Below are 72,089 nucleotides of genomic sequence, written 5' to 3'. Positions count from 1 at the left end.
TGGGAAAAAGCTTACTAAAGGAAAAAGAGTACTCAAGACCTTGATTACATTCTATTTTCTGGCGAAATATTTGCGGAGATTTTGGAGATTCCATATACGCGGCAGCGTATTTCCCTCCATGTCTTGAATTTTAAATGTGGCGAATCCAATCTTGTTGACTATTTTGTACGGACCTGTCCAGGTGAGTCCCAGCTTTCCTTTCCCTTCCTTAGATTGGATTTTGTCTGCTTTGCGGAGCACGAGGTCTCCCACATTCAAGTTTACAAGCTTGGCATTTTTATCATGATAAGCTGCGATCCGCTGCTTGTAAGCTGCCATGCGTACATATGCCTTTTCTCGCTTTTCCTCCACTTGATCAAGACTTTCTTTCAATCTTTGGCTGTTTTCATCCTCGCAATAGAATGCAACTCTGTCACTTGGGACCTGTATTTCAACTGGGATTACAGCTTCCACCCCGTGAGAAAGGGCGAATGGCGTCTCGCCTGTGGCTGTTCTGGGAGTAGTGCGATACGCCCATAGGACACTTATTAACTGATTTGCCCACTTCTTGTCATGCTCCCCCAATATTTTATTTATTCCTTTGACGATCGTCCGATTTGTAACTTCGGTCATACCGTTAGATTGAGGATAATAAACTGAGGTGAATCTGTTCTGAATGCCCAATTTTTCATAGAAAGTTTTGAACTCTTCACAGTTGAATTGCATTCCATTGTCAGTGATAATCGTGTGGGGAACTCCATACCTTCCTACGATGTTATCCTTGACGAACTCCACCACTCGTTCAACATTGATAGAGGAGACAGCCTCAGCCTCTACCCATTTGGTGAAATGATCCACAGCCACTACCACATACTTCCTCTGTCTTCGAGTAGGAGGAAATGGTCCAACGATGTCAATTCCCCAGACTGCAAAGGGTCGACCTTCAATGATGGGCCTTTGAAGGTGTTTAGCTGTGTGTGATTCATTTGCATGAATCTGACAATTATGGCAAGACTCTACTAAATTTTGAGCATCAAGTTCCGCTGTTGGCCAATAAAATCCTGCTAACCTAGATTTCTTCAAAATGGAGGCTGATGCCTCATGGGCTCCATATGTGCCTTCGTGCAACTCTTTGAGGATCTGTCGTCCCTCTTCCGGCACGATGCATTTCAGCTAGGGGTGGCTAAAAGATTTTCTGTATAGGCAATCATTTATCACGGAGAAATAAGCCGCCTTTCTTACGATCCGTCGAGCTTCTTCCTTGTCCAAAGGCAATGTTCCATCTATTAGATACTGGCGGATTGGTGATCTGCAATCACTCTCCACAGACATGAGTAAGGATACCATCTCCGAGGCGAATGCCGGCGCTGTCTTGACCTCAAACGGGCATTGCAGATCCGCCCAATGCTCCTTGCTTGAAGCCATTTTGGTTAGGTGATCGGCCTCTGTGTTGGATCCTCGAGGCACATGGATCAATTCCCACTTGGTGTCTTTGGCTTCGAGGTGATTTAGCAGTTTCTTAACCTCGTCAACATATTTGGCAAGAATGTCATCTTTTACCTCGAAATTTTTGATCACCTGGTTGACCATTAATTTGGAATCGCTGTAGATTACGATCCGCTCGGGAGTGATTTCCTTTAGCAGGCGTAGTCCCAATATTAAGGCCTCATACTCTGTTGCATTGTTGGTTGCGAGGAAATCCAATTTTGCTGCGTAGTGTAGCTTTATATACTGGGGACCTTTGATCACGATGCCAATACCTGCACCTTCTGCCGAAGAAGCCCCATCTGTGTACATCGTCCATTCCTCAACTTTAGATTTGGGGAGATTCATTCCCTCTTCAGTGAATTCATTCACAAAGTCTGCCAAGACTTGACTTTTCAGGGCTGATCGACTTTCATAACGATCATCGAACTCTCCTAGGCGGATTGCCCATTCCATCAATCTTCCCGAAGTTTCTGGCTTTTGCAACACTTTCCTCATTGGTATGCTTGTACGAACTATGACAGTATGAGCTTGAAAGTAAGGCCTGAGGCGTATGGAGGTGGTGACGACGGCCAGTGCCATTTTATCCAGCTTGGAATATCGGGTTTCAGCATCCTTTAATACTTTGCTCACGTAATAGATAGGATATTGCTGGCCATCTTCTTCCCTTATCATGACCGTGCAAACGGCTTTATTTATAACTGAGACATACATGTAGAGATTCTCACCTTTCAAGGGTCGACTCATTAGGGGTGGTTCCGTGAGAAACTGTTTGATCCCCTGGAAGGCTTTCTCACAATCCTCATTCCATTCGAATGCCTTTTGTTTCTTGATCACTTCATAAAAGGGTTGGCATCGTCGAGCTGAATATGAGATAAACCTGCCCAAGGCTATGATACGCCCGTTAAGGCGTTGCACTTCCCTAATATTTTGTGGCGCTTTCATTTCCAAGACTGCTTTGATCTTGTCGGGGTTTGGGCTCACGCCCTTCTGGCTGATCATGAATCCTAAGAATTTTCCATATGTCGCTCCAAAGGTACATTTCTTCGGATTCAATTTAATGTTGTGATGTCAGAGTACGCCCAGTACCTCTTTTATATCATCCGCATGCTTCTCTACAGTGGTACTTTTGATGATCATATCGTCCACATAGACAGAAAAGTTATCACCTTTGCTTCCTTCGAATATTTTGTTCATCATCCGTTGATAGGTTGCACCCACGTTCTTAAGCCCAAAGGGCATGACCTTGAAGCAATAGGTGGCTTGGTGTGTCACGAACGAAGTTTTGATTCTATCCGAAGGCTCCATCGGGATCTGGTGATAACTCGACTTCACGTCGGTGAAGGAGTACATGGTGTGTCCTGCGGTTCCATCTACTAGGATATCAATACACGGTAGGGGGTAGTTGTCTTTTGGACAAGCTTTGTTGAGATCTGTGAAGTTAATACACATGCGGTATGATCCGCCTGCCTTTTTGATGAGGACTACATTCGCCAGCCACTGTGTATAAAGCACCTCCTCGATGGCGTCCGCCCGTTTGAGCTTGGTAATCTCCTCTTCTATCACCTTCTGCCTCTCAGGGCCATGGTTTCTCCATTTTTGTGCCACCGGTACCGTGTCCTTGTCGATGTTGAGTTTGTGAGTGATCACATCTGGACTAATCCCTGGAAGAATCTCATCTTTCCACGCAAAAACATCTTCTGATTCATGGAGAACCTTTGTAATAGCTTCCTTTATCTCTCCTTTTAACCCTTTAGCCATCCGCACTTGTTTTTCATCCGCCATAAGGTACATCTCTGTTTCACCCAAAGCCGTTGTGACAAGTTCTTCCTCGTCTTCGTCTTTAGACTGCAGGCGAATCATCAAAGATGTCGAATACGTCTCCTGAGCCACTTTTTGGTTTCCTCGGATCATTACACCTCCCTTGGCCGTGGGGATGTAAATAGTTAAGTGGCGTATGGAGATGAGAGATGCGGCTTCGGAGATAAAGGGTCGCCCAAGGATGATATTGTAAGCTAACTGGCCATCCAGGATGGAGAATTTCAGATCTCCTTTCCAGATTTGATCTTCATCTGCTAACTCACAATCTAATGTTACCTGGCCCTTTGTTTGGATGGTGTGCCCTGTTACTCCCAGGATGTCCACTATGGTGGTTTCCACTTGGATTGGGTCGACCATAAGCTTGGCAAATGCTCCTCTTGTGATGACATTGCATGAACTTCCGGTGTCAATCATCACTCTTTTCATCTCCCAGCCTTCCACCATCATAGTAATGACCAGGACGTCCGCATGAGGAGAGATATCTGAGCCGGCGTCCGCAAAAGGGCGATTAAGTGATGCCCTATCTAGAGCAGTGGTTTTTGCCTTTTTCAACACAGGTTGGTATCCAGGTCCGCCTGCTATGACATTGATGGTCCCTTTTGCTTTCTTTTTCTGATCATCTCTGGATCTGTCACCATCTCCCTTCTTGCTATCATTTTGGATGAACCTGTCCAACTTTCCCCTTTCGATAAGCCTTTCTATCTTTCTGGCTAACTCCCAGCATGCGTCCGTGTCATGGCCATTCTTCCTATGGTATTTGCAATAATTTTTGGGATTTTTCCCAATGTTGGTGTACTCCCCCCCTTTTGGTTCGGGGTATGAAATGCTCCGCTTGTGCTGGCTGTTCTCAATCCACATTAGCACTTCGCTTTTAGAGTCATTGAGCGGCATAAATGACGACACGAATGCCGATTTGTTCTTAGAGCCCCTTCGCCGACCTCTAGAGGACGAATTCAGGTGCTTGTCTTTCTCCTTATCCCGATGGCGAGATTCGCCTTTGTCCTTTTTGGGCGGAGACAATGACTCTCTGCGGATATCATCCACCTCCATGAAGTCCTTGCATCTTTCAATTAATTCTGCCATATCTCTGGGCTTCTTCCGAATTAAATCTTCCTACAAGCTTTTACACGTGGTGTTTTTCACTAGAGCTTCCACTGCCATGGATACATCCACATCGACAATTCGTATACACAATTTGTTGAAATTGTCTACATATTCTCGAAGGGGTTCATTCGTCTTCTGCTTCAATTCAAAAAGCTTCTGTGACTTGACCACTGGAGGGATACATCCGGCGAATTTAGCACAAAACTCCCTACTCAACTGATCCCAGTTGTCAATCGATCCGGGAGGTAAAGATTGGAACCAATCATAAGCGGGGCCTCCTAATGTGGTGATAAACATCCGGCATAATACCGCCTCACTTGCACGGTTAAGGCTGAGCAACATTCGGTACTTTCTGGCATGGGCCTCGGGGTTGTCTGCACCCATGTAAACCGGGAGGCGAAGGTGACTTTGACCGCCTGCTTTTCCCATTTCTCCGCTTTTTGTGTCTTCGACCTTCTGATCCGCCTTTTGGGAGATTTGACCGCGGGCGACTTGGGACACCTGATCCGCCCAGATTCACCCCATGGTTTACTGGTCTCCCCGGGAGAGTTTGGTCATTCCTTCGACTCCCTTCCGCTCCATCAGAAAATAGTTACCGATTGAGTGGTGGTTTACCAGCTGCGACGGTAGTAACTACCATGGAATCCGTAGGTTGAATTTAGAAGAATGAAGAATCATGGGCGTTTGATCCTATAGCTGCCTGTGGCCATTGAGATGCTGTAGGAGTTGGTGCCGTGCGCCGAAGCTCTGGAATTATCATGAACGAACTTAGGCGGTTCTCCATCTCAATTCCAAACTCTCTTCTTATGGATCCTGCACATGTTTCGATGAATGAATCCGGTGACATACTCCTTTCGCTATGCGTCATAGGAGCATTTGTATCAATGCGACCAGCGTTAGTTACAAGTTGGCTTGATGGTGTTACCAACGGTGTTTCAATCCCCAAAGAGGGATTCTGCTCTCCATTCGTCATGTCTTATTGTGAACGAAAAACCCTTTGATTTGGCTAAGGGTCCACCTTCACCGCACCAATTGATGACTTGTGGAGAATTTCCGATTAGCTTTCATCCCTGTGGGGGCGTCGTTGGGTTCGACGGGGGGAAGCTCCGATGCCAAAGTTAGTATAAAGTATGAAAGAGCAAACTGAATTGACAAAGTAGGGTTTCTAGGATTGTGTGAATGTGTACCTTGATAGCTTAAGATGCAAGCTATATATAGTCATGAAGTTGTAACCTTTAGTAACTAGAAAGTCTCCATTAATGCTTCATTAATGGCGGTTACTGGTTTCCTTTAAGTATGCCCGTTAGCTTATTAATAGCTCATTAATGGCCTTTATTGCAGGATCAACTCAGCTGTTCCGCTGGCGGATTGAGAAGTTATAGCGGTTCGCCACATAGGTTTGACTACGGATCTCTTGTGGCGAAGTCTTGGTGATCCGCCTGTCGGATCTCCTTTGCTTGATACGCCATAACATTCCAGTATCAGGTGATCAATACGTGGCCGTTCTAGGCGAATATCTCCTTTGATCCTTTGGATAATATCCCAATGTTATCAATGCGTTACAGGTTGATTCTGATTGATTCTGGATAACAAACAGTTGCTGTTTTGATTCAGTTTTGTTCATTCGAGTTACATGTTGTGTCTGTATTATGTCTGTAATGATTCTATATTGATCTGTATTGATCTGGATAGCTTTATATGCATTACAGGTTGATTCTGATTGATTCTGGATAACAAACAATTGCTGTTTTGATTCAGTTTTGTTCATTCAAGTTACATGTTGTGTCTGTAATGATTCTATATTGATCTGTATTGATCTGGATAGCTTTATATGCATTACAAGTTGATTCTGATTGATTCTGGATAACAAACAGTTGCTGTATTGATTCAGTTTTGTTCATTCGAGTTACATGTTGTGTCTGTATTATGTCTGTAATGATTCTATATTGATCTGTATTGATCTGGATAGCTTTATATGCGTTACAGGTTGATTCTGATTGATTCTAGATAACAAACAGTTGCTGTATTGATTCAGTTTTGTCCATTCGAGTTATATGTTGTGTCTGTATTGTGTCTGTAATGATTTTATATTGATATGTATTGATCTGGATAGCTTTATATGCGTTACAGGTTGATTCTGATTGATTCTGGATAACAAACAGTTGCTGTTTTGATTCAGTTTTGTTCATTCGAGTTACATGTTGTGTCTGTATTGTGTCTGTAATGATTCTATATTGATCTGGATAGCTTTATATGTGTTACAGGTTGATTCTGATTGATTTTGGATAACAAACAGTTGCTGTATTGATTCAGTTTTGTTCATTCGAGTTACATGTTGTGTCTGTATTATGTCTGTAATGATTCTATATTGATCTGTATTGATCTGGTTAGCTTTATATGCGTTACAGGTTGATTCTGATTGATTCTGGATAACAAACAGTTGCTGTTTTGATTCTGTTTTTGTTCATTCGAGTTACATGTTGTGTCTGTATTGTGTCTGTAATGATTCTATATTGATCTGTATTGATCTGGATAACTTTATATGCGTTACAGGTTGATTCGAGTTACATGTTGTTGATTGATTCTGTTTAACAAATAGTAATTAACAACGTACTTATAAAATTAAAGTACTAAAATATCAAGTACATAATAAAAGATATTATCTGAATGCCAAAAAGTACTAAAATGCCAACATCCATATACTTATAATAAAAAGTACTAAAAACACAACCACAAATCACTTGGCCGAATTCCAAGCATCCAAAATCTGGTCGTACGACTGTCTCCACTCAGCCTCAATATCCTCATCAAGAAGGTTCATCGCGTCCAATGCACCTTCTCCCCAGTTAACCCAACGGCTAACCCACTAGCAAAAGAAATAACCCAAAATTAATAAATATCACTTCATTTAATTTCATTCTAATAATTGTAAATAAATTGATTAACAATTAAATTACGTACCACTTCGCTGTTCGAGCGAGTATGAATAACCGGTCCGGGTGCAGGCATATCCGGTAGTAGCTGAGGGTGTGAATGCAGGCAGTACCACGGCATGTACTGCTCCTCACAGTCCGAAGGAGTCCGTGCAAGAGTGAACCGAGACAATATAAGCATGCAAGCCTCGAGAAATGAGGTCCAAAGATCCTCTGCCATATCGGCGGGCACTTCTACCCGATACTTCAAGCTGGACCAAGGACGTACGGACTTCAACGGCCTCAAGATCGGTCGGGGTATGGTCTGCATGTAACCTAGTTGGCGAAGGCATCTCCCCGGCATGTACGGCTCAATCACATCCCTGTAACGTATCCATCCGACGTATATCGTCCTAGGGGTATGCGTAATGACATCAGGACCATACGGCATCCACATCACCTACAGACGTATACAACAACATTAACATGCAAACAATACAAGTAAATGAATTTGGATTTTCTAATTAAATTGAAATTGCACCTCATTATCAGTCAATCTATCAAGCCGGACACGATATGATTTTAGTCGATCCCCACTCTTCTCCAACGGTATAGATGGCCACATGCAAGCCCTCGGCATCGCTGATCCAATGTGACTCCCTCCCGTTGAGGCCTGTAGCACGGGAAGTACTCATAAATCCATGCCTGAAGCAGTGTCAGATAACCCGTGATCTGCTCGCAGTCTCCTCTGCTAGCAATACCTAGATGACGGTATAGATATGCTAGTGCAGCTGAGCCCCATGAGAGTCCAATGGCTCCAGATACAGAGTCTTATACCTCCAACAGACAAGAAGGTCGAATGCGGTCTCCACTCTTGTCCACGAACAATGTGCAACCGAGCATCAGAAACGTCCAAGCAGTAGCCTGTGCATCAGCAATCCGATCTCCTTGACAATATTCCAGGACGGAAGCCGCTCGTATACCGCCATTAAAGTAGTGACCCTGCTACAACTCCTCCCGAGTCATACCAAACAACTCCATCACACAAGACTGAAGCTCCTCAACACTCGCATCAGCAGTCACCATAGCCCCATCGATAGGGATGCGCAAAATCTGCCACACATCATGCAACATAATGCTCATCTCACCAAACGGCATGTGAAATGATGACATGTCTGGCTGCCACCGCTCCACAAAAGCCGCAATCAGGGGCGCATCGATGTGGCCATACATGATATTGGGTAAATGGGACAATCCAGTTGACTCTATATGGTTCTAGAGCTACTCAGAAGCACCACCATACCATACACACAGCTTCCCACAGTATAATGATCGTGTCTGACACCTGAGGAGGCCCCTATCCTGCCCACTCCAGATAGCAGTGGCAATATGTCCCAGGAAGCTCGGGATCATAAGACCATCAGATGGACCCCTAGGAACCGGGGTCTTCACGATCCAGTCATCCTCTACATCACTCTTCGAGCGCTTGCTGCTACCTGAAATTATAGTAAACTCATTTATTATATTCGTATATTTTATAATAGCCACGAATAAATAACATAATAATAAGTAAATTTAAATTTCTCATCCGAAGACGACCCTGCTGTAGAAGCAAAACGTCCGCCCTCGGTATGGTCTTAGTAGGTACTCGCACAGAGGATGAACTCTGAGGAGGCATAGAGTCATCTCCGTCCATCTCTACAACATCCGCCATCTCCTCAGGCTGTGCCCTCTGGGCATCCCCCATCAATATCTGGTCCCCCTGTTCCCTCCGGGCAGAGGCAGTCACAATACGTGACCTTGTATGTCTCTTTCCAGAACGGTTCTCAGCAATATCAGCCTGTAAAAACCAAAAACATTTTACATTTATAAGCAAATAACACATTTTTATTTAAATATACTCAATTTCTCGTTTTTCGGTTTTTTTAATACTTGGGCATTGCCATAGGCCGGGTCGAACCAAGTTATTTAAAAAAAACAAAATTTCGGGCCGAATTTGGCCTAAACAGAGCGCCGCAACCGTCCGGCCGCTGGGCCGAACGGTTGCGGCGCTCGTGTCGGCCTTACGGCGGAACGGGCAGCGCGTACCGTTCCACCATACGGTGGAACGAATGCGCCGCTCATTCCGCCGTAAGGCGGAACGAGCATGGCTCTCGTTCCACAGTACGGTGGAACGATTGCGCCTTTCGTTCCACCGTACAGTGGAACGAGGGCGCCGTTCGTTCCACCTTACGGCGGAACGAACGGCCGTGCCGTTTCCACCGCGGGTGGAAGGGACAGTTCGTCCATTCCACCCGTGGCGGAAATGGCACGGCGACTCTGTTTACCGTAAATTCATAAGGGGTTTCGCCTCCGATTCGGAGGCGGGACCCGTGATTTCTGAGTAATTTTTTTAAAAAAAAACTTACCGGAGATTTCATGAAGCCTTTACCCGCTCCTGGCTTTGACGGCATGTTGTTTTAGATCGGGTTTTTTGAAAAACCAAAAAGCTAGAGAGGATTTGAGAGGATTTGAGATTTTTGATTTTTTGAGTTTAAATTATGAGGAGGGCAAAATTGTCAAAGTGCGGTAGGTGGAAAAAATATTGCGGTATATAGCAGCCCACTAAAAGAATGAGCCAGAAACACTTAAATAGCAATTTAAGGACAGAATCTAGTATTTGGGTCCAAGTGAATCAAACCCGTAAAGAATTAAAGTAAAAAGACTTAGCAGTGAAGTAAGTTTTTTTGGGTGCTGCCTAAGTGGGCATGTAGACCAATAGTTATCCCGGATCCTAAAGGCACGCTCTCAGCTCCCCTATAATGCGGAACAAGAAGAAATGTAGGATCTGAACTCAATGAAAAGCTGCCACGTCTAAAGATACACAAACTATGTATAAGTAGCTAAATTGCCTATAAATAGTTTGGGCATCATAGCATCAGGTACATAATTCCTAATACTCTCTATCCTATTCGACTGCTTTCAAGTTTATTTTGTACTTCCTCAAGTACCATTCTAACTTAGATATCGGAGAGAGTTTGTCGGAACTCCAGCCCATTTTTTTTTACTGTTTTCTGTCAACTCGGGCCATCAAAGGCTGTTAAGGAGCTGATTTCAATAAGAAAGACATCATTGGAGATTGAAGAAAATATGACAGTAGATAGAAAGGAATGGAGAGAGAGAATTTATATCGGTGGCATGACTTAATTTTACGGTTTCGTATGTCGATTCATGTTAGCCGATTTTGAATCATTTCGAGACTAAGGCCTTGTTTGATAATCAATTTAATTACTTAAATTGAAATATTAAGTACTTATTTAATTTAAATACGTTTGACAAAGGTTGTTTCCCACCACTTAAATTAAAAATCATTTATTTTGATTTTTAAGTTAAATACTATCAACTAATCTTTATATAGTTTCAAAAAAAAAAACTAATCTTTATATAATATAAAACAGTAACGATGGAACTGATGTGTCACTTCCTTATTTTTAACTGATAAAAAATATAATATAATATATAATATATTAATTTTAATTATATTATTATATTTATCTATAAAAAAATATTATTTAAAATAAATATGAAAATAAAATAATAATATTTAATTTATATAGTATCTTTATATCATTAATTGTAATTATTAGATTATATTTTTATTAATATTTATATATTAAGATGAATCCGTACATCATACGGGTTAAAAATAAATATTTTTATTAAAATTACATCATTTAATACTTTCAACACTTATAATATTCAAACATTCAAAATTGACAGTACTTGGTTTTTAATTTTATTAAACTAACACCTAAAACTAACACTTTGTTGGTGTTATGAGCTCATAGTAGAAATTTCCACTAAGTGTCAATTATTAATCGTGGAATCTGATGAGAAAAATTCCAAATAAATTAAAATATTCCTTCGTTGGACGCTTCCAAATTAGGAACATTTGGCATATTCATGGCCTTTGTAATCCAACTTTGTTTTTGACTATTTTATTTGCTTAAAGAATAAAGGACAAACTTTAATGTAAAAATATCTTGGCCTAATACATTACTAGATTTTTAAAATGGTCTATAAAAATAGATTGACTCTTTAAATTTTGTAAGTGCCTCATTAGCTCCCTAAATTTATTTACTTCATATCACCAGTTCTGTAAATTTGTCCATAAAAACAGATTAGTAAACTTTACAAATGTCCCACCAACTCTCTAAACTTATTTATTACGTAATAACTAAGTGATTCTAATCCGTCCCCAAGTTTGTTACGTTCCATGATTTTTGGGGTCTCCTGTCATATTGGTGAGTCAAATTTTTGAAACAACAAGTCAATATAGACATCACATGCTTTGTCTGAGACTTAAAACAGTGTTTTTAAAGCAGAAAAAAATAGACTCCTTATCGTAAGAACACTATAGATTTCGATTTTCAATCTATTTGCATGTAAAAACTGTATACAAAACACGTTCTAATCATATAAAAATTAACCCTAACGTAGTAATTAATTTTTATATGAATATATTTATCGTATTGACTGTTAATCCTGAATTAATTAACTAGAACACAAGTTCTTGGGCTCTGATTTTACTATCTAAATAATCAAATGGACTCAAATACGAGTTTAATGCTTATCTTTTGGGGTTTTGATTAATCTTTAGTAGGCAGTGGAAGTACTTTTTAGAACCACGAACTTGTATCGCTAGTCAAGCTTTTTCCATGCCAAAGTTTGAAAAGGAAGAACGGCTAATCCACAATCTTAGAATGAAATCTCACTGATTGAGGAGAGAGAGAGGGTGGCGCTGAAAACAGTAAGGGAGAGGGAGATTGTTTTTCTTTTTAGTCGATTGTCTTATTATGTCTGATCTAACCCTCTATTTATAAGTTATGCTTCCTTGTCCTTCAAAGATTATACAATAATTAATTCTTGTTTAGATATTGATTCTAATTTTCTGATTAGATTAGTATTCCTAACTAGAATTAATTTACCTAAGATTCCTAATTATCTAATTTATTAATTAGACAAATATCCGAATCTAATTAGGATTCCATCTGAACCCGACTTTAGTACGGACGAAATTTCTACATATATGATGTACATGAATGAATAAAAAAACTCAATAGTAATGGTTGTTAGATATGATTAAACCAAAAAATAAAGCAAATATAGAAAAATATATGAGCACTATAACTCAAAATTAAAGAATAAAGTTAGACAAATCTGAGGTCTGTAATTAACAGTTTCCTTAAAACAGTTTTCGTTGCTATTGACGATCGTCTCCCGGGATACAACAAATTAAGCAAGTAAATTCTTGTCGTGAGTAGATTCATTATCACCGGAGTATGAAAACAATAACACTAAGAACAAACAAAGAGTAGAAAATTTCAGAGATTTTTTTTTCGAACTGTTTCTAAATTTGACAATTCATTTTATATAATCGGAAGGATACGACTATTCATGGATACATACGACTGTTCACAGACGAACACAACTATTTATTCGACTGTTCACGATGCATACGACTATTCATGAATGAAGAGAGTTGATTGTTGGTACAGTAAAACCTCTATATAGGAACATACTTGGGACCGTACTATTTGTATAATAGGAGGTTATTACTAAATAGAGTTTGGTATAATAAAATTTCTCAACACATGTAATTTTAAATTTTAAATAATATCAATGGTTAAGATTATCATAGGCATGCATGGTTTATATATAATGTATAATAATAGACATTAATAGAATAAATTAAATATTTAGAATTTCAATTTAGAGTTTAGGTTTTCAATACATAGATAATTGAAAGAGTTTTATGGGAAAAATGTAAACATCAGAACACTAAATATTTATAATTTCAAGTTGTAGTTTGAGTTTCCAACTCATAGATAATTTCAATAGTTTTTTTTTAAATATTTTATGATTTAGTTTGAATTCTTAATATATACATATAAATATATAATTATTACTATATGGAGGTATAATTTCTAAAGGTGTGACTTCAAAAGTGTATAACAAATAACGTTTGAGAGGTTATTCCTATTTATAACTGGCCCAAATTGGGACCGAGTTTTTTTATAACAAAATAGAGGTTATTCCTATATAGAGTATTCCTATATAGAGGTTTTACTGTATCTAAATTAATTATTTAATTTTTTTCATTTTTTTTTTCTAACAATGGTACCATGGTAATATAAACATGAATATAATAATAACTTGAATATGTAGAATGGAGAAATAATAAATAAATTATGGCACTAACAAACAAAATGATTATGAATTTGATACCATGGAGTGGTGTTGGTATGATTCTGCCTAGATAATGACAAATAGACTCCTTCATTAATAAATACACCCATTCACTACCAATTAGAGTGGTGTTGGAATGGTATATTTGCTCATCAAGTACAATGATTATAAGTTAGGATATATATTGCTCGACAAATATATAATTTTAAAATTTATAAGTGTTTATTTTAACTTTTCAAAACAGCGTTTAATATTTTACTTCAAATTTAAAAATACAGTGTTTAACTAAGTTTTAAAAACAATAGCTTTTAACGAAACATTTACATTTTGAAGTTTTTTATGGAAAAACTTCTTCACAAACTAATCCGGGATTAGCCTAGGAAAGCTAACCCCCACCAGATCATTCGAAAGCAACGAAAAAATGAAGTCCGGAGGAGAAGAGAAAGTTGAGACTCCCAACATCCTCACATGGCCCTCAGCAGCAAGGCGGTCTGCCACCCTGTTCTGCTCCCTGAAGACATATTTCTTCTTTAACGTTATTTCTATTTTCATGTTATCATTATCGAAAGAATAAAGTTTTACCGTACTATAATTTAGAATTTATATTTTAAAATTTGAGCCTCTACTTATTAATTATTTAGGCCTAATACACAAATAACCCCCCGAACTTGTCCAAATATTGTAATTGCCCCCTCTAAGTTTCAATTATAACAACTTACCCCTTAAACTTGTCCAATTGTAAAACAAAACCCCAAATTGCTGATATGGACTGCAATTGAAGAAACACGTGAAATAAAAAAGCTGCAACGCTCGTGGAATGTGATGATTAGATCTTTGGACCCATAAAAATCAGTATTTAAGTAACCAAATCCTCAATTCTTCAACTTCTTCTTCTTCTTTTTGTTATTCTTATTCGTTTTTTTAGTGATTTCTTGATTCAAAGTTTTGGGATATTATGAGAGTGAAAATGTGTTTATGTGGAGAAATAGCTTAATTGAAGATTTTATGGCGTGATACGAATCCGGGGAAACATTTTTACGGTTGCTTCAAGTACGGGGTAAAAAAATCCCAATTTGGGGTTATGTTTTATAATTGGACAAGTTTGAGGGGTTATGTTTTATAATTAGACAAGTTTGAGGGGTAAGTTGTTACAATTGAAAGTTTGGAAAGGGAGCAGTCGTAACATTTGGACAAGTTCAGGAGATTATTTGTGTATTAGGCCAATTACTTATGTAAAACTTTCTTTAAATAATTAGTGAAAAATATCTAATTAGTCAATTATCTATATTAATATTTTTTGGTCGATCATATAGTAAAATTTGTTTTTAGTACAATCTATTAATGGTGGAATATGATGATCAGAATTCCAACTCAAATGTCCCTTCGTTGGACACTTCCAAATCAGGAACATTTCGCATATTGCATGGATCACTGGTTTTGACCATTATTTATTTCAACTTTAATTTTTTTGAATTTTATAAATTAATATCATAATTATTACGGTAAATAATTTACTAATATTTACAATCTTTATCAAACATACGAATTTAGTCATTCTATTTTTGAAAAGTAACATTATAAAGTTTCCATCTTTTATGATGGTTAACCTTTTGGTCATTCTATCTATTCAAAAAAAAATTAATCGTTATCACTACTAGAAAACTGTCAAACTGTGACGGTATGTTGTGACGGAATTATTTCCGTCTCAAATTTCTCACGGAATTCCGTCACTAAAAATTCCATCAAAGCTCGAGACGAAAATTTGTGACGAAATAAAATTTTCCGTCAAAATTAACTAGCGGGAGAATTCCCACTGTAATGCTTAACGGAATTAGAGACGGAAATTATTCCGTCGTAATATATTGACGTTTTTTGTGACGCTTTTATTCATTCCGTCACAACGGAAAATAATTTTATAATTTTACTTTATTTAAAATATTAAATAAAACCAAATATATATGTTTAGGGTTTTATAAAATAAAGGGATAAGGTGCAAACATACCCCTAATGTCTAAAATGATGCAATTTTACCCGTAACTTTAATAAGTTGGGTCAATTTTAGACATTATTATAAAACACAGATATTTTGTGTTCATTATTCTATACCAATTGCACGTAAATTGATTCTCAAAAAAATATTACATATTTTTTGTTATTGAATAATAGAATTTAAGATTAATATTTTAAATTCGGTGAAATATTTGCATGTTTTTTGTTACACTCGTACAAAATACAGTATATATTTATAATTTTTTTCCTAAAAAAGTTCTCGTTTAGTCATATGTTTGTGATCTGTTACTAATAAGTAATAAAATGACGCATGTGAAGTGTAGATGAAAAAATTGATGACCGAGAAGACAATTTGATGAATAATTTCTCCAATTGACCTAAAACTTGTCAATGTTAGGGGCAAAATTACTCTTGGGTGCCAACTTTAAGGGTACAATTGCACCATTTTAGACGTTAGAAGTAAAATTGCTCCTAGATGATAATGTTAGGGGTATTTTTTGCACATTATCCCTAAAATAACTATATAAATATAATAATTCTAATATGTTAACATCTATACTATAAATCTTTTAAAAAAATTATGTACCTGTGGACCAATTTGAATTGAGTTTCAATCCAGTTATTTACATATTTAACCTCCATTTTTTTGTGTTTTTCCAAACACAATCACCGAAACAACGTCGTTTAGAAGAAAGACGGGATATAAACGATATACATAACACCTCCGCGCCTCTCTCATCTGTGTTGCTCTCTTTCTTTCTCGTTTTCTCTATTTTCCTCTCAAACCAACCCTAGCTTCCACGCCGCCTCTGTGTGTTCTCACGCCTCCGACTCCACACTCTTCCTCTCCGGTGAGTTTCTTACTCTCTCTTTCCTTTACTTTCTCCATTTTTTCCGGTTCCATTATCTCCATTTTCGTTGGGGGTTTGAGACTGACGATTCCATTTTTTGCGTGTCCGATTCTATTTGCTCCATTTTCCAATTCTTTATTTATTTTACTTCTTTCGTTCTTGCTAATTTACTGATTCATGTGGTCAATAATTTCAGAGTATTTTTTCCTGTTTGTTTTTCTTAGTGAGTTTCGTTCTCTTCCATGTTCACGTTTGTTCAGTTACTTTTGGGAAGTATCACTTGTGGTGATTATACATTGAATCCATGTCTTCTTATGCTGTTGATGAACTCCTTTCAAATTTTCAACCTATAATTTAGCTACTTAGTCGTGTCTCTGTGCTTAATAAATTTAGTTGGGGATAATCTTTCATCATATAGTAGCAAAACATTAGCTTTTACTCATGTAGGTTTTCTTGAGCAATACTTGTTGGCTGAAATTGTGATGTTGGATATCTTACTATTCATTTTGCTGTCCTCTATGCATACGAATTGAATTGATTTGTTCTTTAAGTCTTGACTCTTCAGTTCTACAAGGTATCCTTAGCCCCTGAGTTTTTTCAGTTGTAAATTATTACCCAAAATACTGATTACAAAAAGTTTTGTACTAATCCTTCTACTAAATGAATTAAGCATTTGATTCAAATTTTGGGTTCAATTGAAAGCTACACATTTATATTAAGAACTCACTTTCAAGAAAACAATAATTATCTTTGTATCATTCACTCCTTTTAGGTACAATTGTTACATTTCAATAAAATTTTCTCCCCGATCCCCATTCTATACTCGAGGATTTAAAACGTAATGTTAATGTCAAAGACGTTCTTGCCTCTGCAGCTGAGGTGAATGGTAGAAGAGAGCATGCTATCGAACTTGTTGACATACTCCATGAGTGGGGACGTGGCTCTCATTTGAAATTTGATCCCTTTTAATCCAATTGAGGGCTCTGATTATCGCAGGTCATCAAAGAAGGCGGTACGACTATGTTTTCTTTTAATTGCTTGCATAAAAAATGACGAGGCTATCAAATTCATGCCTTTACTTTGACTAATCACTCTGCCTTTTGTTAGGTACAAGCATTTACAGATGCCCTGGAATCTCGTATAACAACTATGGGCATATGTCAAACACGAGTCATGGATGTGGTCAGCTTAGAAATGAATTCCAGAAAATCCCTTTACTTACCGACTCTGATAGCTTACATTCAGAACCAGAACTAGAACCAAAAATTGCAGTCGCACCTTGAATATGCTTGATGACAAGGGTAATCGATTCAACAAGTAAGATTTCATTGCTCAAAGCACACCATTTTTTGCTCTTGGAAAAGTAAGTCTGAAACTAGTTTCTGAAATCCACAGGTATAGTCTAGAGCAACAAATCTTAAGTTGGTAGCTGCTCAGGAGATCAGTCTCCTTGAGGGCCATGATGTTTATATACCTTCCCTTGTTGGGGTTATACCCAAGGATGGACCTTCTCCTGACCTGGCACTTGTAACAACTCTTGTTTCATTGTTCAATCAAAGAAGAGTAAGAGCAGATATATCAATGATTAGAGAGATGACTTTGAGGGGCCTTGTACTCCATGTTGGTGATATTAAGGATAAGGTAATGTTCCCTTGCCTGAATAGCTATGTTTGTCATTTAGTATACCAAGTTTTGTTGGTTTCGTTTGATATCATAGTATTCTGTGGAGCTGAAAAAATGAAAATTGCATTGGATTGAATTGAAATTTTCATTGAACATGCCTAATTAGACTGGGTTTTTTCGAATGAAGTATGACTAGATTGTTTCCATAATTCTAAGGTGTTGTTTTATTTTCTACCACTTTAGATTATTGTCATGTTGTTTCCATAATTCTCTTCCATGTTCAGATTTGTTCAGTTACCTCTAGGATAACTTTTAGGAAATATGGAAAAGGGAATTTCAATTTTATTTCACTTGGCCCAAGATAGTTTTCCTTTGAAGATAATTTGAGTCCATGATGCCACATGCAATTGGCCATAGGTTTGCATCTCTCGATATGTGTTGCACCTTTTATGCTTAATCTACTTGCTGTGCGTATTCTCTTGTTGAGCGTAATAGTTAGTTATTTATAACTTTCTTGAATGTTATATTCAGCCTTAAGAGGGTCATGTGCACAACAACAACAACAACAACAAAGCCTTAGTCCCGAACTGATTCGGGGTCGGCTAACATGAACCATCATATAAAACCGTGAAAGTCAAGTCGTGTCAGCGACACAGATTCGCTCCCTCCAATCCGTCCTATCCACTACCATATTTTCCTCAATTCCCAGTAAACTCATATCACTCTCGATCACCCTCCTCCAAGTTTGCTTAGGTCTTCCCCTACCCCTCACCACTACATCCCTTTGCCACTCTTCGGTTCTCCTAACCGGCGCATCAAGCGCTCTACGTCTCACATGGCCAAACCACCTTAGTCGGTTTTCTCTCATTTTATTCTCAATAGATGTGACCCCTACTTTTGTCCTAATTATTTCATTACGCACCCGGTCCTTTCTCGTATGACCACACATCCATCTCAACATACGCATCTCCGCCACCGACATCTTATGGATGTGGCAGTGTTTCACTGCCCAACACTCCGTACCATATAACAATGCTGGTCTAATTGCCGTCCGGTAGAATTTTCCCTTCAATCTATTAGGCATGCCGGGATCACAAAGGAAACCCGTAGCACTCTTCCACTTCGACCAACCAGCTTTAATCCTATGAGCAACATCTCCATCTACTTCTCCATCCGTTTGGATAATAGATCCTAAATACCGGAAGCAATCCGAGGCCTGAACAACTCTCCCATCTAGGGTGATTGTCCCTGCCTCCCTACTCCTACGGCCGCTAAACTTACACTCCAAATATTCTGTCTTACTTCGACTCAACTTAAAGCCTCTAGATTCTAGAGTTTGTCTCCATAGTTCCAACTTCCTCTCCACTCCTTCTTTCGTCTCATCAACCAACACGATATCATCTGCAAACAGCATGCACCATGGTATACCATCTTGAAGTGAACTTGTTAGTTCATCCATAACGATGGCAAAAAGAAATGGGCTTAGTGCGGAACCTTGATGCACTCCAATCGTAATAGGAAACTCTTCAGTCTTCCCAACACTAGTACGTACACTCGTGCATACTCCCTCATACATGTCCTTTATGATGTCAATATATTTCCGCGAAATGCCTTTCCTTATCAAGGCCCACCAAAGTACTTCCCTTGGTACCTTATCATATGCTTTCTCCAAGTCAATGAAAACCATATGCAAGTCTTTCTTCTTATTTCGATAGTGCTCCATTAATTGTCTCATTAGATGGATGGCTTCCATAGTTGATCTTCCCGGCATAAAGCCAAACTGGTTTTCCGAGATCTTCACCATCCTCCTTAACCTTTGTTTGAAGATATTTTAATATTATATATATGGTGGATTAGTATAAGAATTTAAGAAAGAGAGAAGGGATAAAAAGGTCCCTCAGGGAATCAGGGGGTGAATGTGGCTAGTGAAATTGTAAAATGTAGAATCGGTGGATAACTCTATTTTTTACATTCAAAATCAAATGGGAATTGATACTATATCATGATCATGCTCATGCATTATTGAGGTTATCGTGTATATATCTTTGTTTCATTGCCTAGGTGTCCCTGAGGCTGTTGTATTCATGTGAAAGTCGAACCAAACTTACTGCAAGAATCCTTTAGGGCTTATTACCTCATTGAAGTTTCATGACTTCCATCAAATCTTAATGAATTAGTTATAATGGATGTAGGTTCTTGGCACATGCATGTCTGCTAAGATGTGGGAAGTTACTGTCGAGCATAGCCCATACATGTGTACTTGATAAGATAATATTATGTTTATCTATATTATATTATCTCACCATTAGGTGATGTTTATCTATATTGTATTATCTCACCATCACAATCATATTATGTTTTGTAAAGAAGTATGATTGAAGCTTCTTTTTGCTTTGTTTTGATTGCATGTTTTCTTTGCGTGTTCTACTTTTTTCCTTCATCATCTCATCTTCTTTCTTGTTCATTTATGGGACAGACAAACAACGGTGACAGGCTTGACACTACAGCTTGCTCATACCGGGGCTCCTATTTCTCCACTCCTCTCTTCGAGGTAATATTAATTTTGAATTGAAAAAATAATTACACTTTTTCAACAAAACAATTGATAAGGGGACTTCATCTGTAGTCCCAACTGCTGTCCCACTTCCTTCAAAACTTCTTACCTTTTCTTGTGCTCTCTGTAATTGGTCTTGAAAGTTATAGCCATTTTAATTCTGTCAATGTTTTTTTTCTTCCAATCCTTCTCATATAACATAGTTTGGTATCTGCATATTCGTACCATTCTCATTGGTATATGTCTTCTTTTATTGAAAGCGTAGGCAATTAGCAATCTTTAAGTTCCTGAACTGGATTCTAATGTTTATTATTTTCTCCCTTTGTGTATTTTCCTGTGTTTATCCTTAGTTTGGGCAATAATTCGACTTTATAACATATATTTTCATAGCTTCTAACTTATTTATTCCTTTTCTTTTTAGGTCTTCGATCTGATTTCAAGGGACGCTATGCGTGTTGTTGAATATATCAGCTAGTATGGAACATATGCATCTGTGTCGAAGCGTTTTGAGGGGGTGCCATGAAATGTTTTTTTTTTTTTTGGTATGCATAGTGCACTTTTTGGAGAATTATTGTGTATATGATCTAAAAACCTTTTAGATTACTAGAATAGTATGAAACTAATTAATTAGCCTAATTTTGTAATTATGATCTTATATATATTGATTTAAATATATTCTTATTTAGTATATGTTTATATAAATTATAAATGAATATTTATTTAAATGCATTATTTCATATTAAAAAAACAAAATTATTATACCGACGGAAATCCGTCACTAATTTCATTTGACGGAATTTTTTTATCTAATTTCATTTTGTATTTCAATCGAATATTCCGTTTGGAATATTTATTTGTGACGGAATAAAGATTCTGACGTTTATTTCCGTCTTTGTGCTCCGTCCTAATGTTGCGACGGAAATACGTCAATACATTACGTGACGATGTCCTAACGTTTAGTTCTGTCTCAAATTCCGTCTCACCTAGTGACGGAATTCCGTCATCTATCCGTCATGAAGTTCCGTCACGAAAAACGTAAGAGCAATCTGCGACGATCAATATAACCACGATTTATTTCCGTCGCAAATTCCGTCTGTAAGACGATTTAGTGACGGAATGACTGTCCTGAAATAAGACTATTTTATATCGCACTATGACTGTCCTGAAAGTTAAAATATATATTTAGCATAACAGAAAATAATAGAGTAATAAGACTATTTGATATCGCACTATGACTGTCCTGAAAGTTAAAATATGTCTAGTTAAAAATCTAAAATAAATAAATAGAATGACCAAATGGTTAACCGTCACAAAAGATAGAAACTTTATAATATATTTTCCAAAATAGAAGGACTAAAGATCAAATGGTTAATGGTGACAAAAGATAGAGATCTTATAACGGGATGTTTGGTAAAGAGTTTTTTAGGGTAAAATTAGAGGTTTGAAAACCTCTAAGGCTCTGTTCTTTTTGACTTAATTTCAGCATAAGTAAGTTCAGTTCAGCAGCATTCAGTTCAGTTAAGTTCAATTAATTTAATTTCAATAATAATAATTATTATTTATTATAATTATAATTATTTATATATAATTTATAATTTAATATATAATTTATAATTTAATATTATTTATATATAATTCGTCATTATTTATTATAATTATAACTATTTATATAAAATTTATTATTATTTATTATAATTTATAATTTGATATTATTTATATTCTTCATTATTTATTATAATTATAATTATTTATATATAATTTATAATTTAGTGTATCATTATTTATTATAATTATTTATATATAATGTATTATTCTTTATTATTCTTTATATATAATTTATAATTTAGTATTATTTATATATAATTAATCATTATTTATTATATTGTAATTATTTATATATAATGTATTATTATTTATTATCATTTATATATAATTCATAATTATTTATTATAATTATAATTACTTATATATAATTTATAATTTATTATATATAATTTATCATTTTTTATTATAATTATAATTATTTATATATAAAATATATCATTATATATATAATTTACTATAATTATAATTATTTGGTGTAGTTGAGTTAAGTTAAGTTCAGTTCAGTTCAGTAGTATTCAGTTCAGTTCAGTTAAGTTAAGTTAATTTAATTTAATTTCAGTTAAAAAGAACAGGGCCTAATAGTGGTGTTTGGTGAAGAGATGTTTGAAAGAGTTTATTGGATCCAAAATATTACTGATAAATGATTCAATAGCAATGCAAAGGGAACGGTTAATTTATGTGAAAATTAAAAATCATAAAAAATATTAAATAAATAAAAGATAAATTATTAAAAATAAATAAAGAATTTGTTAGATATTGTTATATATGTTAATATTTATAGCCCATATGGGCTTGTTGAGGACGCGGGCCCAGCAGCCCGGCTTGAGGAGATGCGGCCATGGGAGAGGGCGGGGCTGGAGAATGCACTTGGGGACGGGCCTGCTGCCAAACGGGGTAGGGGCACGGAGGAGTGGCCCATGTAGGTGAAGAGGCCCACGGAGGATAAGCCCAAGAGGAGGGCGCCGGCTGCCAAGAGGACGGATGCTGCTGCCATGGTCGAGAGGTGTGTCTGCCCCCACCACCGCGCTGGAATCTGCCGCGGGTGTGCCGGCCGCCGTGACATCCGCCGCGGTAACCGCCGGAGTGCCGCTGAGATGCTGGATGGTAAGAATTCGGCGGGGAGGAGTTTCCCGAAGCCTAGCAGGCGCCTTACAGTACTTGACTCTTACTCGTCCCGATATATCCTATGCGGTTCAGCAAGTGTGTTTATTCATGCATGATCCAAAAACACAGCATATGGCAGCCATAAAGCGCATTCTTCGGTATATCAAAGGTACATTGGATCTCGATCTTACTCTCACTCCATCATCTCTTGGTTCATTGGTCTCTTACACTGACGCCGATTGGGGAGGTTGTCCGGATACCCGACGTTCCACCTCTGGTTATTGTGTTTTTCTTGGGGACAATCTCATCTCCTGGTCTGCCAAGAGGCAACCAACCCTCTCTCGCTCGAGTGCCGAAGCCGAGTATAGGGGCGTCGCAAATGTTGTCTCCGAAACTTGTTGGATTCGAAATCTCCTACTCGAACTTCACTGTCCCATTCGGAAGTCCACTTTGGTTTATTGTGATAATGTCAGTGCCGTTTATTTGTCCGAGAATCCTGTTCAGCACCAGCGGACCAAACATGTCGAGATGGATATACATTTTGTACGGGAAAAAGTCGCCAAAGGCGAGGTTCGAGTTCTTCATGTTCCTTCTCGACATCAACTTGCGGACATCTTCACTAAAGGCCTTCCTTCTGTATTGTTTGATGATTTTCGGGCTAGTCTCAACGTGCGTCCTCCTCCCGTTTCGACTACGGGGGTGTATTAGATATTGTTATATATGTTAATATCTCTCTTTATTGTATTTCCTATTATAATTACCTCTAGCATAATTATAGGAATTATACCATAATTGTATTGTATTTCCTATTATAATTACCTCTAGCATAATTATAGGAATCATACTATTGTATAAATACCCCTTTCATGATTAATAGAAAATCAAGGGATTCACAATTCAACATATATAACAATATCTAACAGAATTTCTCTAGGAGTTACAGAAGAAAAAACTGCAAATCCTTTTCTTTTTCCTTTCTCTTCCCTTTTTTCTGTTAATTTTTCTATTTTCTTGATCTACTTTGAAGAAGACGAATGGTCTTCCTTCTTCCTCCTCACACCGGGTTAAATATATGTATTTTTTATTGCCTTTTTAGTCTGTGTTCACATATTTCATCAGAACTCTTTATCCGTCTAATTGTATCTGCTCTCTATTGTTCTCTCGATTATGCTTTTTTCGGGTTTAGCAATAGCAAAAATGGTTTATCTTGTCCATAGAGTAATAAATCTACGTGGTTGCAACAAAAAAATGATTCAGATCCGAATGTTCAGAATGGTCTAAAGGATGAAGTTTGAATTGCAGATGTCTTTCTATAGAAATATATTGTTGTTTTGTGTTTTTTTATGTCTTTTATCGATTCTTTTTGCTCTTTGTAGTCATTTTCATCCATTCGTGGATATTGTATTTATTTGTAATCGGGTAAGATACATTTTGGTTATTGTATTTTTTTTTTCATATTATGAGATTACAATTTCTACAAAAAAACAAAGAAGATAAAAAGTTCAAATACAAACAATGAACACATGATATGATTTACGTGTTCCAATTGAACACCACGTTTGTTTATTTTTGTTGATTGCATTTAATTATTTTTGCTATAAGTATAGACCTTAGATGAGGGAGCTAAATGTAGTGGAAGCTAACTAGTGATGAGAAAAATCTCATTGCACAATATATAAGGCCAAGAGGGGTGGGGGTGGGGTTGAGCAACTATTAGCTGGACATAGCAATTATCGTGTTGATCAATTAAATTAAGAGCGTGTTTGGTTAACTACTTTTCACATTCTGTTTGTCTTTTCACTTTAAAAAGCAGAGTTTTTGGTGTTTGGTTAGACACCTCATGTTTACATTTTAGAGTTGAAAAGTAGTTTTTTACAAAAGTATAGAATCTATGCTTTTTGTAAAAGTAGCATTTTCGAAAGGCAAACAGTAAACAACATACATCAAGTAGCCAAACGAGCCCAAGTATAAACATTGCGACTGAGGTCAGAGCCACAACGATCTTCAAATAAAATGTCAATAAGGCTTGCAGGAAGCGCATCACACTTATGATGGGCTAAAGGGAGAGTCTCTGTAAAATTCGTCAACCAATCACCAACATTATTGTCTCGCGGTAAGTATGAACAAAAATAATCTCCCAGATTTGATTGTGCAGTTGATGACACCACTCGATAAGCTAAACAAAATGATGGGATAAGTTAGAACCACCGGTCATAAAACCAACCACCATATGGGAATCGAGTTCAAATAAGGTTGGTCTTGACATTTTATGGGTCGGAGCTCAAAGATAACCTTGTGATAATCGCCCGTCATAATTATTTGCGAATACCAACCATCAGCTGCAGAATCAAAGATAACATAGGAAGTAAGCTCGTCATATTTATTTGCGAATACCAACCATCAGTTGCAAAATCGAATATAACATAAGGAGTAAGCTTTAACGTCAATTTGGAGGTTCTTCTTCTCCTCCTTCTCCTTTCTTCTTCCCATCCTCCTTTTTTCTTCCTTTTGTTTTATGCTAAAATTGGATTCTGGAATTTCTTTCGAGAATCAGGCTGGAAAATTCCAATATTAAACTAAAAACTAACTTGATGATAAAAAATAAAAATATTAAATCCTAAATTATAAATAGGAAACATTTACGTTAATAATTTCAACTTTAATATTTATATTGTGTTAAATCCTAAATTATAAATGATTTGTGTTAATTAACTTCACATTTCTTCTAAAAAAAAATCAATTTTAATATTTATGTTGTGTTAAACTAAATATTTGTTTCTCGATTTGTGAATTTTTATATTATATTTAATTAAATGAGATTTTATTATTTATGCTTATTAATTTATATATATAATATATTTATGACATCATTTGGTTGATTTATTATGGTTTAACCGGTTGAACCGTTTCCCCAATCAGTACTTTTAATATATTTTAAGGATTAGAATTTATAAATCAGAAATCTAAAATATATTTTTTAGGGTTTATAATTTATGATTTGAAGTTTAGAATTTTTAAATTATGGTGTAAAATCATAATATATAAAAAATAATGATATATTAAGAATTAAGTTTAATGATATGACGTAGTTGTAATTTTGTAGTTAATTATGATTTTCATGTAATTGACCCATGAGCATTTCCAAGCCCAAAGCATGAAGAGTGAGCTTGGTCAGGCCAATGGGCCTTAACAGGTCTACATTTTAGACCTTTTTTTCCCCTTCAAACGCCATGCAGTTCTTCCAATTCCACGTAATAGGCAAGACCAGCGCCGCGTGGACTTTGAAATCCCAATAATATCCCAATATCTATGACCATCGGCCAAGGCTATAATCGTCATTTGAAAATCCAAACCTTCTGTCTCATACATCGGGTTTCCCTCCAACCCAAACCGCTATTTCTCTCCATTCTGAAACGATCAACCAAGCTTTTGAAAATAAAAGAAAAAACCAGAAAAATTTCAACCAAACAGACAAGTATGAACTACGAGCAGAGGCTCAAAGCAGCAGCTACTATTATACTCGATGCAGATGCAAGCGCCGTGGATGCTCCTCTAAACACTGCAGAAATTGGGGTTACAGCGACTCTTAAACCTTACCAAGTCGAAGGTGTCTCGTGGCTTATACGACGATATCTTATCGGCGTCAATGTCATTCTCGGTATTTGTTTTTCTTTTTAATCTTAGATTCGACGAAACTGAAGGGAGAAATGAGAAGTAACGGTAAAATTTTATTTGCAGGAGATGAGGTACAGTGCTTATTTTGTTTTGGAGAATTGAAGGAATAGAACACTCTTACTATGGAGGGAACTTAGTTTAATGTTTCGAATTGCTGTGATTAAGTTTTATTGAGTTAGTTTCTTCCTTGTTACGCACTTCTTGCTAGGCGATTGCGTTCATTGTGTTTTGATGTTTTGCAGATGGGATTGGGGAAAACTCTGCAAGCTCTATGTTTCTTAAGTTACTTGAAAGTTAACCATAAGTCACCTGGATCATTTTGTGAGTTAATTAGCCGTTTTGTTTAATTAATTTGATTTTAGCTGGCCTGAGTTTAAATGTTCTTATTTCTCACGTCTTTTTAAAATTTTGGCAGTGGTGCTCTGTCCTCTGAGTGTTACAGATGGTTGGATTTCAGAGATTGCCAAATTCACTCCAAAACTGAAGGTTCTCAGGTATGTTGGTGACAAAGAACAGCGACGCAATCTCAGGAAGACTTCGCATGAGGATGTAAAGGAGCATCCCTCATCGACTAACGATGTAGGTTCGGAATGTTGCAATTTCTGTTTACAGAATTTTTACTGCCATGTGCAATTTTGTGTTTATATTTTTAATTTGCAATATAGGCTGTACTCTACCGTAAAAAATGTTTGTCTTTGGAATTTGGTAAATGTTTGCAGGGATCTATATTGCCTTTCGATGTGCTGTTGACAACCTATGACATAGCATTAATGGATCAGGATTTTCTTTCTCAAATACCTTGGCACTACGCAATAATTGATGAAGCTCAAAGACTTAAAAATCCTTCCAGTGTATGTCTGATTATGATTTTATTCCATTTAGCGGTTTACTTAGTGTGGAGCATGTAGACATTGTATGCTGAATCTGTTTAGGCTTTCTAAATCTTGATTGTTAAATGATTTCATCATGTGCACCTGGTTATCAGAAATTGAACCATGTAATTGTGAAGAAAGTACAAGTATGGCTATTGATGCTTTAGAAAAGAAAAAATTGGCAGGAACCATGAGAGGGTTGAATATGCTGTGCAATTTCACTTATATAGCTATGTGGATGAATGCTTTTTTTTTTTATGTAATATGTGGTTGCTGATCAAAGCAAAATTAAATTAACTATGTTTGTCGTGAGAAACTATTTTTGTTTCACTTATTGGAGGTACTCCTTAACAGGTCCTATATAATGTTCTCAGAGAAAGATTCCTCATGCCTAGAGTACTATTGATGACCGGCACTCCTATTCAGAATAATCTCACTGAGCTTTGGGCTTTGATGCATTTTTGCATGCCTTCAGTGTTTGGGAAGCGGGAGCAGTTCCTTTCCACATTTAAAGAAGCTGGAGATCCTAGATCAGGTGATCCTATTATCTTATCTTCAGCAAGTTGTATGAGTACTGGTTTCTTGTGGTCTTGTACTTTGTACGTTTGGAGATCTGCATTTTACCTCTGTCTTCTATTTCTGTATTTTTTTTTCGAGAGCTCACATAGGTCAACAAATATAACTTGGTTTTACTTTCACTTTGAAGCATATTGAGTCTTTACTTGTAGATTTCTCCGAAGAAGAGAGAAGGCAGGTTGTAGACATGAGAGGTTTTCTTCACTTATAAATGCTGATGATATTGATGAACGTAGTTCCATCCTAAAAACTGAATTAAATACATCAAGGTGCACAATTTTCCCATTGGGTTACCTCAATGATTAACAGTTTTGAACAGTGCCGCAACTTGTGAAGATTGAGTTGAGTTTTAAAAATATGGTACACGCAGACTTCATGCTATACTTTACACCTTTGTTGCTGTGCAGTTTAAATTATTGGTTTATCTAAATCTTTTTGTTCTAATATCTTTTTATGCTGATCTCAAAAGTTAAATTGGTGAGAGTTACATTATGGAGTGTTGTTGTAGACAGTTGATGACTACAATAGCAAAGTCTGTGACATTAGCTGTGTGAGTACTATTTTTGATAATTTGTATAGCTATTATGCCAACACATTTTAGTATATTTGGTTTGTGTACATTTTGAGAGCTCTTTAAAATTCACTGCACCTGCTTCTGACTGTAAATATTGGCTCAATGCTTGACTGTTTCACATTGACCCGCCAAACACTGAGGCTTTTAACACTAATAAAAGCTGCCCTGTTATTACTCAACAGAGGATGTATCCAAGGTTAAGGGGCAACTTCAGACTTTGAAATGCATATCAAAAGCCTTCATGCTTCAAAGAACAAAGTCTAAGCTGATAGAGTGTGGAAACCTAGTGTTGCCACCACTTACTGAGATTACTGTGTGAGTCCCCTTCCCTTTCAAAGTTTGCAGCCTCTTTACTTTGCACAGTACACTTGGTCCTGTGCTTCTTTTCTTAGGAATTTAAACATATGTTTTGCTTGATCTTTGTAGGATGACTCCTCTGGTAAGCTTGCAAAAGAAGGTGTATACATCAATTTCGAGGAAGGAGCTTCCAAAACTTCTTTCATTTTCATCTGGCACTAGTAATCATCAATCACTGCAGAATATTGTAATCTAACTTCCAAATTCCACCTTGAGCATCATACTTCCGCAATATTTATTTTCCTTCGTTACTTAAATATGCTGATATTTTCCTCACAGAATACCTTTGGTTTTTCTACCAAATACCAACTAGCTTTTCTCGTGTCCAGGTAATACAACTACGAAAAGCATGTAGCCACCCTTACCTCTTCCCAGGAATCGAGCCAGAGCCATATGAAGAGGGTGAACACATTGTTCAGGTTGAACTTTTGTCTTTTTCATTTGGTATGGGGAAAATAATAGTGGGTAGAGATATTGAATATAGTTGTATTTTCCCTTGAGTCTTTTCTAAACTGAAGAATTTTATAAGTTCTGGAGTGAGGGGGCAGCAAAACACTATGATATGCTGCATTACTGTTTCCAAGTTCAAATGTGGCTGTTTCCTTTTCTTGCTGGCATCTCAAGAAATATCTTATTGCTTTATTTTATTTTTTTTTGGTTTAACTTGAATTTCAGGCTAGCGGAAAGCTTATAATTTTAGACCAACTACTTAAGAAACTACATGATTCAGGACATCGTGTCCTTCTTTTTGCTCAGATGACTCACACTCTTGACATTTTACAGGTATCTTGTACCTACAGTTCTTTCTGTTTTTGTAATTATTTCAGCTTGGTAATTTTATTTGTCTATGTCTTAATTTTGACAGTTCTTGATGGAACTGATATGCAATGTAGGACTTTTTGGAGTTGCGCAAGTATTCATATGAGCGTCTTGATGGTTCAGTTCGGGCTGAGGAGCGTTTTTCTGCAATAAGAAGTTTTAGTAGACAATCAGAGACACCGAATTCTGAATTTGATAATAATGGTGCTTTTGTTTTCATGATATCTACAAGAGCAGGGGGAGTTGGCTTAAATCTTGTGGCAGCCGATACGGTGGGTTCTAATAGAATTTTTTACAAGACTATCTCTGGTATATGAGCTTTTGTGGTATTAATCAAGCTGAAATAAATATATAGTTTCTATGTGCCAGCATTGTATCTTAAATCAATAAATTGTCATACAAATTTGATCAAAGAGATTTTTAACATTTGGAGATCAAATAATCAAGGATGGCAATTTATTATTCTACTTCTAGGTCATATGTAATGTGATTTTTAGACATATTATCCCGAAAATTACCATTATGTCTAATCAATAAAGAGGGATTTGTGTTCTGGCTAGAATTTTTAACCGATTAAAGGTTCTGGTTGTGTTAGAAATTTTTTTTTGGAGATGCTAAATTTAATTTTGTCAGGCGTTGGATATAGCAGCAATCCATTTTTGGTGACCTTACTTGGCTTTCCCCAATGTTTAAAGGGGAGTTCCACAGGAATTCAATTTTGCATATGGCTTTTGCATTCTCTCTCTCATATGAATCTTGTGTGGTTTTTTCCTTCCTCTTCAAGTGATCTCTTGAAAAAACCTATTTCAGGTTGTATTAACTTCAAATCTTAAATGACTCGGCAAACACTCCAGGGTAAAAGGATTTTGTGTAATGGGTGTCTGAATACCTGCATAATTCCCTTTACAAGAAGCAAAGTATACTTTTAATATTTTACGAAAATGTGGTGTGCAGGTTATATTCTATGAGCAAGATTGGAACCCGCAGGTTGACAAGCAGGCTTTGCAGAGGGCACATCGAATTGGTCAAATGAATCATGTGCTGTCTGTAAACTTAGTTACAAGGCGTACTGTAGAAGAGGTGAGGTTTTGTATCAAAGAGTCATGTTTGCTGGAAGGTTTTGATTCACTGTTTAATTCTTTTAATGTGTGCATGTAGATTATCATGCAAAGGGCAGAGAGGAAATTGCAGCTTAGTCATAACATTATAGGGAATGATATTGCAGAACAGGGAGGAGAAAAAGCAGGGGTTGGTTCCTATGATCTGCGATCTATCATATTTGGCTTACAAAAGTTTGATCCTTTGGAGATCAGTACTGAAAACTCAGACGAACTGAATATGCTGGAATTGAATACTATGATAGAGAAAGCAATTGCAATGCGAGATGATCTGACATTAGGAAAGGTTGATAAGTATGAGTTTAACAGAACTGATCAAAACAATGGATTTGATGTTTTTGTTGGGAAGAGTTCTTCGTTTGCTGATTATGATCCTGGTCTTGATGAGGCATCATATCAATCATGGGTTGAAAAATTTAAGGAAGCATCACAATCAAGTGGCAATGAAGTCTTGGATTTGGAACGTAATAGGGCCTTGTCTGAGGATAAACATCTTAAACTTAAGGCTGCAAGGGAGAAAGCTAAGGAGGAAAAGTTGTCCAAGTGGGAATCTCTTGGATACCATTCTTTGTCCATTGAAGATCCGGACCGAGCAGAGGATGTTGATATATTGTCCGACTCAGGTTCTCTTCTTTTTGTTGTTGGAGACTGTACAGATCCAAGGAAAGTTTGCCCATCTGAGCCTGCTATCATACTCAGGTATTTTTTTTCCAATGATGAAAATAATTGTTTCCTGTCGTATTTCCTACTTTGTTTTATACACACACACACACACACACACACATATATATATATATATATATATATATATATATATATATATATACACTTGTGTTAGAATATATTTAAAGCCATAACAAATTAACAATGTTATTACTGCCAAAAAGGGCATGATATGGTTATCCTTGCAAGAGAGATCCAATTGCCTACTTACAATGAATAGTGAAATTGAGTTGATTTCTACTTGGTATGCTAGATTTTAGCAGCTCGACTCTGGCTTTAATATTGTTTATTGATGAAGATGAGTTCAGTTCTTGTTTTCTAACTTTTAAAACGAGTTTGTGCCTAGAGAAAACATTTTTTTTTTGTAGGCACAAATTATGTGAATTTTTTCAAATAGTAATAGATATGATCTTAGATTTGACTCGGATAATAATTTGGCAGCTGCGTAGATAGCTCCGGAAAATGGGGTCGTGGAGGAATGTTTGATGCACTGGCCCAGTTGTCTTCGAGTGTCCCCGATGCATATCACCGAGCATTTGAATTTAAGGACCTTCATCTTGGTGATCTCCATCTTATACGAATTAATGGTCAGCTTTAACAATCCTTCTTCCTGCATCTCACTCTTACATTACCCAAACTGATTTCTGATAAGCTATTATTCTGTCATTCTGAAATAGAGTTAACTCTTATGCTAGGATTTTACAACACTACAGTTTGTCCAATGGCGTAACCAAATGAGTAACTTCGCATCTTTGTGAACAAAGATGAAATAGAAAAGCGAATACATTTGCATCTCTTTTCCATTAGTTTCAAATGACGGAGTTAAAATAAATACTGTCACTTAACAATATATTTACTATTGTGAAATCATTTTCTTAAACAAAGATGAAATAGAAAAGCGAATACATTTACATCTCTTTTGCATTAGTTTCAAATGATGGAGTTAAAATAAATACTGTCACTTAACAATATATTTACTATTGTGAAATCATTTGAACTAAATTATGACATAAGTCATTATTTCTGTTTGGATTCAGAGGCTGTCATTTTAGATCTCCTAATCCCTTTATTGCTATACAGAGGACACTGACGGAGAGAACATTGGAGGCGATTCTTCTCTATGGGTAGCTTTGGCTGTTGTACAATCATATAATCCCAGACGTAAAGTGCCACGAGGCGATGTCTCTATTCCTGACTTAGAGCGTTGCCTATCCAAGGTTTCATTTGTGGCCACTCAGAATTCTGGTAAACTTGCACATTTCTCTTAGTTTGATATATATATATATACACACACACACACTATCTGTCGTAATGGCTAAGATTAAAGCGAAAGTGGTTGAACTGATGGCATTTTTCTGCCCTTATGCAAACCTTTTTTTTAGGTAGATGTGGATTTCTTGCATGGATTTTATGGTACAACTTCTAGTCAATCCAACAAACTAAAGCATGAATTTTCTTTAGCTAGCTTTTGATTTAGAAATAGTCTAGGACAAACGGGAGATAAACCTGATCAGAATATATCTATATAGTACTCTCTCCTTCCCATGAATATAGGCACGAATATGATTTCACACTGAACAATAAAGCATTAAATTTTATTGATATCTGCCTAATATGTCCTCATTAATTAAGTGTTTTAGTGAAATAGGACATTTAATTTATTTTGTACTTTGTAATTTTAAATCATAATAAATAAAGGCCGAGTAGGAACGTGATGGTTATTTGTAGTATGTCTATTTCATAGGACATCAAATTGGTGGTGGGATGGAGGAAGAACGTGGATGCAAGTTGAGTATCTGCCTAAGAATGGCCTAATACATCTGTTGCCTCCTCTACTTGGCCCCTCCGAACTTTCAAAAGTTCCAAATGACTCCTATTATTGTCCAATGACATTCAATAACTCTATTTTTATTCAATTGTATTCAATAACCTCCTATAAATAAGGGATGATTGAAATTGGACAAGAATAGAGGAGTCATTTGAAACTTTTGAAAGTTCAAGGAGTAGTTGAAGTTTTGGGCCAAATATAGAGGCAACAGATGTATTAAGCCGCCTAATAATTCTTTTCTTAATATAGTATCAGATTCTCTACAAACCAAGCGGTAGAGAATTCAAATTCTATTAACTCTCTTTTATTATGTAGATTTTCAACATACGCTTTAAGTCAAGAGGCATTCGCATGTCTAATTGCTATTAAGTTAGAATTAGAAACTTTTCTCTTGTTTGTATCTTTGATAAATGTGAAGTTAAATATCATAATCTTTGTTTGATATTTTTAGCCTCAATCCACATGCCTCGTATCGGTTATCAACACGACTCAGATCGATCACATTGGTACACTGTGGAGCGTCTTCTAAGAAAATATGCTTCCATTCATGGCATCAAGATCTACGTGTATGTTTTCTTTTATGGCTGTAATGGAGCCGAACTGAGCTTTTACCTGTTTATGCTCGCCTCGTCAAAAAATTAACGAGCTCGAACTTAACACCACGAGCAGCTCGTTAATTTTTTCCATGAACATTCGCTCGCAACAACTACATAGTTTTCAAACCTACAAAACTATGTTGTTTTACATTTCTCTTTATAGAAATACTATTATTAAAAAAAAAATCGATTCATGAACTTATTTATGAATCTAAAACCGAGCTTGCTTGCGATTTTGTCGAACTTTTATCGAACCGAACACCGAGCTGCTCATGAGCTGTTCAGCTCATTTACATCCCTATTCTCTTTCTTCTTTGAGGATAAAAAAAACAAAAATCTGTGTCTTTTCTCTTATTACTGTAAATGCAAAGCAAATTAATTTGTCTTCATTCTTCAGGTATTATTATCGGCGTGAAGGTTTTCTCAGTTGTCCTTGATGCTACTTCCTTGTAGTCTGTTCGTTAACAGGTTAAAACTGAATGTTACTATCAGCGAGGTAACCTTTTTCTTTTAAGCATATTAACCCTTGTGTTGTAAAAGTATTTCTCTATTTATTCTGTATGTAAAGAGAGATGTGATGACATTTAGTTTCTGTTCATATAGATTTAAATTAAAAATTTAGGGGAAATTATCTTTAGGCATAGAAATAAGGTAAAAAGTATTATGAGGTTCCAGATCTTTCAGTTTTTGGTCATTAGCCCTTGATCTTGGATACATTAAGCCCTTGGTGACACAAAAAATCTGCTTTGAATTTAAAATGAATAACTGAGTGTTATTTTTTGAAATTTGTATTTGTCACCTTATTTCGAACCGTTCGAAATAAAATATAATAATTAAATAGATAACACATTTTTAGATGTTCAAAACTAACTAATTGGCATGTAAGGACTGGATGTCACAAAAAAATAAATGATTAGGGGCTTAATGTATCCAAATAAAAGATTAAAGAGTTTAATGAATTAAAAAATGAAAGGTTAAGAGCCTTAGGATTGAATTGGTATTGGTATTTTCTCTTAATTATTGTGAATCTTTCTTCACAATAATTAGCCCGGGACAAAGAGGACCACATCTAAAATCGGTTCAAGTTATAATTGTTTACATTGACTTGTTAGTAATAAAGTTTGGCTAAGCCTTATTTGGCCACTCCAGAAACAAGGAAAAACAAAACATCATGAGTTCCATTTTGGTTTTGGTACATTTAGCTTCTAATGTTCATTTCAATACATTAAGTTTTTGATTTTTTAAACTTGGTTAACATGACTAGAGATTCTCTAGAGTTGAAATCCTCTAGAGTTGGTGGAGTTATATGCATCTCAACCATTAATTATAAAATGAATGGATGAGATTTGATTGATCAATAAATGATTAATTAAATATTAAAATTTATCAATTAAATCTCATCCATTAATGGTTGAGATTACAACTCCACAAACTCTAGAGGCTTTTCAACTCTAGAGGATCCCTACACGGTTAACATAGTGTTAGTGATTTCATCAAATTAAAGATTAAGAGCTTGCTGTTGTTCGACATGAGTTGTGTTCTCTTCTGGGTGTTTATAACAGTCATTACTTCGTTCTGGTTAAGCGGTTTGACCACTACTCGGTCCCGATTAAGCGGTCTGACCAAGTCTTCTTTTGGGTTGCTATTTCATTAAAAAAAATAATTATTTGTGCAGGTAAAGGGGCTTGAACCTGGGAGACCTCTTAATCCCTAACATTCTCCTTGACCACTAGACTAATATACAACTTATTATGATATTGATCAACAATTAATGAATATATAAAATAAAATTTAAAAGTCTATTAAATTATATAATTTAAGTTCAATTATAAAATATATACTCTACTATTTTATTATATTTATATGTAAGTAATATTAATAATAATAACTATTTAGTTTAAGAAGTATATATTTTATATTTTTAAATTGTTACGTGTATTGAAATGGATTACATATTTTTTTAATAGCATTGGATTATATTTTTAATTTATAAATTTGATATCTCAAAAAATTATTAATTGGTATTAAATAAATATTTTTATTAGTATACTTTTTATAGTAATGTCATTATTTTAGTATTTTCTTAAAAAATAAAATATTTTATTATATTATAAGGTTAAATGTGAATAAAAATAGGGAAAATTACAAAACTAGGTCAAATGGGAGATCCATTTACATATTTAACCCATTTACTCAACCTACTACATATCTAGACTGTTTTATGTGATTTTTCCATAATACCCCAATCTTTCATCTTCTCCTTCCCCTTTCTCTTCCAAATGTACGATTTTTGTGGCTTCATCCAAAATGACTCCTCCTCCTCCTTCCACAGGGATCTAACCTGTAAGATCTTCAACACGTTTTCCTCACCTCTCTCTCCATTCTTGACTAAGACATCGATCGTTTCTTTTATATCACTGCCATATATTCTTCATCTGCTTCAGTGGTTCCTGGTTCGACTGTTCTTGAATTTTTTTCTGGTATTACGGCTCTCTTTCTACTATTGCGATTTACTGCTGGTTTTCTGGTCTTCCTCTTCAAGTTGTGGTTGTTCTCTCAATTTTCTGGTTCTATTGGTTCTCTGTTTTTCATCTCCCATCGATTTTCTCAGTTTCTCCGTTCGGCGATCGATATTCTTCATTTTCTTTGGCTTTCATCTCCAATATTCTCCACAATCTTGTTGTAAATTTTGATAATGTTATGATTTTAATGTTAGAATCCGTTGTTGTTTGCCATTTTTTGTTCAACTAAACCAAACATTCGCTTCGCAGGCTTCGCATATGCTAACTAAAATCATCAACTAAACCAAACATTCGCTTCGCAGGCTTCGCATATGCTAATTAAAATCATCAACTAAACCAAACATTAGCTTCGCAGACTTCGCATATGCTAACTAAAATCATCAACTAAACCAAACATTCGCTTCGCATATGCTAACTAAAATCATCAACTAAACCAAACATTCGCTTCGCAGGCTTCGCATATTAGCTTCACAGACTTCGCATATTAGCTTCGCAGACTTCGCATATATGCTAACCTCTGCGAAGTCAGACGGGAGGAAGACAACCAGGCGTAAATATTGAGGGTATTATGGGAAAGTCACATAAAACAGTCTAGATATGTAATAGGTTGAGTAAATGGGTTAAATATGTAAATGGGCCTTCCATTTGGCCTAGTTTTGTAATTTACCATAAAAATATTGTATTTTACAGAATTTTGTGAACCGCAAGTCGAAATTTCTATCTTGGGCTAGGAGAAAGGTCCTATTAAAATATGTTGTGCAAGCAGTCTCGTCTTATGCTATGAGCTTTTTTTTAAATCCTGGAGATTGTCTATGTTGACTTGGAACGCCTAATGATGCATTCTGGTGCAGATTGGGTGGTTCAGAAGGGAGAGGGTTCCAGTGGAAAACGTGGGACATGTTATCCTTACCTAAGTCTTTTGGTGGTATAGGGTTTAGAAAACTTTAATTTGGCATTACTTACTAAACATGGTTGACGTCTCCTAATGTCACCAGATTCCCTTGTCGATTGAGTATACATGGCTCTTTATTTTCCAACGTCCGATTTCCTTAACACTGGGCTCAGTCAGAATCCAAGCTTTCTTTGGCGAAGCGTCATGGCTGCTCAGGATTTAGTCTGTAGTGGTGTGCGTTGTGGCATTGGGGGATGGTAGGAGCACTAAGGTCTTTTCTAATTCATGGCTCTCGGATACAGAGAACCCACAAATTACGAGCGTCTGTACAGAGAATTTGCATGATTTGGCAGTATCGAAACTAAGGAGGCCAATGAGAGTCGATGGAATGCTGAGAAGCTTCAGCTTTTGTTCAATGCAATGGAAGGGATATTGCTTTAATTCTCTAAGTCCCTTTTAATGCGCGGGATGCCACAGATGGGTGGAACTGGATATGGGACCACAAAGGTAGATTTGTCATTTGAAGTGCATATAATAAACAACAGGAGAGTCAAATTGATGCTGCCACGACAGATCCAACTCTTTGGAACTCTGTTTGGAATTTATCAATCCTCCCAAGGCCAAAGATTTGTTGCGGCAGGCTCTCTCCAATTCTCTTCCAATGCTGGAGGCTCTAAATGGCAGGTATGTTCCGGTCTCGAGTTTATGTCTGATTTGTCACTTGACTTAGGAAGACGTGCTGCACGCACTGGTCAAGTGTACTGCTGCTCGAGCGGTGTGGACCTTCTCGGATGTTGGCTTGACAGATGATAGAGTTACGAGTTTTGCTGAATTATGGAGATCTTTGCGTAGATTACCACGCGACCTGGTGTGTCAGGCGATGGTGTTGTGCTAAAGTATCAAGCAGAACCGTAATGAATTTGTGTGTCAAAAACATCAGTCATTGGCCGACATTATCTTCTCCTCGGCTACAACTTTCCTGTTAAGGTAGAGACAGGCTCGTGCTGCATTGATTTCACTACCAGTTGTTAGCCCCACATCCTCTTCGACCTGGGTTCCTCCACCTACGAATTGGGTCAAGTGTAACGTGGATGGTTCCATATTCCCTTATATTTCTGCTGCTGGTTTCGGTGCTACGATTAGAGACTATTCTGGTAGACTTGTTGTAGCACGAGTAGATCGACTTCTTTGCCCTTTGGAGCCGCTACTGGTGGAAAGTCTGTGGCATTCGTGAGGTGTTACGATGGCTTAAACAAGAGGGATACAATAACATTCTTCTTGAAACTAAATCTCAGGTGTTTGTGCGCCTTTCACAACAATGAGGTGTCTACTTCACTGTTTGGTGTGATTTTATTAGACTGTCAATCCCTTGTAGCAGATTTGATAAAATGTTCTATCAGTTTTGTTCATCGAACAACGAATCATGCAGAGTATGTGCTTGCTCAATTTTGATGAAGTTTTGATTATGATAAAAATTACATTAAGGAATTAGATCCCTAAGTATATAAAAATCAGAATTAATTATGCCTTTGCTAACTAACAATTTTGTTTAAGTGTTGAAAATCGATTAAGGCATATTAGGCTGTTTCTGAATAAACAGCAAAAAGTCCTCGTTATCAATTAAAGACCAAAAAAGAACTAAGCCCAAAACTAGAAGACAGAAGTCCAAGTCCAAACTTAGAAGAAGATTGTGGGTCCCTAATAAGGCGGATTAGTTCTAAAGGAGGGTGAATAGAACTGTTGAGTAATTTATGCCTTGAAAACTTTTCTTACTCAAGTCAATAGAACATAGAGGGCAATTTCAGCATTAGAGGCTATTTCAATCTATTGAGTTTTTCAGCACTTCAGTATACTGAGAACATTAGCTTTTGGTAATTCCTAACTTAGAGGATAACTCTTTTTCGGAGGCTCCAAAGATATATAATGTGTGCACAGTTTAAAGAGTATTCAGAGTGTTAGTGTGTGAGATAAAGTCAGAGCATAAAATAATTCAGTAGAAGTAAAAGGCAGTAGCATGGAAAGAAATACTTAGCATATTTATACTAGTTCGGTCTCTTGTCTACGTCTAGTCCTCACAATACGTTCTTTTGAGCTTTAATCCACTAACAGTCTCTTTCGGAGGTAGAGAACAAACCTTTTATAAAATAGCCTAAGTTTGAATGAAGTACATTCCTTCACTCAACACTTAACTAATTCACTCTTTGCTGCTTATAACTGAAGCAATAAATAACTGTTGATTTACAATCGAAAGATAATTTCTTCAGATAAGAAATATATCGAACTAATCTCTCTCTAATGACAACACATATATGAACTTGATTTGTGTTTTACACTTTGCTCTGTTTTTAGCTTTTTACAATATATCTCGTATGTGCTTGAATTGTTATTTGAATTTGATCTTGAGCTTTGTTTATATACACAGATTCAAACTAGCCGTTTAAATCCAGAAGGTGTCCGTTGTGAAGAAAGACGTCCTCTGTTCTTCTCTGGTACTTTTGGGTTCTCTATCGAAATGCCAAATGGGCAAACTAGCTGTTTCTGCCTTTAGAAGACCGTTGAGAAGCTTCATCCAATGATCTTCTTTGGTTTTTGATCTTGCAGGCTGAAGGCTGGAGCGTTTCCATTTTGGTGATTACAGAGAGAGATATGTTAATTGCAGAGATGATTGTCTTCTACGTTTTATCCAGAATGGGCAAGCTATTTGAGAAGACTATGTAGTTGTCTTCTTTTGAATTTGGACTGGGCTTGCTTCTGATTCTGGGTTTGGGCTTGCTTGTGATTGGGCCTTTATTTTGCTAAAGGTCTTTTTGCGTTTGTGTACATAATTAGCCTTATATGCCTTGTATAATTTTTAACACTTAAGCAAATTGTTAATTTCTTAATGTAATTTTTGTCATAATCAAAACTTCATTAAAATTGAGTTTCAACAATCTCCCATATTTTGATGATGACAAAAATATTCAGAGGAAAAAACATATTTTACTTACTCTCCTAGAATTAGGGGTGGGCAAAAAAACCGGTCAAATCGGTAACCGAACCGAAAATCGGTAATCCGAGCCGGAAAAAATGGTTAACCGAATCGGTGGTTTTCTTAATGGTTAAAAAAATAGATAGGTATCGGTTTCGGGTTAGAGTGTTCAAAAACCACGGTTAACGGTTAACCAAACCGTTTAATAAATATAAATTTTTAAAAAAATATATAGGCCATTTGACGATAAAGGCAAGACAAATATAAATATAAATACATAGATTATACCGCTTAATATAAATACATAGATTAATATATATATATAACATAGATTATATTAATCTATGTTATAATCTATGTATTTATATAGATTAATATAAATATATAACATAGATTATACTGAAATTTAGAAGGAGGCGATGACCTAGAGAGCTCCCGCTATGGCTATTCCACCTCCGGCCGCCGCTGAGCTAGCCCCCTTTGCGATTGCCCATCTATTTGACAGATCCTCATTCAGTAGGTTAGCTGCTGATGCTAATCATGAACCTGCTAAAAGATCCTTTGCTGATGTATTGAAAAAATCGACTCCTTCCACGACGATTCCTGCTACAACGCCCTCGACGACAATTCCTGCGCCATCAACCCCGCTTGTTTCGGAAGAAGGGGGGTTTAAGGCGGTCAAAATCCCTCAATTGATTTATGAGGAGGGGATTAAAGCTGTGCAGCATTGAGTTATCGGACGTGTTTCGCTGAGCAAAGGAGAGAAACCTTGGAGGCATGCTGAACTTAAGCAGAAGCTGAATCAGATATGGAAGAGAAACCTGGATTGGAAGATGATTTCACTCGGGAAGGGTTTCTACCAGATTGTTATGCCTGATGAGAGAGCTCTCCAATCCATCTGGGGGCATGGAGCGATCTCTCTAAAGCCAGGGATCATCAGATTCTCACCGTGGACTCCTGGCTTCAACCCCGACCTCCACAAAACCACGTCTGCGCAAGTCTGGGTAAGATTTTATAATTTACCTTGGGAATTCTGGGATACCAGAATTATTGCTAGTATTGCTAGAGCTGTTGGTGTTCCAATTAGATTTGACAATAATACGGTTAATGGTGAATTTGGGCACTATGCCAGAGTGCTAATTGATGTGGAGTTGAATGGGGAAATTCAAGATAGGCTACGTGTTGACACAGATAATCAAAAGCAATGGGTTTTCCTAGAATATGAGAATCTTCCTATGCTATGTGGAACCTGTTATGCAATTGGGTATTCTTCAGCCAACTGCCGAAAGAATCCTAATGTATCGAAACCGCAGGCACATATGAACAAGCCTCCTAAACAATCGCGAACCATGATCTGGCAACGATCTCAGCCCGTTGACTTGACTAATAATGAGAAAAGGAATGAGGAGGTGAAGGCTCTGAATAGGGCGGACGAACCGATTGAAGCAAGTAAGTCTGATGATGATTGCTTACAGCTAGTGTTGCACAGCTCTGAATTAAAGGAAGCTGAGGTAGGAGAGGACTGGGGAGATTGCAGTGACGACGACAGGAAAGATGAGTCCAAATCTGAACAGTTGGGATTTCGGCTTTCGACTGGGCTTCCAAAGGAGGTAAATTTTCTTAATGAATCCCCTGAGTGGACACAGCATATGATCCGATCTCATAACAGAGAATTATGCATAGTAAAAGATTATGCGGCTGAGAATAGTGATTGGATCACAAATCGCAAGAAAGCAAAGAGTAAAAGCACTGACTCGAGACTCAAAGGGAGTGTCCGGCCCCCTATTAAATTCATATGAATATCCTGTATTGGAATTGCAGGGGGATTTTGAACCTGGGAACTCAGAGAGCCCTCAAATTGATTTGCAAAACTCATCATCTGGATCTTCTATGTTTATCTGAGCCTATGGTTGAATTTGACAAAATTTCTAACTTGTTCTGGAACTCTATTGGCATGCAGCCTGTTGCTCACAATGATCTAAATTCTATATGGATCCTCTGTAAGACTGGCACTTTGAATCGGTGTTCTGTTATTACCAGTCATGATCAGCATATCACGATGAGGTACAATTCCATTCACGCTAATTACCAAATTTTCTTTGTTTATGGTAATAACAATGCTGGCAGGAGACGAATTCTCTGGGACTCTCTTCTCTCAGTCGATAATTGTGATAAAAAGATTGTTCTGGGAGATTTTAACACGGTTACTGGGGCCCATGAGAAAACTGGTAGAAGCCCTTTTGAGAGCAGCTGCCGCGATTTCAGAGAATTCATTCGAAATGGAGGTTTAACTGAAGTTGAAAGCACTGGTTTGCAATTCACTTGGTCGAATGGAAGAAGAGGAGCTGATCATGTGGAATGTAAGCTTGATAGGGTATTGGCTAATGACAATTTCATTGATGATTGGGATAGGCTTAATTGCGCAGTTCTTCCTCGCAGCAAGTCAGACCATAGCCCCATCCTTCTCTCTTGTGCCTCTGGGGCAACCAGAAAAAGCAGATTCAGATTTCTCTCGATGTGGACTACAGATAGCTCTTTACACAAGATTGTTTCTGATCACTGGACCTCAAGCAATATCCCTCTTCCACCTGCTCAACTGCTCTGTCATAAGCTCAAGACTCTTAGGCCTAAGATTAGAACTTGGAACAAAGAGGTTTTTGGAGCTGTAGATAGCAATATAAGTGCTGCGATGGCCAAGCTTGAGGAAATTCAAAGCTTAATTTCTCACGAGGGTCTAAGTGATACTCACCATTCACACGAGCTTGAAGCTCAACAGGATCTTGACCTGCAGCTTTACAGACAAGAGCTCCTCCTTAGAGACAAAAGCAGGGAGAAATGGCTTGCTGCGGGTGATCGGAACTCCAAGTTCTTTCACAATTCTGCCAAAATTAGAAAGGTTCAGTCCTCCCTGGACAGTCTGCTGATTGACAATGTGATTGTCAAAGATGAGCAGGTCATTGCTCAGCATGTGGTAAATTACTATGAATCATTATTCACGGGTAGCTTATGGCAAGCTAACCATAGCCCCATCCTTCTCTCTTGTGCCTCTGGGGCAACCAGAAAAAGCAGATTCAGATTTCTCTCGATGTGGACTACGGATAGCTCTTTACATAAGATTGTTTCTGATCACTAGACCTCGAGCAACATCCCTCTTCCACCTGCTCAACTGCTCTGTCATAAGCTCAAGACTCTTAGGCCTAAGATTAGAACTTGGAACAAAGAGGTTTTTGGAGCTGTAGATAGCAATATAAGTGTTGCGATGGCCAAGCTTGAGGAAATTCAAAGCTTAATTTCTCACGAGGGTCTAAGTGATACTCACTATTCACACGAGCTTGAAGCTCAACAGGATCTTGACCTGCAACTTTACAGACAAGAGCTCCTCCTTAGAAACAAAAGCAGGGAGAAATGGCTTGCTGTGGGTGATCGGAACTCCAAGTTCTTTCACAATTCTGCCAAAATTAGAAAGGTTCAGTCCTCCCTAGACAGTTTGCTGATTGACAATGTGATTGTCAAAGATGAGCAGGTCATTGCTCAGCATGTGGTAAATTACTATGAATCATTATTCACGGGTAGCTTATGGCAAGCTAATTATGAGGACATCAGCTCAGTCATCCCTCATAGCTTGACAAACATTGACAATGATCTTCTAATTCAGTGTCCTACCAGTGATGAGGTTCGGAAGGTGGTATTCAGCATGAGCAGAGACAGCTCGCCTGGACCGGATGGGTTTGGGGGATTGTTCTACCAACACTACTGGGATATTGTCAGCCATGATGTTTGTCAGATGGTTTTCAATTTTTTCAACTCTGGATACATGCTGCCTGGGATGAACTCGAGCATCATTGCACTCATTCCCAAGGTAGAAGGAGCAAATGAAATTCAGCAATTTCGCCCTGTGGCAATGGGAAACTTCAACTACAAAATTATCTCGAAGATTATCTCTGACAGGCTTGCTCCAATTGCATCTAAAATTATTTCTGACAATCAGTTTGGTTTCATAGCAGGCAGAAGCATTCATCATTGCATTGCCGCGGCTTTCGAGGGAGTAAATTTGCTTAAGAAGAAATGCTTTGGGGGTAACATGGCTCTGAAAATTGACATTCGGAAGGCTTTCGACACTCTTGATTGGAATTTCCTGTTGGCAATCCTTGAATCCTTTGGTTTCTCTCTGACATTTAGAAGTTGGATTCTGGAGATTCTGAGATCTGCTAGGATTTCCATTGCTCTTGGGGGTGGAATCAAAGGCTATTTTAGCTGCTCCTGTGGTGTAAGGCAAGGGGATCCGCTATCTTCCACTTTGTTTGGGCTTGCTGAAGACTTCCTAGGAAGATGGATATCAAAACTGGTGGATGAAGGCAGATTAGATCCTATGAGGTACACTTGCAGATCTGTGTTTCCCTCTCATCTACTGTATGCTGATGATATGATGATTTTTGTTTGTGCTTCGACAAAAAACATGAGATGTATCAGGGATATTTTCAGAATGAATGAATCATACTCTGGCCAGGCTGTCAATTGGAACAAATCTCAGGTGTTATTCGGCAATTTTATACCTATGTTGCGTAGGAACCGGCTGTCTGCTATTTTGAACATCACACATGCTTCTCTTCCCTTCAATTATCTAGGTGTTCCGCTATTCCAGGGAGCCCCTAGAGCTAGATATCTGAATCCCTTGATTGACAAATTTCTTAGCAAGTTCAGTTTATGGCGTGTGCATTCTTTATCCTTTGCCGATAGACTTACTCTAATTAAATCTTCTCTGACTGGTGCATTAGTTCATTCATTTCTCATATATCGCTGGCCTGAGTCTCTTATCTCAAGGATTAACAAGGTTGTCCGTAATTTTCTGTGGACGGGAGACAGGGATCGTAGGAAGCTGATAACGGTCCCTTGGAAAATTTGCTGTCAGTAGATGATTAATGGAGGATTGGGTATCAAGGATTACATAATTTTTAACTCTGCTCTTCTTGCAAAATTCACCTGGGAATTGATTCAGGGGCAGAGCTTCGTTATTAACATGCTTCGTCATCGGTTCCTTGAGGTCTCTGGAATTGCTAAAAAATACATTGCTAATTCATCTATTTGGTCCTCTTTGAGAGTTAATTTTGAGGATATTAGACAGGATACCGTTTGGTGGATCAGTGAAGAGTCAAATTTGAACTTTTGGACTGACAGATGGGTGGTACCTTCCGTTGCCGATCAAATGAATATACCAGTTCAAACTCAGGTCAATCTTTATGAGCCCATTCACAACTACAGACATAATGGATCATGGTCTAATCTACAATCACTGCCAACAGACATACAAAATACAGTTAATCAGATCACGGTAACTGGTTCGGACTTGTCACACCCGACCTTAAACGACCTCAATCGGCATCGGGCGTGAAATAGAAAGATCATAATCAATACTTAGGAGTCTCCAATTTATCCAGGACGTGACAGGACTCCTGTATTTGGGAACCGTCGGACTCGGGCAAGCTTACAGCCAAGCTGTTCTACGACAATCTCCTTACGGGAACTCATGCTATTTGGAGCAGGTTCATTTGGAACTCCTTTGTTCCCCCTAGTCGATCAGCCACATGCTGGAAGCTGGTTCACGGCAAATTGGCTCTCCAATATCAACTGCAAAAGATTGGCTTTCATTTGGCTCAGAGATGCGAGCTATGCAAGAATGGAGATGAGTCGTTATCTCATTTATTTGTTGGCTGTCCCGTTGCCAGGGAGTTGTGGGCGGTGATTTTTACCTTGTTTGGCATAACTTGCAGCTTTTCTATTAACTTTGCTGACTTCTTTAATATGTTGCGGCTGTTAAGAATTAGGAGAAGTCGAAGGAGAAAATGGAACTGTGCAGTAGTAACTTACGTTTGGTACATCTGGTCGGTCAGAAACCGAGCTATTTTCGACTCAGACCTCCCTTCAATCCAAAATCTTAAACACAGGCTTCTGATTCTCATCAGAGAAGGGCGCGATGCTGCTGTTTCTTCTGAGCGTCCGCCCCCCGAGCCTGACTTTGCTACTGTTCGCTGGATAGCACCACCGGCACATTGGCTTAAATTAAATACATATGGGGCTGTGAGCTCCGATGGTAATGCAGGCATGGGAGGAATTTTTAGAAACTCGAGAGGTTTCGTTGTTGGCTGCTTTGCAGTTCTTGTTTCATTCACTTCAGCTCATATCTCTGAGCTAAAGGCGATCATTTTTGCTGTTAACTCTGCTTGGGAAAGAAATTGGAGAAACATATGGATTGAATCAGATTCAGCTTATGCTGTGCAAATTCTAAACGATAACAGAACCGACGTGCCTTGGAGGATTAGGAGGGACTGGCAAGACTGTTTAGCTCAGTTGGCTGATATGAACCGGCGAGCTACTCATATTTATAGAGAAGGGAATCAAGCAGCGGATCGGTTGGCTAATCACAGGAAATTTGTCTCTTCTGCTTGTTGGTGGAGCTCTGCGCCTCACTTCTGTCAGTCCTTTGTATTTGATGACATTTGCAATGTAGCTCACATTCGTGTTCTGTAACTTTTTGCTTTATTCTTTCTTTTTTTTTTCCTTTTTCTCTCCCACTCTGTATTTTTTCATTCTTTCTAATAATATTCGGGTTGTTGATGGTGTTGGGGGTGCCAGCCTAGCTGGGATGTCCGGCCTGCCTTCGCGTCCCAATCTTTATTCAAAAAAATATAACATAGATTATACTGCTTTATGTTGTAATAAGTACTTTGACGAAATATTGTTTACATTTCTTTATGTTTTAAATGTAAACTTGATGGATTGTTTTTTTAATTCGGTACTTATGTTTGAATTCTAAACTTTTATATGAATTCGTTTCATTTGAATTTTTGAAATTATGTGTATTTTAATATTGTTTAAAAATTTAGGTTTGGGTAAAAATTTAACCGTTGATTTTTGGTTAACTAATGAGAATTGGTTTAAAAACGGTTAACCGAAAAACCTAACCAAAATTAATGGTTAACCGATTGATATGGACCGGTTTCGGTTTGGATGGTTAAAAAACCGTTGATAACGGTTCGGTTAATTTTTTTGCCTAATGGACCGGTTAACCGAACCGTGCCCACCCCTACCTAGAATTACTGAATTTACGCTGGTTCTGATTACTCCCCTATAAGAGTTGAGCTATTTATTTTCGCTCCTTTTTTTTGAATGAAGGTTGGGACGCGAAGGAAGGCCGGACATCCCAACTAGGTTGGCACCCCCAGCACAACCAACAACCCTTTTATTAATAAAGAAAAGAAAAAAGTACAGAAGTAGGAAGAAAGAAGAAAAAAAAGAAAGCAAGAGATTACAGAAAGCGAATATGCGCTACATTGCAAATATCGTCAAACACTAGGGCCTGACAGAAGTGAGGTGCCGAATGCCACCAGCAGGTAGAGGAAGCCGATTGCCCATGACTCGCAAGCCTATTCGCTGTTTGATTCCCTTCCCTGAAAATATGAGTGGCTCTCCAATTCATTGTCGAAAGCTGATTTAGACAAGCTTGCCATTCTCTTTTGATTCTCCATGGAACCTCTGCCTGGTTATTGTTCAACAGTTGAACGGTATAAGATGAGTCTGATTCGATCCAAATGCTCCGCCAATTTCTTTCCCACGCGGCTTTGACTGCAAAGGCAATCGCTTTGAGTTCTGCTATGTGAGCGGGCGAATTCTGAATAGGGAAAGCGAAGCAGCCGAGAACAAAACCCCTAGAGTTTCGAAAAACTCCACCTGCCCCGGCATTACCAGTTGCACACGAAGCTCCATCTATGTTTACCTTCAACCAATTAACCGGCGGGGCAATCCAATGCACAACAGCATAATCGGGATCAGGGGGCGGTCGATTATCGGCCACAACAGTGGCGCAACCCTCATTAATTAGATGCAGTAGCCTATATTTTAAATTTTGGATTGAAGGAAGCTCACCGTCAAAAATAGCACGGTTTCGTATATGCCAGATGAACCACGTGCAGGTAATGACAGCAAAAATCCATCTTTTTCTCCTACTGCGTCTAACTCGTATTTCATGAATCGTGGAGAAAAAATTAGCAAAGCAAGAATTGAGACTGCAGTTAATTATCAAAGACATTGAAAATCAAATACCAAAGCTCCTTTGCAACAACGCAACTCACGAATAAATGAGAAGCATTTTCTTCCTTATTTTTGCATAGTTCACAACGTTGAGCCATAGAGAAGCCGTAAGATTGCAACAGGGATTGGAGAGCAAGTTTGCCATGCAGCAGCTTCCAGCATGTGGCGGCACGGCAGGGAGGGACGAAAGAGTTCCAGATAAACTTGCTCCACGCAACCAAATCACCCTGAAGAAGATGCGAATATACTGAGCGAGTCGTGAGTCTTCCAGAATCCGACGGCTGCGAAACGCATAGGTCATTTCCTTTAAAAGCTTCCACTTGGTTGATGTTAATCTGAATTTGAATAGGAAGCTCTTGCAAGTTAATCCAAGCACCGTTCAGCCTGAAGTTCTGAATAGGATCATATAGCTTTGCCTGTGACTTTTTAGGGATGTCAATCTGATCTGCAACCGATGGCACAATCCATCTGTCAGTCCAGAAATTCAGATTCGAACCTTCTCCAAACCACTAAACTGATTCTTCTTTAATTATATCAAAATTTGCTCTTATCGAAGACCAGATGGAAGAATTTGCAATGTATTTTTTAGGCATCCCAGATGGCTCGAGGAATCGGAGTCTAATCATATTGATGATAAAACCATTACCTTGTATGAGATCCCAACTGAATTTAGCAAGAAGGGCAGTGTTAAAAATTCTGAAGTCTTTGATACCCAAACCACCATTTGCAATTTGCTGACAGCAAGTTCTCCAAGGAACTACAATGAGCTTTCTTCGATCCCTATCCCCCGTCCAAAGGAAGTTGCGGATAGCTCTGTTAACTCGTGCAATTAGAGAGGCAGGCCAACGATACAGAAGAAATGAATGCACAAGAGCGCCAGTTAAAGCAGATTTAATCAGGGTGAGCCTACCAGCAAAAGAGAGAGATTGCCCCCTCCAAAGACTGAATTTACTGAGAAATTTGTCAATCATAGGATTCAACAATCGAGATCTAGGGGCTCCTTGAAACAGAGGAACGCCCAGATAATTAAACGGAAGGTTTGTCTGCCTAATGCCCAGGATGTCTGAGAGTCAATTTCTGCGCACAGAGGTAATGAAATTGCCAAATAGAACTTGGGATTTGCTCCAGTTGACAGCTTGACCAGAGAATTCTTCATACATATTAAAGAAGTCCTTAATGCATTTCATATTTTTTGTCGATGCTCTGCCAAAGATCATCATAACAGGTGAGAAGGGAACGCAGCTGTGCTGGTGTATTTCATTGGATCAAATCTGCCTTCTTCAACCAAATTAGTAATCCACCTGCCTAGAAAATCTTCGGCTATCCCAAACAGAATGGAAGATAGTGGATCTCCCTGTCTGACTCCACAAGAGCATCCAAAGAAACCTTTTATTTTCGCTCCCTTACCTATTATTTGGTTACATTTACCTCTGATTTATCCAAAATTGGTGAAATCTCAATCAGAGTGGATGGTTGAGATTTCACAAATTTTAGATATGTGAGGAGGAAAATGTAACCAAATAATAGGTTCAGGTGCAAAAATTGACATTTTGGATAGGTTATGAAGCAAATATTATCAAATAATAGATCATAGGTCAAAAACCAATATTTTGGATAGATCATGAGTCAAATAGTGCTTTAATCCTTTATTAAACTATTCCAATGGTTAAACTCTACAATCACTCAATCATAAAGACCTCACCAATTAATTAAGCTTTATATCATATTTTTTTTAAAAATAATAATAAAAAATATATAAAAACAGTCAAAAGGCTTAATATATATTGAATGATTGATAAGTGTTTAATATATTAAACTAAAACATTAAAAAGTGTCCAACGTGAAAAAAGTAGACTTATTTAATTCTATAAGTTCAATACTGGGTTGGTGGGAGTTGAATCTAACACCCCTTGAATTGGAGCATGCATCTTAAACAGTCTCATCTTCTTTAATGTATTGAAATAATATTACATAGAATATATATAAACTAATTTCAGAGGGCTACAATGGGCGGAACCACCGATATTCAATGGTGGAGCCGGTGGTCAGGGGCTCCGGTTGGCTCCGCCCCTGGTTTCGAACCTCACTTTGGGCATGAAGCGATCTTAAATCTTTGGGATATAGCTGTTCCACCCATTTAAGGTGTCTACCAATTAGAGGACGAAGATTAATCTGTATATGGATATAGTTTAAAGGTACCGTCGCAGTAGTGCAGACCCTTCAAAATTATCTTGTGAAATAAAATAAAATAAAAACTCAATAAACTAATTCCATAAATAAACCAATATCATTTTCCCTAAGCGTCAAAGTGTTGTAGGCCTACAATTTCCTCAAGCTTGCTTTAATGAAGGAAATCCATGAATGTGACCCTTATTCTCCGACGACAATGGTCAATGCACTTGATTGACGACATCAGAACTTGACCGACGATGGTGGATTCCAAAAATGGTGCAAAGATTTATTTAATAAAAAAAAAGTACCCTTAAAAAAAATACCGAAACATTTAAAAGATACGATTAAAATTGTTAGAAATAACATCACTAAGCCAATTAGGAACACCAAAAGAATAAAAATTATTAGCATTGATAAATTCAAGCTGAGCAACTAAGTAGACCCACCGTTCACTAATCTAGGAATAAAAGAGACTAAAACGTTTTTGTTAACAGAGGAGAGTCGTCCTGACAAAGGCTGCCAAATCAGATAAATATGGACGATTGGAAGCTACACCACCTCCCACCAACTTTGCATTCATCTCAAAAGCAACGTGAGACAAGTTAATATAAATAGTCCAAATAAGACTCTTCCTAAGTACAAGAACTTCCACAATCTTGGCATCATGCAGACCATACACAATTGAGCTGAAATAGCTCACAAAAGCTTCCAAAGCGCTATGTAACATTGGCCAGGCCCACATACATTGGAAATAGCAAAAATTGCTACATTCACGTTGTATTTAGAAAAACATTCATGGAGCCAATCCATCTGATCGATTGGATAGTAATAGAAGAGTACTCATTTTTCAAAAAAAAAAGGTCAAATCCTTTTTTCGACATGAGTGTTCTATACTGAAAACAGTTTTTAACTATTTGAGTTCGTTTTTTTTATTAACTATATGTAGTAGAAAGAGAACCATGTTGAGTCCAGACTTCAAACAGTTTAGTTTTAACCATATTAATGGTCCTCCGTTATTGGTTGAGAGAGAATCAAAGTATGAATCACGAACTGCTACCGTTCTTAAAGATAATTTGAAAATGATTTCAGAAGTAATTCGTGGGATCATGTCCCTTATTTTTCATAGTAAAAAGCGAAAAATAAAACGCAACTGGTTCAATTCAGCCAATATCTTGAAATAAACAACTCGCATATATACCCTTTCCAAAAAAAAAATCAATACACCAAGGACTAAGTTTTTGATGTCAGAATAATGCATGTGACGAAACCAAACATAAGATATTCAATTTCACCCTGGTTAATACAAATCTCACGAATTAAAGGTCAAAACAGTCTTTAAAATCATAATCAATTTAGACCAAATCAAAGTTGTATCAATTCAATCATCAAGTTGAAATTTTGACAAATTAATCTAGATACAATCAGTTTTAATACCCGAAATTTTACAAAATTTAAATAAATTTATCAACTTAAAAACCGAATTAAATTGATCCCAACTTCCAAATTTAATGGAAACTTGTACCTTTCATTCCAAGTCTAAAGACGAGGAAAAATCCATTTGTATGTACGAAGCCCTAAATATTGAGTTCAGGTACATTTATGTTAGTTTTCGTTTTGGGCTATATCTATCTCCACTAAAAAGAGGGAAACCGCTTGCTCTCCGGCATCGGAAAAGCTCCAACCACCATTAACAACCTATTCTTAGTAACTGATCTCAGTCGCACACTTCGATACATTTTGAAGTTGGTCTCAATTCATGATCACTATTCCCACTTCTCAAAGTCGGGCATTGCCATTCTTTGCTAAGCAATTTTCCAAGCTCAATCCTCCAGAGCTTGAAGTAATTATCAGGTACTCCGAATTTCAGTTTAATTCGTTTCTCCTGCAATCTGTTAACTTAATCAGTACCTAACCATTCAGGTCTTACGCTTCTGTGGAGATTGCGGACAATGATGATGACAATGGCTGCGAAAAACTACGAAGAACCGCGACAAAATCCAAGAAGGCTAAATCCATGGCTAGGCTCATTAACTCCAAACCTTGGTCCAGTGAGCTTGAGTCTTCGCTTTTATCTCTTTCTCCTTCAATTTCGAAAACCACTTTCTTTCAAGTGCTTCGCCTAATCAAATCTTCATCAAAAGCCCTTGATTTTTTCAATTGGGTACCAAATAAGGGATTCATCCACGACGATCAATCCTATTTCATGATGCTAGAAATCTTAGGTCGTGCTCGGAATCTTAATATAGCGCGTAATTTTCTCTACTCTATCAAGAGAAAGTCCAATGGGACGGTTAAGCTGGAGGATAGGTTCTTCAATAGCTTAATAAGAAGCTATGGTAGAGCTGGATTGTTTCAAGAGTCTGTAAAACTTTTTGCTTCGATGAAATCTGTTGGAGTTTCTCCATCTGTGGTCACATTTAATAGCCTTTTACTTGTTTTGCTTAAACGTGGACGGACAAGTTTGGCCTATAGTGTGTTTGATGAAATGCGCAGGACATATGGTGTTACGCCTGATATATATACGTTTAACATTCTGATTAGAGGATTCTGTAAGAATTCAATGGTTGATGAGGCGTTTAGATTTTTCAAGGAAATGTCCAGTTTTAAATGTGAGCCTGATGTTGTAACTTATAATACGATTGTTGATGGGTTGTGCAGGGCAGGGAAGGTTAAGATTGCTCATAATGTGGTGAAGGGAATGGTTAATAAAGCTGCGGATTTGAATCCTGATGTTGTTACTTACACCACTTTAGTTAGAGGGTATTGTATGAAGCGAGAGATTGATGAGGCTTTGATTGTTTTTGAAGAGATGGTGCAGAAAGGATTAAAACCAAATGAAGTTACTTATAACACACTTATCAAGGGTCTTTGTGAAGTGCAGAAGATTGACAAGATCAAAGAGATTTTGGAGGGAACTTTAGGGGGTGGAGGTTTTACTCCTGATACTTGTACATTTAATACATTGATAAACGCACGTTGCGATGCAGGGAATTTAAACGAGGCATTGGAGATTTTCAAGAAGATGTCCGCCTTGAATGTCCACCCAGATTCTGCTACATACAGTGTTCTGATTAGGAATTTGTGTCAAGGAGGGGATTTTGAGAGAGCAGAGGAGTTACTTGATGAGCTATTTGATGAAGAAATTCTGTTAAGCGACAATGGGTGCACACCTTTGGTTGCTGCATACAAATCCATTTTTGAGTACTTGTGTAAAAACGGGAAGACTAAGAAGGCGGAAAGAGTTTTCAGGCAGCTAATGAGAAGGGGAACACAAGATCCTGAGTCTTATAAGATTTTGATAATGGGGCACTGCAGGGAAGGTGCATTTGAAGCCGGTTACGAGCTTTTGGTCTTCATGTTAAGAAGAGATTTTGTACCTGATTGCGAGACCTATCAGTTGTTAATCGATGGTCTCGTGCAGAAGAACGAACCACTTCTTGCTTTTCAAACATTGGAGAAGATGATAAGGAGCTCTTACGTGCCTGAAGCTTCTACTTTCCACTCTATACTTGCAGGACTTCTGAAAAAGGGCCTTGCCAATGATTCAGCAAGCTTGATAGCATTGATGTTGGAAGGAAGAATCAGACAAAATGTGAATCTATCAACACAAACTGTGATGTTTCTCTTTGGCAGTGGATTGAAAGACAAAGCTTATAAGATTGTTGGGTTACTTTACGATAACGGATACGCGGTTAACATGGATGAATTGATTGTCTTCTTGTGTAAGAGAAGAAAGTTACTAGAGGCACAGAAGATTTTGCTGTTTTGTTTGGAAAAGGATCAGAATGTTCATGTTGATGTCTGCAACAGAGTAATTGAAGGTCTTTGTAAAGTGAAAAAACTTTCAGAAGCATTTGAATTGTATTATGAGTTAGTAGAGAAAGGAAAGCACAGAGAGCTGAGCTGCTTAGAAGTATTGAGAGTTGCCTTAGAAGCTGGAGGAAGATTGGAAGAAGTGAAGTTTCTGTCTAAAAGGATGCCTAATAAGTAAGGGTAAATTACATTTATGGTCCCTGAACTATAGTGCTACTAACATTATAGCCCAACGAGTTTGTCCTATTGACATTTTGCTGCTGGTGGAGTGTTTTACCATGTTTCATCTAATGTTTATAGGAGAAATATTGAATGGTTTTAGTTTGTCAAACTTTTTATACTTTCAAATGAGTTAATTTTGACCATGATATGTGTTCTACACTTCTCTCGTTTCGTGTTCTATATATGAATTCATGGTCCCTCAACTTTGGTTTACTTTCTTTATAGCCCTTAAACTTCAAAATCGGATATAGAAATCCCTGAATTTTAACCGTTACTACCATAAAAAACCCTTAGCCTTTGACCACTTCAATAGTAGTTAACCCTTCATTCTTGAAAATTTTGAATTTGAGGTCATTTAGGTCTAGCTGTTTAGACAGCGGAATTTCTGAAATTGTGATTTGGAAAATAAAAAATGTGGGTTCTATGCTATGTTGCCCAGACACGGACACGGATACGGTATCCGACACGGATACGGATACGGGAAACGTCATTTCTATAAAACACAGGACACGGATACGTGGGGGACACGTGTAAATATTAAAAATATTGGGGCACATTTATAAATATTAAAAATATATTTATATATATGATTTTTTGTAATATAACTAAATAATTAGGAGCCCTATTTATATAGATGGATGGAGAAGTTTGAGAGTTTTTGTATTAATTAGGAGTTTCTTCTGGCATTAATTCCCCCTGTCCTTTGGAGTTTCTGGCTCTCCAAATCTATCAACTATAACCACGATCGGTGAAGTTGAACGGCTGTAATTTGAATTTGAAGAATCGCAGGTTTTAATTTGACATTTGAAGTAGGTTTTTTTTTCCTGGGACACGCGTATCCTTCACTGATACGCGTGTCCAACTTTCCGATATTACGGACACGGCCCCGACACCGTGTCCCTGGCGTTTCCGGCCGTGTCCGTATCGGATACGTATCCGACACGGGATACGCTGGGTCTATGGCGTGTCCGTGCATCAGAGGTTCTATGTGAAATGTGGTTCTGAACGACTTTAGTTCTTGGACTTTTCCTTTTTGAGTCCGTCAACGGTCACTTTGTGGTCGCTTAGTTTTATAAGGGATTTTTTTTTTTGTTAGTAAAAGACAAAGGTTTAAGGATTTTTATGGCCAATTTTGAAGTCCTGGGACCATAAAGAAAGTAAGGGACCATGACTTGTAGTTAAACCAAAAGGGAAAATTGCAGTCATTTTGTTTATTTGCTACATTTTCGATTCATTGATCTTAGATTAGGAATCGAGCATTCAACTCGAGAGTCGAGATGGTTACAAATCTGAAGCAAGATTCTATACCTTACAGTGGACACCAGACTAAAGATTGGTTCTTTTCTGGTTTTGTTGTTATAATATGTCTGCTGAGTTATGTTGCACAGATACGGAAACAGATACGGAAACGGACACGGGAAACGTTATTTCTAAAACATAACCATCATAAAAAAAAGCCTACAAACGAATATGGACAAGAACAAGAACACGAACACGAAATGGAAACGGACACGGACACGGACACGAAATGCAGAAACGCTACTAACTAGAAGTGTCCGTGCAACATAGCTGCTGAGCTATATTGCACGGAAACTCTTCTTCATTAGCGTTTTAGTGTTCTGTTTCCGTATCAGTTTCTTTTCCATTTCCTAGCTATATATTTTTAGAAATACCGTTTTCCAGTTTCCGTTTCCCTGGAACACAGCTGCTGAGCGATACCGAAACATGTTACAAGAGCATGTCAGTTCTCTTTCCAATCAAAATCACAATCTTTATGCAGAAAAAAAAGGTAAGTTGGAATTGGGTAAAGAAAGTATTAGAAAAATGGTTTTTTTGGGGGATAAACAGAAGAAAAAGAGGAAGGGAAAGATTGTCACCAATTAAAGCTCTCACTCTTCCAACCACAAATCCCCAAAATATTACCAAACAAATGAAGACTGCATTTTTTAAGTTTTCATGCTTGTCTTTCTTTACACCAACCTCTCTCCAAGAACAACCTGAACTCTCATTTATATTCCCCCCAGCTTTCTGATTCATTCCTCCATTAAGTCCTCTTCTTACCGAACTATCTTCTAGCTAAGCATCTCAAAAATGTCGAAACCCGAAACCAATGGCTCCTCTGGACACCATTCTGCCCATATTAGGCGTGCTCCGACCCCAGGCAAGGCAGCAATACTTGCAGTAGGTAAGGCCTTCCCTAGTCAACTCATTCCTCAGGATTGCCTGGTTGAGGGCTACATCCGTGACACCAAATGCGAGGATGTATCGATCAAGGAGAAACTGGAGCGACTTTGTAAGTGTGAATCTTTCTGTTATGACTTGTTTACTGGGTTTGAATGTTTTGATCTTGCAAAAGGAATTTACAGGTGCATGAGAAACATAGATCGGAGTCTGTTAGCGTAATTCGATTTACGTTGCTTGTTGCAGCTAGTCACCGCATTTTCTCTCTCTTTTGCTAGGTAAAACTACTACTGTGAAGACAAGATACACTGTAATGTGCAAGGACATTCTGGACAAGTACCCTGAACTCGCGACGGAGGGCTCGCCGACTATCAAACAGAGGCTAGATATAGCGAATCCAGCAGTGGTTGAGATGGCGAAGGAAGCAAGCTTGTCCTGCATCAAGCAATGGGGAAGACCAGTAGAAGATATTACTCATATTGTCTATGTTTCTTCCAGTGAGATTCGGCTACCGGGTGGTGATCTTTATCTTTCTAGCGAACTCGGCTTAAGGAGCGATGTTAGTAGAGTAATGCTATACTTTCTAGGCTGCTATGGTGGTGTGACAGGCCTGAGAGTGGCCAAGGATATCGCCGAAAACAATCCAGGAAGCCGTGTGTTATTAACAACTTCTGAGACCACCATACTTGGCTTTCGCCCACCGAACAAGGCACGCCCTTATGACCTTGTAGGAGCTGCACTTTTCGGAGACGGAGCTGCTGCTGTGATGATTGGAGCCAACCCTGAAATGGACAGGGAATGCCCTTTCATGGAGCTGAACTATGCAGTTCAACAATTCCTGCCCGGCACACAAAACGTGATTGACGGACGCCTTTCTGAAGAAGGCATAAACTTCAAGCTCGGACGAGACCTTCCTCAGAAGATAGAAGACAACATTGAGGAATTCTGCAAAAAGGTGATATCAAAGGGTGAATTAAGTACTACTGACTTCAACAAATTGTTCTGGGCTGTTCATCCAGGCGGACCTGCCATACTTAACCGGCTCGAGGCTACCCTGAAACTCAACGGTGATAAGCTAGAGTGTAGTAGGAGAGCTCTTATGGACTATGGAAACGTTAGCAGCAACACGATATTCTATGTTATTGAATATATGAGAGACGCGTTGAAGAATAAGAAGGCGGATGGGGAAGAATGGGGACTCGCCTTAGCATTCGGCCCTGGCATTACTTTCGAAGGCATCCTTCTCCGTAGCTTGTGATCAGTTCCTGGATCACTTGCATCTGTTTTTTCTTTTTAATTATATGATTCTGCAATGGCCAAAGTTGATCTCTTTCTTTGATTTTGCCTAAAATGCTACTACTATTAATCAAAAATCATTGTTGCTGTGAAATTTGTTCAGAACAATGCAGAAGAATAAAGCCAACAGTTTCTTCTTGCAACATGAAATTACTGCTTTCTTTGTTGTTCAACTTCAATATAAAGGTCATCTAATTTTACATTTTCTAACATTAACATTATGGCTGCTAAATTTCAATTAATGCCTCAAAATGATTGTTGATGATTTCAAAATAGAAAATTACAAGAATTAATGATATTATAAGGAATTTCAAAATTTTAATTTTGAGATCATTTAGATGTTCTTTAGTTGGGAGATAAGTAATTTTTTAGAGAGAGAAAACTCAAATAAAATTTTGATTTCATGGTAAACGTGGTTCTAAACTACTCTAATTTCTAAGCATTTTTCATTTTGAGACGTTAATTGAAATTTACTGATCATAATATTAAAAAAGTGTAAAGTAAAGTGATTTTTATGTTATACTGTAAAGTTTATTGGCAATTTGATTAAAAAAAGAGTTTAGCGGCAACACTGTATAAATGACTAAATTTTAGTGGTTACATGTGTAGGGGTGTGTATCGGTTCAAAACCAAAATAACCGAATACTGAAATTGCTAAAATAATTGACATTGATATCAAACTGAATAGTATGTAAAACCGAAATATTCGGTTCGGTTTGGTTTTAAACCGAAAAAGCCAAATTAGTTAAAAAATAAAAAAAGAACATATAAAAATTACTATATTTCCTTATTAAATTTATCTCAACAACAAAAATATTTGAAATAGGACTTATTATCTCAACAATATTAAGAAAAACTAAACTTGTAACATCTAATATATGTGTGTATATATAAATAATTTAAAATGTGTAATTCGGTGCAGTGCGGTTTTTTTATTACTTTTTTTGTCAAACCGAATACCGAAATGCACCTAAAACTAAAACTGACGGTGAACCAAAGTGTCAAAAAAACTGCACCAAAAAACCGAATTCAATCAATTGGGTTTGATATGCGGTTTAAACCAAACTGATGCACCCCTTACATATGTGTGATTTATCCCACCAAAAAATGATATGCTTGTAATTTACAAATTTGTACTATATATAATAGTGGAAGTTGAGAGAAATTGATGAGAAGAGTTTTGGAGGCATTTTTTATGAGTTCGCACGTTAAGAAAAATATGTTATATAAAAAAAAGGCAAAAAGCATTATTCGGCCCTTGATCTTTCATTTTTTGGTTCATTAACTCTTAATCTTTTATTTGGATACATTAAGCCCCCTGATCATTTATTTTTTATCTTATTAAGCCTCTGATGACCAAATTAGTAAGTTTTGAACATCTAATTCAGTTAAAAATACGTTATTAACTTTATCTGTATTTGAAATTATTTAAAAAATATATTTTTTACAGTTTGAATTAACGTTTTTACAGTTTTCCTATAGTCACATTACACATCCAAAACTGCTTTCAAACTGTGAAAAAATACGAATTTCGAATGCAAATGTAATGAATAACAGTCTGTTAATCGAATTTTATGTTCAAAATTATTTTTTTGGTCATCAAGGGCTGAATGAGACCAAAAATAAATGACCACATGCCTAATGTATCTAAATAAAAGATCAAGAGGTTAATGAACCAAAAAATAAAAGATCAGGGGCCAAATAATGCTTTTTGCCTATAAAAAAATAATTTTTTTTTTGGTAGAAAAGGAAAAGAAAAACGAACAACAACAAACTACACAGGAATTAGCCTAGGGAAGCCAACCCCAATTCTATCTTCTAAGAGAAGAGGAGAGATGAAACTAGGGGAAACAGGAAGGGTAGTAACGCCTAACGTCCCTTCATGGCCCGCCGCCGCCAAGCGATCAGCAACACGATTCTGCTCTCTAAAAATGTGTCTGAACTCTACGAACTCAAAGGAGGAGCAAAACCTTTTAATAGCTTTGATGAGGTTGCGACTGTTAAGACCCATAGAATGATTCTCAGAAATCATTTTGATTGCTTCCAAATTATCAGACTCCACAGAGAGCCTCTTAACACCCAGCCTTTTAACAAGATTGATTCCAGTAAGAATAGCCCAGAGCTCCGCAGAAAAGGAAGAACCCAACCCTAAATTCTGGGAGAACCCAGAAAGCCAGGCGCCCCCTGCATCTCTAAGCACACCTCCAGTCGCAATCTTACCGTTACTGAGACAGGAACCATCAGTATTCAGCTTTACAACCCCCTCTCTTGGCCTGCTCCATCCCACGAGATGGACATCACAACACTGAGAGGCTCTGGCAAGGGACTCTCCTTTGAAACTATCGATAATAGAGAAAAGTTTTTTCGAGAAGAAATCAGCTAAGTTTGTCATAAAAACAGTTTTATCTCCAAAAATCTCCTCGTTTCTCCATTTCCAAACTTGGTGACAGATAATAGCAAAGAAAATGTCACCATGCTCCATGTATGGAAGTAACTTTCCTCTAACACCATCAGAGAACCAGTCGACCTCAGAATGTGCCATGAAGGAAGAGAAAATATGGTGTGGGAGAATTTTCCTCCAAACCTCTTTACTATTAGAGCAATCTCTAAGAGCATGGCACAAAGTCTCAACATGGCCTCTGCATCTACTGCAAGCTCCAGAATCAGCCAAGTGCCTTCTGTGCCTATCCGAATTAGTAAGAAGTCTGTCCTTAACGCCCAGCCACAGGAAACTTCTAATACGGAAAGGAACTTTAAGGGTCCAAATCGACTTCCACACATCCGAGGGAGGATCAGATCTAAAGAGAGAGAAAGCTTCAAAGGCCGATTTGCAAGAATAAACTCCATTGTTAGTCAGCGCCCAGCAGTGCCTATCCAAGTCTTCCTCTTGATTACTCACCTTCACTCCCCGTATTCTAAGGAGAGTCTCAAGGCTAAAGAAAGTATCAAACTTTGACCAGATCCAGTCCCCTTCCGAGTCAACCACATCGGCAATCCTCCAGTTGCGTATATCACTAGGCGGGGGGGGGGGGGGGGGAAGAACACACCTCAATTAACGGTTTATCCCCAATCCAGTTATCAAACTAGAAACTAATGGACTTACCATTCCCCACCTCCAGGCCAACTCCCGAGCAAAACTCATCAAACACAGCACTAAGTCCTTTCCAGAGGAAGGAACAATTAGCAACTCTCTCTTTCGGGCCCCCGAAGATTTTGTCTTTCCGATACTTACCACAAAGGAGGCGAACCCAAAGAGAGGAGGGGTTTTGCCACATACGCCAAAGGAGTTTCATTAATAAAACTTTATTATTGTCCTTTGCTTTCCTAATACCCAGACCCCCAGAATCTTTAGGCTGGCAAACCTCACTCCAAGGCACAAGATGGATCTTCCTGCCCTCCGCAGCTTCCCCCCACAGGAACCTACGGTTAATCTTGTCAAGATCATTAAGCACAGGATCCGGAAGCTTACAAGCCTGCATGATGTGATTGGGAGCAGCACAATTAACAGATTGAATTAACGTGAGGCAGCCAGTGAAAGACAGAGTATTGGCTTTCCAAGTAGCACACTTCGAATTAGCTTTATCCAAAGTCTCTTTGAAGGAGCCTTTAGACACACGCTCACTGTGGAGGGGAACGCCCAGATACTTCCCAAGAGAATCAGTAAGAGGAATACCTGAGAGATCACTTAATCTCTTACAGACTCTCTGATTCATATTCTTAGAGCACATCATCCTAGATTTCTGGATATTAAGCTTCTGCCCAGAGGCCGAACAAAAACAATCCAGAATATCCATAATGACTCACAACTGCTCCTCATTACCCTCAAGAAAGATAAGGACATCATCTGCAAAGAATAAGTGAGTCACCTGGGGACAGAAGCTGTTGATCGCCACAGGGTGGAAACTCCCATTATCAATCGCATCCTGAATTAGGTGAGAGAGCCTCTCCATAGCAATAACAAAAAGGAAAGGGCTCATAGGATCCCCCTGACGGATTCCTCTGCCCGGGGAAAATTCCTCCGACATATCCCCATTGACCATAACTTGAAACACAGGAGAAGAAATACATACCTTAATTAAACTTCTCCAGCTGTCCGGGATTCTAGCTCTCTCAAGGCTCTCCATCAAGAAATCCCAATTAATTCGATCATAGGCCTTCTCTAAATCCAGCTTCAGAGCCATAATGCCTTTCCTCCCCTTCCTAATCTTCATCGTGTGGACCATCTCTTAGGCGATCACCACATTATCCATCATTTGTCTACCAGGCACAAAGCTACCCTGATTCTGACAAATGATCGCAGGAAGAATGCCACGGATTCTATTAGCCACAATCTTTGTAACAGTTTTGTAAAGAACATTACAAAGACTGATAGGTCTCATATGCAAAAAGGAAGAAGGCTTATCAATCTTAGGAATCAGAACCAGGAGGGTTCTATTAACCAGCTCAATATCCTTCGAACCACTGAACACCCCCCAAGATAAAATTATAGATGCCTTCCTTCACGACATCCCAATGCTTATGGTAAAAGCCCGCTGGAAGACCATCAATCCCAGGAGCTTTAGAAGCCCCAATGTTGAAGATAGCTTGGTCAATCTCTTTTCAGGAAATAGGTTGAAAGGCCTCCTGACTACAATCCTCACTGATTAAAGGAAATGTAGCAATAGAGTGAGCCCCTCCAAAAGAACAGGTTCCTCTTTGAACAGCTCTCTGTAGAAATCCAGGGCTAAGTTCTGAATAACCTCATCTTCATAAACCCAATCACCATTAGAATCCTTAATGGCCTCAATTCTATTTCTCTACCTTCTGATCAGGGTAGAGAGATGGAAGTATTTGGTATTACGATCCCCATCTCTAATCCAGGACTTCCGAGACTTCTGGAACCAAAGGAACTCCTCCTGCCTAAGCACAGCCTCCAGCTCCTTCTGAAGGGTTCTGAGGAGGCCCTCAAGGCTATGATCAAACCTCCCCTCCAACCTGCGTTGAATGCCCTCCATCCTCTTTAATAACTTGTTCTTCCTTCTGATAATATGCCCAAACACATTCCTATTCCACCCCTGCACCTTATTCCTGAACCCTTCAGCAGCTTGCAGTACATACGAATGAGGTCTCCAACTCTCATGAACGAACTCTTTAAACTTAGGATGGGACTCCCAAGCCAACTGATACCGGAACGGTCTCTTACCCCTAGGATGCTTACCTCTCAAAAGTCTAAACAAAATAGGATAATGATCCGAATGACGGAACGGGAGGTTCAACACAGAGCACTCGGGGAAGGAAGTTAGAGCTAAAACATTAGCGTAGACTTTGTCCAATCGAACAAAAGTATTATTACGCTTCCAAGTGAATTTATGACCAGAAGCCCCCAGATCGGAAAGCCCACATAAATCCATACTATTCTTGTGATGCAGACAGCGATTAACATAATGATTGGATCCCCCTCTCTGATCACTCATAAAGGCGATATCATTAAAGTCACCCGCCACAAACCAGGGCTCCAAAATGTTGACACTCATAGAATAGAGAACCTCCCAGAGCCGTTTTCGATTAGACAAGATAGGGTCAGCATACACAAGGGTAATCAAAAAGGGAGTATTGCCGGAAATACTCACTTTACAATGAATGAACTGCTTATCCATGCTAAGAATATCAAAATGAATCCGATCTGGCCTCCAAAAAAGCCAAATCCCCCCAGCCCGGCCAGTTGCCTCCGATCTAATACAGTGCCAGTTCTTAACAAAAGAGCAAAACAAGAGTAGTATCTCTACATTGATTTTCCCTCTATTCTTTCACCTCCTCTAAGGCTCTAATTATCTTTCTCCATTTTAAGCATCTAACCAATTTTTTTTTGTTACAACTTATTTATTTCTTTTGTCCATTAACTTGCATGATCATAATCGTTGATGAGAACATGACAAATATATACTCAATTCTCAAGAGACTGCAAACTCAATAAGGTTCATTTTGTTGTTCTTAAATTTTAAAATAAGAATTGACTTTATAGTTATTTGTTCAATTTAATATTTTTTGCCACCAAATTTGTTTGGGTTAACAATTTCCTTAATTCTATTAATATTAGTCTCGTGGAATGATCACTCTATCATCAAGTGAGTTTTTCTGTTGTTTCATTATATAACAGATTTCAATGACTTTGAATTTTTACATACTGAGATCGAATGTTTTTATGTTTCCTGAAACTTACAGTTTTTTTATCTTAATAAATTTTGCATTTCCGTAATTATCTAAACTCTTCAACTTTCCGGGTTGTCTTCGACTCATATATAGAGAGTGGAGCCTAATTAATTACAATGAGATTTGTTTCTAACATAATTTGATTATTGGAAAGTTTTTCAAATAGTAAGACACTTAACAGGAAAAAACAAAGATTTTGAAAGTGAGATAACCGAGTTTTAGCTTTGATGGGTTGAAATATGATGCAAAAATAGTTTATTTTTTCTATAAAAAATCAGGAGTTTTCATTCATTTTTTTTACAATCTAGAACTATTTTTATGTGTATTGGATACTCCTTCAGTTTTAATCTAATTTATTGTCTCGGTTGAAATATAAGAGATTGTTTGCAAAGTTTAATCTCTTCTATAGATTTTATAATAGATTTTACACTACTTTTGATTTGCTTTGATTATGGTTTTTATGTTTCTCCATGGAGTGAATAAAAGCTTTTGGGTTATTATGATTGATAGTATATAATAACTAATAATTTTGGTATATCAGACACTAGATTTGACAATCTATATTATAATTTGCATAGATATGGAACACTACTCTATAAATTGCAAAAGTGGCCTATAGGTTGAAGGGATTGACAAAGTTCTCTCGACCAGTCAATGCTCTCTCATTAGAATTGTTATTTGCACGAGGATTAACATGTTGCTGAAAAAATTTCTAACATTTGCAGCATGAGAGATGAAATGATGATCTACATTCTCTCTCAATAATCCATTATTAATACTCTCAAATGCATTTGAATGTAAATCAAGTTAAATTAAACGTCAAATATTTGCAGCACAGATATGATCTACTATTAATACAAAAACCTATGACAATTGAAAAAAATAATCAAATAAAAAAATTAAGAGAACAAAATGTAGTCTTTAAAATTAGTTTTAGACAAACAAAACAGATGATAAGATAGACGCAGTCGAATAATTAAATAGAACGAACTCAAAATTACTTATTCATCTTAAAACGAACTGCTATACTGTTTTGTAAACTGACATTTTAATATTTGTATCCCTTTTAATTTGTTAAAAAGATTTCTCTTCTAACTAATCAACTTATTGCATAAGTTAACATTATAGTAATAATTACGATCTGGGGAGGGGATAGGCGTCGATCTGGGGAGGGGATAGGCGTCGATCTGGGGTCGGTGAGGGCAAGGGAAGGGGACGATGAGGGAGTTTCGGGTTTTAGGTGGTTAGGGGATGGCGAAACTGGATCTAGGATTGAGATCCGGCGGCAGGGGCGGATTTAGGGGGGCATTTGCCCCCCCCCCCCCCCCTTCACCCGGAAAAAAAAAATTTTTCCCCAAAACGACGTCGTTTTGGTTCCAACCAAAACGACGTCGTTTTGGGGAAAAGGATTTAAAACGCGGAGAAGGGCAGGCAGGATCATAAATTATAGAAATTTTCTTTTCTCTTCTCTGCTCGCGCCCCCTACTCACAGCAAACAAAAGCTCTCCTCCTCCGTCCGACTTTTCCCTGCCTGCCTCCGGCCGGCCGTCCGCCGCCCCTCTCCAATCTGATGCTGCGGCTGTGTCCCTCCCTGCCAGGTTAGTTTACTTCTTCTTTTTCTGTTTTAATTTAAATTTTAGGTTAAATTAATTTTAGGTTAAAATCATTTTAGGAAATAGATATTGATAGTTTGTTTTGTTTGTTTTTAATTTTAGGTTAATAGATATTGATTGATTGATAGATTGTTATTAATTTTATTTTAGGTTATTCTTAATTTTAGGTTAATGGATTGAATTGGTTGAATGAATTGAATTGATTTGGTATTATTGATTGAATCGATTTGGTATTTAAATTTATTGAATTGAATTGAATTGATTTGTTATTATTAATTGAATTGATTTGTTATTATTAATTGAATTGATTTGGCATTTTTGAATTGAATTGGTTTAATTCATTTATGTAGGTTAATGGATAAATTTGTGTTTAAAAGAGCACGAAGTTCGGTTGATGAATTAGTTAGCAGTAGTAGTCCTCCTAATGCACAAACACTTCTCAATTCAAATACTAGTGTTGTTGAGTTTAACCCAGATGATATAATTTTAAGAAGTTTTTTTTTGTAATTTTAAGACATTTTGTATCGAATAGCAATTATGTACTAAAGTGTATTTTTTTCAATTAATGTTATTTTGTCTAAAAAAATTTTACATAGAGTTTCGCCCCCCCCCCCCCCCTCCCTCAATTCCTGGATTCGCCACTGTCCGGCGGGCGATTCAGGAGGGAGGAGAGGGACGCGGTAGGCAACAGGCTGGTGGGGCGGATTTGTTTGTGCCAAGGGTGGAAACCATTGGCGATGGGAAAAGCCCTAGGACAGCAGGTATGGCGCCTGGCCAAGAGGGGTTTACGGCGGGCCAGGGGGCATGCGGCGCCTTGTCTTTGGGCGATGGTGCCCCTGCGGCTGCGGGCGAAGTGCCCATGGTGTCGGGCCCGTCCTTGGCCGCAAGGGGTGAGAAAGTTGGGGTTGACGTGGCGGCCGTTGAGGGCATATTGATGGAAAAAATGGTGGCTAGGCCTGGTGGTGAGGCTGAGAATAAAACTAATAATAATAAAGGTTTGGGGAAGAGTTCATGGAGGGATACGGTCATGGGAGTGACCGAGGAGGAGTCTTTGTCAAACGACTGTTTTATTGAGGATGTTTCTGATGAGGATTTCTCAGACTCAGATGAAGAGGATGGAGGTCAGGATGATCCTTTATGTCCTGTGATTCAGCTTTCGTCCGCAGAGAAGTGGGCCCTCAGAGCTAATTAGAAGTTATCCTTAATAGTAACGATTCTAGGGAAAAGAATCGGTTTCAATTACTTCGCTCAGAGAATCCAGGCGCAGTGGGCAAAAAAAAGGAAAGTCAGTATTACTGACTTAGAGAACGACTATTACGTTATAAAATTTACTCGAGCTGAGGACTTTAATGTTGTGATCAATGGAGGTCCTTATATTATCTCTAACCATATTCTAGCCTTAAGGCCATGGGTTCCTAACTTTAACCCACATGATTGCTCTGTGAATAGGATTCTTACTTGGGTGAGATTCCCGGGCCTACCAATTGAATATTATAATGAAAGCTTTCTTAATAAGATTGGTGGACTCATTGGGAAAGTGCACCATGTGGATAAGACTACCATTGGGGCAGTTAGAGGTAGGTTTGCAAGAGTATGCATTGATATTGATCTTGCTAAGCCCCTTTTATCAAAATTATGTGTTCAGAATACTGTCTACTTTATTGAGTATGAAGGTATTCATAATATATGCTATGAATGTGGTATGTTTGGTCATACCTTTGAAGGTTGCCCTAAGAGAGTAAAAGTGGTAGAGCAGGTTGTTGAAGCAGTTATGGTAAGAGAAGAGGGGATTCAAGAGGATGGAAGGAACTTTGGCCCCTTGATGGTTGCTAAGAGGTTGGGAAGGCGTAGGACTCGTGCGACTATTGCTCAGAATCGCCCCCCTAACATTGGCAAGGATTCGGGTCCTCTCCAGAACATTCCTGGAATTAAGGAGAGATCTAGCCCAAAGGAGAAAGAAGGTTCAGGTGATGCATCAGTTGTTGTTGCAGGGTCTAGATTTGGGGCTCTCTATATTGAGGAGGTCCTTGACTCTGATCCGGCAATTGAGCAAATGGATCTCAGCATGCCTGGGTTAGAATCTGCTGAGTCGGCAGCTATTAATGTGGAGACTATCAATCCTCTCTTTGAATCCAAAGTTGAGGCTCCGGGTGGATCCCAGGCAATGGCCCCAACAGTAAAACAAAAAGATAAAGAGGTTAGTATCCTGAAAAACTGTGCTGAGCCTAGAAATAGTAAAGCTATGTGTGTCAATAAAATGAATTTAAAGAAACCTAAGGGTAACCAGAAAAGTAACCAAAGTTCCTTGGAACTGTTGGATAAAAGGGGGCCTGTGGGTACCACTTCTAGGCTCTTAGGAGCCCATAATAAGTGCCTGGTTTAGGGTTTGGGCCTGTGGTCAGTAGTCTTCCGTTTGATGGATTTGTTTGTGTGGAATGTTAGAGGAGCGGCTAGCAAGGCTACCCGTATCCATGTTAAAGATTTAATTAAACAGTTTAACCCTTCTTGCTTTTCTTTGATGGAAACAAAGATTAGTGGACGTAAAGCTGATGAGGTGGTTAGAAAGTTTAGAAATTGGAAGTGTGTTAGATCGGAGGCTACTGGCCGGGCTGGTGGGATTTGGCTCTTCTGGAAGCTAGGTCGTGTTCATATTGATATTGTTAGTATGGATAAGCAATTTATTCACAGTAAGGTTAGCTATCTTGGAAATAAACCTTTCTTTATCACTTTTGTTTATGCCGACCCTGTTTTGGTCAATCGTAGAAGGCTGTGGGAGATTTTGTACCATAAGAGCAATATCATTAAAATCCCCAGCCACAGATGTTATCAAAGATCTGAATGGGAATTGGGCTTATGAGGATTAGGACATTCGTCATTTGGCCCTTATTTTCTATAAAGATTTATTTAGAGAGGAAAAAGTGGAGTTGGATAAAGCTACTTCCAGGATTACTTTTCCCAGACTTAGTGATGATTTGATTCTGAGAGCTTTCCACCCTATTCACCAGAAGGAGATTAATCAGGCGATCCTTAGTATTGGGGCTACCAAAGCCCCTGGGATTGATGGGATTCCTGCCGGTTTCTATCATAAGCATTGGGAGACGGTTAAGGAAGGTATGTATAGTTTTATTAAAGGAGTGTTCAGTGGCTCTGAGGATATCAAGCTTGTGAATAAAACTCTTCTGGTCTTGATTCCGAAAGTGGAGAAGCCTACCTCGTTCTTTCAAATGAGACCCATTAGTCTTTGTAATGTTATTTACAAAACTATTACCAAAATTGTGGCTAATAGACTCCGGTGTATTCTTCCGGATATTATTAGTCAGAATCAAGGCAGTTTTGTTCCTGGGAGACAGTTAATGGATAATGTTGTTATTGCCCAGGAGATGGTCCATTCTATGAAAATTAAAAAGGGTAAGAGGGGTATTGTGGCTCTTAAATTGGACCTGGAAAAAGCTTATGACCGTCTTAACTGGAGTTTTCTTCTTGATAGTCTGGATAAAGCGGGTATTCCTGATAATTGGAAGAGATTAATCGAGGTCTTCATTTCTTCTCATGTGTTTCAGGTTATGATTAATGGAGATATGTCGGAGGAGTTTACTCCTTCTCGGGGTATTCGTCAAGGGGATCCTATGAGCCCCTTCTTATTTATTATCGCTATGGAAAGGTTATCTCACCTCATCCAAGAAGCGGTTGATAATGGGAGTCTTCATCCGATCTCCATCAACAAATTTTATCCCCCGGTTACCCATTTGTTCTTCGCTGATGACGTTATGTTATTCGTGGAAGGAAATGAGGAACAAATTTGTGGTATCATGGACATCCTTAGCTGCTTCTGGCCAAAAGATCAATATCCAAAAATCTCGGATGTTGTGTTCTAAAAACATGAAACAAAGTACTTGTAAAAGGCTTAGTGATGTATCTGGTATTCCTCTGACCAATTCTTTAGGTAAATATCTGGGGGTTCCCCTCCATAGTGATAGAGTCTCTAAAGCTTCCTTTAAAGAGACTTTCGATAGAACTAATAGTAAATGTGCCAGTTGGAAAGCTAAAACCCTGTCTATGGCTGGCCGTTTTACTCTGATTCAGTCTATCAATTGTGCGGTTCCTAATCATATTATGCAAGCTTGCAAGCTGCCTGAGCCTGTTCTTAAGGATCTTGATAAGATTAATCGCCGCTTCCTGTGGGGGGATTCGGCGGAGGGAAAAAAAATTCACCTCGTTCCCTGGAAAGAGGTTTGCCAACCTAAAGATATGGGGGGTCTGGGGGTTAGACAAGCCAGAGACAATAATAAAGTTCTTCTTATGAAGCTTCTGTGGAGTATGTGGCAGCTCCCTTCTTCTCTTTGGGTTCGCCTTTTATGCGGGAAATACAGAAAAGATAAGATTTTTGGTGGACCTAAGGAGAGAGTTATTAATTGTTCTTTTCTCTGGAAAGGCCTAAGTAATGTGTGCTCAGAGTTTTGCTCTGGGATAGGTTGGGCTGTGGGCAATGGGAAGTCTATCAGTTTCTGGAACGACATCTAGATTGGTAATAAGTCTTTATTAGAAGTTTGTACTTCCCCGCCACCTGTGGAGATCCGGGATTGGAGGATTGCTGATGTGGTTGATTCTGAGGGTGATTGGATTTGGTCAAGGTTTGACTCTTTCCTTAATATTGAAACTCTCTTGAGGATTAGAGGAGTTAAGATTAGTAATAAGGAGGAAGATAGGGATAGTCACTGTTGGGCTTTGACTAAAAATGGGGCTTATTCTTACAAGTATGCTTTTGAGGCCTTCAATCATAATTTGGAGTTTCCTCGCCCGGATGTTTGGAAGAAGATTTGGACTTTGAAAGTCTCATACCGTATTAGGAGTTTCTTGTGGCTCGGGGTCAAGAATAGGTTGCTTACTAATGCTGATAGGTATAGGCAGCATTTGGTTGATTCTGGGGCGTGTAGTAGATGTAGAGGACATGAGGAGTCAATTTGCCATGCTCTTAGAGACTGCCCTAAGAGTAGAGAGGTGTGGAGGAAAGTTCTTCCTAACCAGTTGTTGTCTGCTTTCTTGTCCCATTCTGAAACTGACTGGTTTATGGATGGTGTTAATGGAAGACTGTTAGCCAATCTGGAGTATGGTGATATTATCTTTGCAATTGTTTGTCACCAGATTTGGAAATTGAGGAATTTGGACATTTTTGAAGGAGAAACGGTTATTATTCCTAATATGGTTGACTTCTTCTCTAAAAAGTTCGGCTCCATTATTGATAGCTTCAAGGAAGATCCTCTTGCCAGTTCTATCCAGAAGAAGGTGATTCATCTTTTGGGCTGGGGTAGGCCTAGCAGAGGAATGGTGAAGTTAAACACTGATGGCTCTTGTCTAAAGGACGGGAAGATCGCTGCTGGAGGAGTCCTGAGAGATGATGGTGGTGTTTGGGTTTTCGGGTTCGCTCAGAATCTTGGGATGGGTTCTTCCTTTTCTGCTGAGCTTTGGGGGATCTTATCTGGCCTTAGACTTGCTAAGAGTATGAGCTTGAAGAAGTTGCTCGTTGAATCTGATAACCTCGAAGCTATCAAAATGATATCAGATAATAATGCTATTTGTTTGAATAGCCTGAATTTGATCAAAGGTATCAAAAGGATGTGCTCTTCCTTTGAATCCATCAACTTCAGCCATATTTTTAGAGAACAGAACCGTGTGGCGGATCGGTTAGCAGTCAAGGGTCATGAGAAGATGTTGGGGGTCTCTA

General features: G+C 37.9%; 2 protein-coding genes and 1 long non-coding RNA gene across 7 annotated transcripts; all 3 read left to right on the top strand.

Annotated features, from left to right (window-relative positions):
* The first annotated feature begins 16,252 nt into the window (after nucleotides 1-16,252).
* LOC136216605 (uncharacterized) lies at nucleotides 16,253-21,255 on the top strand. The gene is made up of 6 exons (XR_010683344.1): nucleotides 16,253-16,390; nucleotides 17,265-17,402; nucleotides 17,498-17,707; nucleotides 17,786-18,031; nucleotides 20,490-20,564; nucleotides 20,989-21,255. It is a non-coding gene; the product is annotated as an uncharacterized lncRNA (long non-coding RNA).
* Nucleotides 21,256-25,027: 3,772 nt separating this feature from the next.
* On the top strand, nucleotides 25,028-40,687 carry LOC136216603 (probable helicase CHR10). 5 transcript variants are annotated; one of them, XM_066003161.1, is made up of 18 exons: nucleotides 26,554-26,934; nucleotides 27,015-27,022; nucleotides 27,194-27,272; nucleotides 27,367-27,530; nucleotides 27,671-27,802; nucleotides 28,178-28,358; nucleotides 29,156-29,288; nucleotides 29,400-29,517; nucleotides 29,660-29,749; nucleotides 30,006-30,113; nucleotides 30,224-30,421; nucleotides 31,104-31,229; nucleotides 31,308-31,966; nucleotides 32,432-32,577; nucleotides 33,071-33,235; nucleotides 34,270-34,384; nucleotides 34,812-34,910; nucleotides 40,251-40,687. In XM_066003161.1, exons 1-17 carry the CDS (start codon nucleotides 26,586-26,588, stop codon nucleotides 34,849-34,851), a joined length of 2,811 nt encoding a protein of 936 aa, XP_065859233.1. In that variant the 5' UTR covers nucleotides 26,554-26,585; the 3' UTR covers nucleotides 34,852-34,910; nucleotides 40,251-40,687. The 5 variants fall into 5 exon arrangements, with proteins under 5 accessions (XP_065859232.1, XP_065859233.1, XP_065859231.1 ...); XM_066003157.1 differs by lacking the exon at nucleotides 26,554-26,934 and having other exon boundaries at nucleotides 26,969-27,022; nucleotides 40,251-40,317; nucleotides 40,430-40,686; XM_066003160.1 differs by lacking the exons at nucleotides 26,554-26,934; nucleotides 27,015-27,022 and adding an exon at nucleotides 25,028-25,389 and having other exon boundaries at nucleotides 40,251-40,686.
* Nucleotides 40,688-52,601: 11,914 nt separating this feature from the next.
* On the top strand, nucleotides 52,602-58,756 carry LOC136216660 (pentatricopeptide repeat-containing protein At1g02060, chloroplastic). The gene is made up of 4 exons (XM_066003210.1): nucleotides 52,602-52,904; nucleotides 52,974-55,041; nucleotides 57,165-57,381; nucleotides 57,548-58,756. The coding sequence occupies exons 1-4, from the start codon at nucleotides 52,810-52,812 to the stop codon at nucleotides 58,525-58,527; spliced, it is 3,360 nt and encodes a 1,119-aa protein (XP_065859282.1). The 5' UTR covers nucleotides 52,602-52,809; the 3' UTR covers nucleotides 58,528-58,756.
* The last annotated feature ends 13,333 nt before the right edge of the window (nucleotides 58,757-72,089 follow it).

Source organism: Euphorbia lathyris, chromosome 2 (genome assembly GCF_963576675.1).
Source record: "Euphorbia lathyris chromosome 2, ddEupLath1.1, whole genome shotgun sequence".
NCBI classification, from domain to species: Eukaryota; Viridiplantae; Streptophyta; class Magnoliopsida; order Malpighiales; family Euphorbiaceae; genus Euphorbia; species Euphorbia lathyris.
The sequence above is the reverse complement of the archived record's forward strand: the minus strand, read 5'-3'. Positions and strand labels throughout refer to the sequence as shown.

What these genes read in the sequence shown, in the direction of transcription:
- LOC136216603 (XM_066003161.1), top strand. Translation starts at nt 26,586, where the DNA reads ATGACCATCGGCCAAGGCTATAATCGTCATTTGAAAATCCAAACCTTC. An exon ending in GACTTAAAAATCCTTCCAGT is followed by an intron (nt 27,803 to 28,177) that starts GTATGTCTGATT and finishes ACTCCTTAACAG; the next exon opens with GTCCTATATAATGTTCTCAG. An exon ending in ACACTCTTGACATTTTACAG is followed by an intron (nt 30,114 to 30,223) that starts GTATCTTGTACC and finishes TATGCAATGTAG; the next exon opens with GACTTTTTGGAGTTGCGCAA.
- LOC136216660 (XM_066003210.1), top strand. Translation starts at nt 52,810, where the DNA reads ATGATCACTATTCCCACTTCTCAAAGTCGGGCATTGCCATTCTTTGCT. An exon ending in GAGCTTGAAGTAATTATCAG is followed by an intron (nt 52,905 to 52,973) that starts GTACTCCGAATT and finishes CTAACCATTCAG; the next exon opens with GTCTTACGCTTCTGTGGAGA. An exon ending in GGAGAAACTGGAGCGACTTT is followed by an intron (nt 57,382 to 57,547) that starts GTAAGTGTGAAT and finishes CTCTTTTGCTAG; the next exon opens with GTAAAACTACTACTGTGAAG.